We start from the raw sequence: 60,948 nt of genomic DNA on the forward strand, positions 1-60,948 counted from the left end.
TCAACTCTTCCAAGATATACGTTTGTTCGTTTTCTTATCAGTAGCATCAATGTTGTCTATTTAAATCATAAGTCTCGCATATCTCAATTAAGTAATAATGAAGACATGGATAAATAATATCACTCCTAAACATAGTAATTAAAAAAACATAGATAAAAAAATATCATTCAAAATCACAGTAATTTTAAAAATAAAAACATGCATGTCAACAATATTCATTGTGATGTGACAAACTTTAGTTATAAGTCTTGCACATCTCATTGATCTAATCTACAGGTTCAACTACCAATCGACCTAAAAATGAGAGTTGGTTCTAACAGTCTTTTATACAAGTTTGACTATCTAACTAAATTTTGGAGTTATTCGGATTGTGGTCAGGTTAAGAATAAACAATCTAATTGTAGGGAGACATGAGACAATGAGATACATGCTTTAGTAAAATATGTTATCAATAACTACATGTAACAACCTCGAATTCAAAAACAACAAATCATTAAAATAAAATTCATCTTAGAAGAGAGCAAACACATATGCCCCACCTGAAACCGAACCAGATTCATCTAAAAGCCATTTTACAACATGCAAATGACTCATGATCCAATCTCATAACCAGTGTGAAGCAAACACTATAGTAAATAAGGAAATGACCAGAAGTTCATGACATAATTCAAAGCTTCATATCCTTTATACTAACCAAGTCTCCATTATTTTCATGTTGTCATTTCATTTGTAATTGTGTGGTTAAGCATCTTTAAGAGAACTTGCACCTTTCCAGTTAATTCATAAGCATGTTCCTGTAATCCACAAGTAAAAAAGAGCATAACATAAAAACAAGATTATATAAGAATTCAATCTAACAGAATGAAGGCGTAAACAAGTCAAGCCGTGGATGTGCACTCGAGATCAGCTCGTTAAAACCTCTATTCGAACTGAACTTAAATGAGCTCAAGCTAAGCTTTTTTAATAAATGAGCCCAGGCTTCATATATCAAGCTCAACATTGCTCGCGGAAAAAAAATGGAAAAAATTTCCCCATAACGACTTTTTGGAAAAAGAATTCCCAAAAAGATTTGTTTTTTTTAAGATATCAATCTTTAATCACACACAAAACCTACCAATGACTTTCTTAAGTCAAATGAATCAATCTTCAGTTTAAAATAGCCACTTATTTGTGAATTTACCATTAGAAACCAAAAGTTCATATTGAATTCTATAAAAAAAAGATATTACGTAAAAACTATCGTTAGTGTTGAATAAGTTAAAAAGATTCACATCTAACTTGAAAGTCAAAATTAGTAACTTTGACCTATAAAGTCAAAACATGTACAATTAAGATTCTATATCACAGAAGCAACCACTTCAGAGAATGCAAAAAATGACACTTTCTGGAAAGTTCATGGACTCGTGGGTTCAAGTCAAAGCCAAAGAATAAACTTTCGATTATTCTGTTAACGAAAGAACATAATCGAACACAGCCAATGACCAAAAACTTGCTCATTAAATTGTTCGTGTTCGGTTATAGTTAAATGGGCGAACATGAACAAGTTTATGAAAGTTATCCAAATACATTAAATGACCAAAAACTTGTAATCTGTACAAGTCTAGACACCATCAACAATCAAAGTTGAAAAAAATAAGCAACAAAATCTAATGGATTACCTTGAAAATTCACCATAGATCTGAGCACCACCATGAACTATGTTTATAATGTTCAGTCCTTGTACATAGCCCTAATGCGATATCCTTAATTCTGTCACCAAATTTTCCACCACAACGGATTCTTTCCTGAGAAACTGAAAATAGTGAAAAACGTTATCGGTTTATTCGATTTGAAAGAAACAAAAACTTTAGACAAAAGTGTTTCATTTCGACATTTTTTTTAATTTCGTTTTACTTTAGAATGGTTTTAGTTTATTCAATTTTTCGTTTCAGTTTGGTTTTCTATTTTTAGTTTCAGTTCGTTTTTGGTTGACGTGTTTGTTTCAGTCGGTTCAGAAAGAAAGGGTTGCATTCGCCCATTTTCGATTTGTTTTCAGTTGGAATAACCGAATAACCAAATTAGTTTTTGTTTTCGCAATTTCTAAATTCGGTAGACCTGAATAAACCAGAACAGTTAAATAAATAAAAATCAAACTACATCAAATTGACATAAAATCTTCAAGCATCAGTTACCTTATAAGCTATCCTTGACGACCCTCCACTGTTTTTGTCGCTCCAAAGCATCCCGTGTTTTACTCCCCTTCTTTGTAAATTCTGACATATTCATGAAGCAAAACACCGCATTTTGGGATGGTCGCCACCAGTTTCTCATCCTCAAGACCTATGCGATCATCTGCCATCTTGACATGTTATATGCCAATATGTAAATAAAATACTTCAGAATTACAGTTATAATAAGAGTAAAAATCAATCATAAATCACATACAAAAAAGAGTCACTTTACCCATTTTGGAGCGGTGGATGCTTTGGTCTGGAGCTTCATATCTTCAACAGACATTTTGTATGAAACAACAATACAGAGTTAAATTCCATGTTTATATAGGTGTATGAAACAACAATATAGAGTTCAATTCATGTTTTGACCAATTCTTTTGACACTGAAATGTCAAAAGGGGACAATTTAAGTGGTGTATATTGTCAATGCATTATGAAATACAAATTATTTTATTCAAACGACTTCTAGTGCATTCAAACATACAAATTTAAATGGTGTAGATAGTTCTAAAAATATAACAATTTTGGTAGGCTAAAGGCAAGTGCTGTCAAAATTTGTCACTTTAGGATAAAAGTATTAAAATGATATATAGTCAGTAGCTACACGTATTGATATTTTGTTATATACACAAAATATAAATCTTCATCGTACATAATTAAAAAACTTGATAGTTTATATGTATATTAATATTCAGGCTATAATTTATATATATTAAAACTTGTGATTTAGTTTAAATGAGCCAAAGAGCAAGCCACCTATAACAGCCTAATAAGCAAGCCAATGAACCGAGCTTACCTTGGTTTGTTTACAAACTAAACTGGATTTTGTCATTAAAAACCCAACCCGTTCAGCTTGTCTACACACTGAGCTGGATTTTGTCATTTACAACCCAACCGGCTCAGCTTGTTTACAAACCGAGCTGACTTTTGTCGTTTACCTTGCCTTCGACCCTCATCTATTCTTCAAAACACTCTGCAACCATGTCCTTTTCATCAATTGTGAGCAAATCATCATATTGATTCTTGTACATTAGCATGCTCGTATTGTTCATTTACGATTCGACCCTTGTGGGGCTACAATTGCTGAAACATGAAGTTAAAACTGTTTACTTTATTAAATCTGTTTACTTTATCATTACATTAAAATAATAATTATTTAATTTAGACGAGCTTAACAAGCAAGCCAACGTGCCAAGCTTACCTTGGCTCATGCTCAACTTGTTTACAATACGAGCCGACTCGGCTCAGACCTATGAGCTTTTTAAACAACCCAAAAACCTAAAATAATCTTTCAAATTCCATAAATTAAAGGCACGGTTAAAATTCCCTGAGCACGTGCCTGGTTCGTTAATATATGTCCATGAATATTCATTTATGCTCATGTTCATTAGTAATTAAGTCTGTTCATGTACGTTCATTTACAAACCGAGTTGACTTGAATCATTTACAAACTGACTGGCTTGTTTACTTTAACATAGCGAGCTGAAATGTTGATTTAGAGCAAGCTCGTGAAAAGTTCATGCATGTCAATTAATAAACTTCAACTAATATTTTTATCATATATATAATAAACGGAAAATTTTATATTTTATAATTTATATGTATTAGTAATGATTATAGCTTATAGATATTTAAACGTATGATTTAATTTAAACGAGCCAATTAGCTAGCCAACTAAACAAGCTAACGAGCTGAGAGCTTATCTGATATGTCCCTATCTGTTTTGGTACCCCGAAACCACTTTTATTATGTACCATTTGATTGTCAAATTCGGCTTCAAAGTGCCTCTTAAAAGCAACACTAAATCTCATCAATCTCATGTGAAAAAACATTAAGGTTTTTTTAAATATAGAAAAATCATGTATAATCAATTGCAAAATGTTTGAAGACAAAGAGAGTTGTAAACGATCCGAGCAGAACCAGGTGAGGTTGGGCCATACTCGACATGTAAAAGGCTCAATCCGGCTCATTGAGCTGGATCGTTTATTTATACGTATTAATTTATATAAATTTGACTTTAATTTAAAAGAGCCAAACTTACTTTGGGGAGATATAATTCGGGCTTCAACTGAGACCAGCTCTTTGCTGATTTTATCCCAAATTCTGAAGCTTGAGGATCTTGTCCATAAGCATTGTATCTTATAATCTGCAAATAGTTAAAAACATTAGCAAATAGATTAAAATTACCACTATATTAATCGCTTAAATAAATTTAAAAACAGACCTTGAGAATATCACCGTCTTTTTCTTGAGGACCCTGACATGTCACCTTAAGAAAACCAATGATCTAGCGTTCGTCTAAGCTCTTCACGCACCTCTAACCCTCAAAAATCTTACAAACCTAAACACTAACAAAACAATAAAATATCTTTCATGTCAAAATATCATATGAAAGAAATCAACAACATGAAGTAATGGAAACCTCCATAGGTAAATAGTTAAGTCTCTTGAGTTTTGCCAACTTGCAAGCACGGTCATTGCACGTGTTGAATGAAAATCCGTAAGTCTCTAGAATGCAATGGCTCCATGAATGCAGTTGAAAACATATCTACATACAATTACATCAGTTAAACAAACTTCAAGAAAACTTGTTACAGTTGAATACTCAAAGATAGTCACATCTGTGTAAACCTTATGCCCTGTTTTAAAAGCCAATCCACGAACCCACAATGGTTGACTCGAACATGACTCGCTTGACCCAACACTTCTTTTACTTTACATAAGAAGAAAAATTGAAAAGCGAGATAATATATTTAACTAAAAGAATATCAAGGTTCACAAATAATGTGACATCATGTCACCCGGATTACCTTGAATCAATCTTTTCCATCCATGCAACAGACTGCAATCAAGTGGGAGTGCCTCATTTAGAGCTTCTATGCAGTGTAAAGATGACCCGAGTAATATGTATATACTACCTAAACAAGATGATGATATAATTAAATCTATGTGTATGTCTCTATTTCGAATTAACAGAATGTGAACTCCATTATGTACCTCAAACACATAAGCCCAATTATAATCATTGCGACATCTGAACTTCTATATGGATAAAACACATGCTTAGCTTTGTAATTAAGCCATCCAAATTCACACACTTTTTTTTTACCAAAGATCTACATCTGCAAATAATCTGATCAATTATGTAAATAGAAATTAGGTCATCTAATTGACTAATTGCACTATCATTTATCTTCACCTCTGTTCAAATTACATAAATTCAATTATTTGATTCATTAACCCTAAAATTAGACATTAAACACTACAAATTTGAAAGAATGGAAAACAAACTTACATGTGTAGAAAATTTTGCATCGGCAGGCAGGGGACGGAGATTGGATATGAAATCGAGATATTGCTAACGAACAACGCTAAAATCACAACAGTAAACACAATTAATACGAAAAAAAATAGAGGGGTTTTGATAAAAAGAAAAACATAATATTATTGCCAGATCTAACCGGTAGTAAGACATGCTACACTATCTTCAACGTTTTCTGGTGACGGAGGCAAGGAAGCCGCGGGAACCCTACATACAATCTGAAGCAAGAACTCGAGTTCAACCGGAAAACGGAGTTTGGCAGAAAAAACTTACAGGTTGCCTGAAAATCGACTTGCATTCGTCGATTTGTTACCATACACCATCTTCGCAGCCTTTTCTTAACAATCCCATCGACTCGGGTCACCATTTTCAAACCAGCTTTGTCTTCAACGCGATAAAGTACCTAGAAAATGAAAGAGTTTCTCGTGAGCTGTGCAAAGGGTTTTGATGGAATTTGAATTTTGAATTCATTCAGCTTATGAATCCATTAGGGGATCCATTAGTTCTACGATATTTACAAGTTTACCTATGTTACTTGCATTCATTCAGCTTATGAATCCATTAGGGGATCCATATCACCACTTTCTGAACAAACTTGAGCTAATGACTCATCAACTCCAAGTGCAATTAGGTTATTTTAGCACTCAACCATCCACCCTCGTACCTGATTTCATTAATAATAATAATAGTAATAATTGATTTTAAGAGTGAAATGGTGATAGAAAATTACATTCAAAAGTACCTTTAATGTTTTAATATTTGTAATACCATTAGCATAATCTCTAAGAGATCTTAGCCACCAAATAAACCTCTTTATGTACAGACTCACCATAGCTAGAATATTTCAAATCTATGACAACAATAATATAAATTAGGAAATAGTCGAAACTCGCTCATATAACATAAAGAAAAATAATAATTTAAAATATGAACCTGGGAAGAAACAAGGAGCAACATAACCATATATATATATATATATATATATATATATATATCCTAGCTCTTCTTCAATCTGATAATAAGTTACAACAGGCAACCTCGCTATAGTGCATCCAGAAATGCGCAAACCCTCAAAATGGGGCATGTGGTGAGTTAACCAGCCAGATCTGAAAGTTTCTCCACTTACACTAAACAATCAAATTGAGAAACATCAGGTGTATGAGTGAATAAAAGACAGAATTCAAAAATTAGGTTCTCAAATCGCAACCTTAGTTTGAGAAACAAACCTCTTTATTCGGTTAGGGTTTTCCAAATCGGTGTTCATCTGGTCGTTTTCAATTACTTCTTCATCACCGGTTCTTTGTCGTCTGGATTCATCTTTGTACGCATAGAGGAGGAAATCTGAGATGATGATATGAAAAAGGAGGAGGCTAGGGTTACAGATCCAGAGATAGAGAGAAATCAAAAACGCTGCGTAAATTTGAATTTTGAATCTGCTTTGGGTTCAGATATGCATCTCTATGGGTTTCATGCGCTTTATACAATGATACATTATGCTGCAAGACTGTTTTGCCCTTCCTATATATATATTATAAGATAGTATAGATATTGCGGGGGTGCTTTATTGGGTGCTTTATGTGAAATATTGTATTAACTTAAGATTGTTTTATATAATTTGTCATGTTATAATATTAGCCCTAAGTATAACAAGATTATTGGAGTAATATTTGAACAGAGAAACAAGAGAATAGAAAAAATGTGATAATGTGAATTTACTGGATGCCAATTACTCGTTATAAATACATGGTATTTATAATACCAAAAAACTATTTAGAAGCACTATTGAGGGGACAAACTTATATAATTGGTTTGACAAATTGTGTCATACAAAAATCGTCGGTGATTCATAACTAGGGGTGAGCAAAAAACGGTTCGGAACTGTAAAGAGGAAGAGAGTTGTAGTGAAAGTAATGTTTATTACTTGAAGGTGTGTCTAATACAAAGGGGGAACCACCTATATATACAAGTAAAACCCTAACTACAACCCATAAAGGGCCCATGGGCTTTAGCAAACTACATGGGCTAAAACCCTAACTAAAACAACTAGCAATACATTTACACTCCTCCTCAAGTTGGAGCATAGATTTTAATCATGCCCAACTTGTTACAAATGAAATCTATCTGAGCTTTCCGGAGCGGTTTAGTTAGAATGTTTGCAAGCTGAAAGTTTGTCTTCACATGAACCGGTTGAATGGATGGCGGATCAGTTTGTGTGCCTACTACTCGATCTCTGATAAGGTGGCTGTCGACCTCAATATGTTTTGTCCTTTTATGAAATACTTGATTCTTGGCTATGTGAATGGCTGATTGATTATCACAGTATAACCTCATCAAGTCATTAGAAACAACCCCGAGCTCTATGAGAAGACGACGAACCCATGTCATCTCTGATGTTACATCTACCATGGCTCTATACTCTAATTCGGCACTCGACCGGGAAACCGTGTGTTGCTTCTTACTCTTCCATGATACAAGGTTTCCTCCAACCAACACACAATATCCGGTGGTAGATCGTCGAGAAATCGGACAACCTGCCCAATCTGCATCCGAGAACCCTGATATCCGACCATCTCCTTCTTCTGTGAAGGCACCCACACAACAATGACCCTGATCGGAGTATAATATACCCAAACCAGGTGAGGTCTTAAGATATCTTAAGACACGAAGGGCAGCATCCCAGTGACCGGTGTGTGGTGCAGCCATAAATTGGCTCAGAACACTGACAGTAAAAGAGATATCCGGTCGTGTGACGGTTAAATAATTAAGTTTGCCAACCAACCGTCTATATCGCTCAGGATCTTTCATTGGATCCCCTTCCTTTGGGAGGAGTTTCTTTGTAGGAAGCATTGGAGTATCAACGGGTTTACAACCCAGTAAGCCACAATCAGTCAACATATCAAGGACATACTTTCTTTGGGAGAGAAGTATTCCTTGTGGAGAGCGAGATACTTCTATGCCAAGGAAATACCTCAATCGACTTAAGTCGCTGACCTGAAACTGAGACTGAAGAAACTGCTTGAGTTCGGTGATCCCGACCTCGTCATCACCTGTGATTATAATGTCATCCACATAAACAACTACGATAATTCTCTTTCCTTTCTTTCTGGTGTCTAAAGAAGACAGAGTGATCGTAGGCACTACGAGTCATCCCAAACTGTCCCATAACACTAGAGAATCGACCAAACCATGCCCTGGGAGACTGTTTAAGACCATATAGAGAACGACGTAGTCTACAAACTTTCGAGGCCTCCTCCTCAATAATGAACCCTGGTGGCTGCTCCATATATACCTCCTCAAGAACACCATTAAGAAAGGCGTTCTTGACATCAAGCTGATGGAGCGGCCAATGATTAATGGCAGCAAGAGCGATACAAATACGAACATATGGCATTTTAGCAACTGGTGAGAAGGTTTCATCATAATCAATGCCATATGCCTGAGAATACCCTTTTGCGACTAACCGAGCCTTTAAACGGTGTAAGGAACCGTCCGGGTGTAGTTTAACCATAAACACCCAACGACAACCAACAATACGCTTCCCCTTAGGAAGTGTTTCAAGATTCCATGTATGATTGGACTTTAGAGCCCCAATTTCATCTTCCATAGCCTGTCGCCATCCTGGGTGAGCGAGAGCGCTCGTCACATTTTTGGGAATCGGGTAGGAATCAAGGGTAGTGGTGTACGCATGAGATTCAGGAGATAGGTGGGTGTAGGCAACATAGTCCTGAATCGGGTAACGAGTACATTTCCGGGGTTCTTTGCGAAAAGAAATAGGTATATCGGGTAGTGGTGCACCAGGAGGATCATAAACGGGTGTATTAGAGGTTGTCGAATCGGGTAAGGATGTATTAGTGAGAGGTGTGGTGCTCGGATGTAGACGGAGTATCTGAGGGTATTTCGGGGTCGTGGCCTGGATGTGAATCAAGTGTCGCTGATGGTTGACCCTTACCTCGCCTAGCATACGTGAAAAGCAGTGGCGGAGATTCTGTCGGTGGGTCAGAATCAGCAAGATTGGATCGGTAGAGGGAATCGACACAGGAATGGTGGGGAGGAAGGGAGATGTGGGTATATCGAGGTCGGGAAACGGGTCAGAAACAGGAGTGGAACACTCGGGAAAGTAAGGAGACTCATGAAAAGTGACATCGGCACTAGTAAAGTATCGGTGAAGTGATGGGCTATAGCACCGATACCCTTTTTGAACCCGTGAGTAACCAAGAAAGACACAACGAATGGCTCGGGGATCAAGTTTGATGGTTTTCGGACGATGGTCATGAACATAGGCGACGCAACCAAATACTTTAGGTGCGAGAGGAAATGGATCATCGTTGGGAAATAGTACAGAAAACGGTGTTTTACCATGAAGAACAGCTGAGGGCATGCGGTTAATCAGATATGTGGCAGTGAAAACGGCATCTTCCCAAAAACGATGAGGAACACGTGATTGGATCATGATTGTGCGAGCAACATCCAATATGTGACGATTTTTGCGTTCGGACACACCATTTTGTTGAGATGTATACGCACACGATGATTCATGAATAATGCCGTTGGTTTTTAAGTATGAAGAAAAGTCGGTGGAAAAATATTCTTTAGCATTATCAGATCGTAAAGTTTTAATGGTGGTGTTAAATTGGTTTTGAACATAAGCATTAAATTCTCGAAATATGGAAAATACCTCACTACGAGATTTCAACAAATAAACCCAAGTAGTGCGAGAATAGTCATCAATAAAGGTAATAAAATATTCAAAACCCAACGTAGATTTGATAGGGCAAGGACCCCATACATCAGAATGCAACAGTTCAAAACAAGAACTGACTCGATTGGGCACCCTAGGGGGATAGGGACGCCTGGTATGTTTACCAAGTTGACACGACTCACAATGAAAATTAAAAGACGAAAGTGGTAAATCTGGTCGCATTTGCCTCAGAACCGCTGTAGAGGGATGACCTAACCGACAGTGAGCCTCCCTGATAGCGGAATCACATAAGTTTGCTACAGGATGCGAAAACGGGGATATACGATAGAGACCTCCTGATTCAAAACCAGTACCAATAACCCGATTTGTTCCTAGTTCATGAAAAACACAGTGAGTTGGGTAAAAGGTCACAGAACAGTTGTTTTGTTTGGTAATCTGACTCACTGAACAAAGGCTGGTAGGAAATTTAGGAACAAATAGGATAGAAGACAGTTTTAGGTTTTCCGAGTTGCTGATGGATCCTATGCCGAGAACGGGACATGAAGATCCATCGGCAAGATGTACCAATGCATGGGAAACATTTTGAAGACTAGAAAAAATACCCCGATTCCCAGTCATGTGATGTGTGGCTCCAGAATCGATTACCCACGATGAGTCGAGGCTAGAAAACTTACCTGGATGTGCTGAATTGGTTTGAGGAGGATTCAATTGGGAGGCAAGAAACCGTTGAATAAGATTATGCTCCTCCTTAGTAAATGTATACGTGTATTTATTTTCGCCCATAGTAATACACTAAACTGAAATTGTACTCTTCTGACTGTGAATAGAAACAAGTGCGGGTGGTGGCCGGAAACAGATTCCTGTGTAAACAATAACTTTTCCGGCGTGAACAGTAACTCGTCGTGAACAGTAAATCCGCGCGTGAACAGTGACAGTACTCCGACAGTGGCTGGTTGGACGGGTTTGAAACAGATCCGGAAACTGGTGCTGGGGTTTGTTTCAGATCTGGTGGCTTAGGTGCTTGAACAAACTTGAACACAATAACCGAGACAGACGGAAAAAAAAGTTGTATCAGAAAACTAACACAGGGAGCTTCGAACGGAAAAAACAATAAACCTGGAAAAAATACGGTGGCCGGAGGGTGTTTCACGTGCCGTCACGCGGTGGCGCGTGGACGGCTGTGGCGGAAGGTGGGTGGCGCGTGAGGGCGCGTGGGGAGTCGGTTGGACGGCGGATTTTTACTGTAGGCTAATCGGAGAGTTCTGGAGGTGATGGTGGCGGCGGTGAGTTGTAAAAGTCTGCCGAAAAAAGAATTGTTTCGAACAGCAGCTCAAACAGTGACTTGGAACTTTGAACAGATCTGAACTTGAACAGGTCTTGGAACGGAAGTCGGGACGGGAACCGGGATTTCAGGTTTGTACTGAGAGCTTTGGCTTTGATACCATGTAAAGAGGAAGAGAGTTGCAGTGAAAATAATGTTTATTACTTGAAGGTGTGTCTAATACAAAGGGGGAACCACCTATATATACACAAGTAAAACCCTAACTACAACCCATAAAGGGCCCATGGGCTTTAGCAAACTACATGGGCTAAAACCCTAACTAAAACAACTAGCAATACATTTAACAGGAACCGTCAGAACCGAAGAACCGGAACCGACCAGTGCCTCAAAACCCCTAATGTGTGTACCGGTTCGGTTCTCGGTTCTCATAATTTGCATTAAACACTCCGCGGTTCGGTTCCGGGTAAACCAGCAAATTCAGATCTGACACGTTGCTCAACCCGGCCCAAAACTCCTTTCCAACCTGTTAGGCTGTTACCCAAACCTGTTACAAAGCACCTTGTGACATTAAAATTACAAATCTTCATGTTTGTCAAATAACACAGCATAAGAAAGAAAGGCCTAACACTTTTCGAAATTTAGGAGAATTTTTTTCATGTTTAACAAATATATGTATAAAAATATCATGGCTTCAAAGAAATTGTAATGTTCAACTTACATCAATTGATGGAGTTATTCCCTTTCTTTATAAGGGGAGACTTTTATCATCATTTGCTTGTAACTCTGCTATCATTTAATAGCGTTCATAATCTACAGCCATATGTTTGGATACATGCATACATATAAATACATTATACACATATACATAGAAATTAAATGCCAAAACATAACTACCGAGCTATACATATAATCAAATGATACTTGCCTTGAGTATGCCCTTAATTAGTGAATATGAAACTTGGCCAAATTCATTAGAAAACCACCATTGACCTACAAAATGCAATGAAATTATGAATGGCGTTTAACTTAAGTTCCTATCACATGAGATTAATTGATCATAACCATAAATGGAAACTTGCCTTCTCTTCCTTGTAATTATAGATACAACACGTGTTGGAAAAGATTCTTCCCTTCAATCAGTATTCAAAGGTCATGAACTCATGATTTAGCAATGACAAACATAACTCTAATTTTACAAGTTTGATAATCTACTGCATTTACAATCGGTTAGTTGATTAGCAAGTCCGACATAGTGATCAGTTTATGAAGCATGTTATTTACCAGGTTGAATAATTACAGTATGGTCAAATGGGTAACAAACCATATTACCAACTGAATAATAATAATAATAATAATTATAATAGGTTTTATATTGTTAATATTGTTAAAAAGAACTGTAAATCTTTCTCTATAACAGTAAAGTCTTTTAAAGATTTATACTCCATAAAATGTGTCGAACCACAGATTTCTTACTGCTATAACATTTTGTTCCCATATTAGGTAACTCAAAAGTATTATGGGTGTTCTGTACACAGTTTTATGGCATGGATATATCCAAATCATATAACAGATTAATATTAATATCATAATGCTGCTTACATTGATGAGAACTTCATAGCCCGTCACATATTCCTTAATCAGATTCATAACATAAAACCCATGTTTAGCATCATCTTCAATCTGAATCAAATTTAAACAAAAGGAGTAAAAAGAATATGAGAAATTGACCAACATCAATCAATAGAGGGTAGATAAACAAAATAAGGAAGTAATACCCACCCATTCGATGCGCCATGGATCGAGACTGATACGTACATAGGAACATCAAGAAGATTTCATAGCAAAAACCAATGTCAGCTGGAAACAAAGAATCAAACGGAAAAAGGAGGAAGGTGTTAAAATCGTAACCCTAATGCAAAGCAATTACAAAATGAGGATGAAGAAGTTGAAATACCTTCAAGATTGAAAACTTCAGTGTTTCAAGATTATGTTTTCATTTGTGTTGTATATAATTGGGTTTGAGGGGGGTGAAGGAGTGTTATCCGGAGACGTGAGCAGGGAAGTTGTGGAAAACAAACTGCTAGTAACCTCCCCTTGAAGGTTTTCAAGGACTTTAAACGGCCCAGATCTCTCCTTAGCTTGATCCAATGGTTGATATTGAACCCCACAGCAGTTACTGTGATGGGGAACAATATAATATATAAATTATATGCTTACCACTGCACATATAGATGCAAAGATAACAATAACGGCCAAGTTTAGCATCCGCCAAGAATCCCCCAAACAAGGCTAAAATATTGAGAACCCCCATGAAGGTTGTCACGGGTACTGCAGATTTTGTGGCTGAGATATTCATTTATGTTGTTAGATATGTTACCAGACTCATCGAAATCCCGGTTACACACAGTCTTTCTGCAAGCTCGATTACTACAAAGAAAGATACATATATTGGTTAATACTTAATAATTAGACTTACTCAAGTAAAATAAAAACTTAGTGAAAAACTACCTAGGATGAGCCCGGCTGCAAGCCACCCTCCGGTTTTCGAGTGGCCAACATTGCATATGTATGAAAGTTAGGAATTCTGTTTCTTGATTCCATTAAACGTAAAAAACGCACACATGTATCCATGTCAGCATCTTTAGCAACCCCATCAATCAGAACCGTCCAAACAATCTCATCAGCATCCCATTCTTGATCCAACATGTTCTCAAATAACTCACCAGCTTTACCCGTTTGCCCAATTTTACACAAACCACAAATTACCAATTTATAAGATTTAATATTAGGTTCAAAACCGTCTCCTCGCATCAAATTAAAGAACTCTAAAGCGGTTTCAATTTTAAAATTCTTACAGTGAACGGATATAAGTGAAGCATATATATTCACATCGCGAGTTATTGACTTTTCTTCCATTTTGTGAAACAAGTCAATCGCTTCTGTAATCTTACCTTCCTTACACAAGCCCGAGATTATGTTACTGTAAGTGTCAACCGTTGGTTCACACTTGTATTCTAACATTCTATCCAAAAGATTAGCAAAATTCGACTTTTCTAAACCTTTCATCAAGACACAAAATGTTTGGTAGCTCGGTTTGCATCTCCTGTTGACCATTGTTTTAAGAAGTGAAAACGCGCGATTCACTAGATTTAACGACACGTAACCATCGATTAACAAAGTATACGTCACGTGATCGGGAGCAATTCCTTTATTTTCCATTTTGTTTAATAATATCTCTGCTTTATCTACACTTCCTTCCTTACATAACCCGTAAATTAACGAACTATACGTTAATAAATTTGGCATGCAATTCTTGTTCCACATTTCATCAAAAATCTTGAACGCAAATTCAACATTATCGTTTCGACATAACCCGTCGATTAAAGATGTGTAGGTAATCACATTTGGGGATAATTCTTTGTCGACCATTTCCTCAAATAACTTTTGTGCTTCGCTTAATCGATTCGTTTTCGATAAACATGATATTATCAGGTTAAAACTTTCAACATCGGGCTTGCAATTACTCGTTTCCATCCTTTTTAACAACGAAAGTGCAGCTTCTACATCGCCTTTTTTGCAATAACCGTCTATTAAAGTCGTGAAATGGACTTTATTTGGTTTCAATCCTTGGTCAACCAGTTCATTAAAAAAAGTCAACGCTCGGTCAAGATCCCCAGTCTTACATAACCCTGAAATAACTTCAGCATAAGACCACTCATCTGGTTTGCATCCATTTGCCTTCATCAAACTCAATAACCTAACTACGTTATTTAAATCCCTTTGTATGATAAATCCAAAATTTAATGTGTTATAGGTCGGCAACGGGCCTACTTTTATCGTTTTACTCAAAAGAACCATACCCTTTTGAAAGTTTTCCATCAAGCATAACATATTAATGATTTCATTATACGTCTCGGTGTTTGGCAAATTACCATTTTGCCCCTCCATCCAATCAAAAACCATAAAAGCAGCATCAAACCTACTTATCATACCTAACTCATGTATCAAAGCATTATAACTAACTGTGTTCGGAATCAAACCATCTTTTAACATCTTATGGTAAAAATCGACTGCTACTTCGGGCTGCTGCGTACGAAACAGCCCGCTTATAAGAGCCGTGTAGGTATGCACGTTTAACAAACAACCCGTTTTCATCATAACAATTACAATATCAATCGCCGCCTTCACGCGCCCACTTGCACATAACACAGAAATCGGCACCGTAAACGTATAAACAGTCGGTTCAATGTCCTTATCCATCATTTCATTCAACATATCCAGCCCCGCATTGCACAACCCGTTTATCAAATTCGTATACGTCGCCGAATTGGGGTTACACCCGTCCTAAATCATCCGATCAAACACCCGAAACGCAGATTCCAAATCACTAACCCTACAATACCCAAGAATCATCGAACTGTAAGTAAACACATCCGGACACAAATCATAGTCAACCATCCGGTCAAACAACACCTTCGCTTCCCGATCCATCCCCCGTTTACACAACAAGTTAATCATCGTGTTATACGTTAACAAACTCAGGCTAACATTATAATACCCAACCGCCATCCGTTGAAACACACCGCGCACAGCTTCCACCATTTGAAACTTGGCCATTTGAATCAACAACGCGTTACAAACATATAAACTATATGTAAGGCCCCGTTACCGGTAGCCCTACTTTCATGTTGGATTTACTCATAAACGCAGTTCTAAATATCAGAGTTAATTAAAGCATTCGCGAAACATTAAAAACATTCAAACAATTACATTCCATAACCATAATTCTTGTCTTATCGAGCATTCATAGTCATTTAAAAACAAAACATAGTCTTTTAAAATAAAACATCATAGCAAAATCTTCAGATGCCCGCTTTGTCCAACTCTGCCATGTGTCCTCCTCAAGCTACCTGCCTCATCCTACTCACCTGCGTGCATACTAAAAGTCAGCTACGCTGAGTGAGTTCTAGTTAATCACATAATCATACAATACCTTCTTACATTTCATACTTAACCTCTTAACTTTCTTTCATACACACATAAGTGCATATACTTTCATTCTTACCTTCATACTTTCTTTACATACATAATCATACGTTTTAAAGAGCCTTTCGCCCTATAACCTCACAGATATTATAAGGGTCTGGTCCCTGACATCACAGATATTATAAGGGTCTGGTCCCTGACATCACAGATATTATTAGGGTCTGGTCCTAACATCACAGATATTGTAAGGGTCTGGTCCCTAACATCACAGATATTATTAGGGTGGTATGGTCCCTAATATCACAGATATTATTAGGGTCTGGTCCCTAACATCACAGATATTATTAGGGTCTGGTCCCTTTGTTTCGTGTAATTGTACCGTACCTGTTCATACATACTTTCCTTGACAATACGTGCAATCTCCGAAGAGCGTTCACGTACCATCATCATAACTTACATACATTATGCATACATCATATATTCATACATACATCATATCTTTCATCATACTTATCAATCATATCTTAACTACCACCTAACGGTACATGCAATATCCGAAGATCGTTCACGCACCGTCAAACAATCATCATACATAAATCATACAAGGCATACACTTATCACTTAAGATAAGTGTATTAACTATCACATCGAGTATGCACACAGCCCCGAAAACATAACAAGAAAGTGGGGCTAGAAACTCACCTCAATGCGGTTGCGTTCACCGTTTACGGTTATTCCCTTCTTGAGCTGTACACGACTAACTGTATAATAATTATACGTTTCAGTAAACTATCACTACACATATCGCCTTTCTAGTTTAATCATTACCCTCAACGAACGGGGGTCCGGGGGCAGCGCTCCTGGCAGCGGGGTCTAGGGGCGGCAGCCCCTAGCAGGGTCCAAGGGGCAGAGCCCCTAGCATGGTCCATTAAGTGTCTTAACACATTTTCATTAGGTTTTTAATTTATTTTCCAATGTGCTAACTCCAGCGAACTTATCATTAAGCGAACTTAACAATAAGCGGACTTAGTGTTAAGCGAACTTAACATTAAGCGAACTTACTGTAAGCGAACTTAGTGTTAAGCGAACTTAACATTAAGCGAACTTAACACCAGGCGAAGTTATGGCTTGGCGAACTTATACAAGCGAACTTATACTAGGCGAAGTTCACAGTAGGCGAACTTGCAGATAGGCGAAGTTCACAGTAGGCGAACTTGCAGATAGGCGAAGTTCACAGTAGGCGAACTTTCTTTCAGCGAAGTTATCCAGTGACGGCCACTGGTTTGGTTTAACTCCGCTAATCGGCTACATTTCAACGTATAAACCTTTTTACCATTCTCGTAATCGATCCCATGGCCAACTTTGGATAAGACTTGACCCGGACAAGCGTAAAGTTTGGACCTTTAGGCTTAAAACGTTCAATAAGGTTTTCTTTAACGGGCCGCTCATAATCGCAGATTCGTTAGGTTCATTTTAACATCAAGTTTGCTACTTTAATACTAGTTTAGGCCCGATCTACTATTGGTTTAAGTCTCAAGACTAACCGTTCATGAAAACGTAAAATTTAACATGGAGAACATACCTTTAACTCGTTTGAAGGTTACGGTATAACTTGGTTACGAAAGTTAGGCCTCGAATCTATCTTGTATCACGAGAATATATCAAGAATCGATGCTTGTGTGGCTCGGGTATCACCTTCACTCTCGGCCGAAGGTTTATGGTGTAGTGTATGTGTGTGTTTTGAATGTGTAGGGATTTGGATGGAAGAATGAAGATTTAGGGTTTAAGGATGGTTTAAGGGAGTATTTATACTCCTTAAAGCCCATGGACCTAAGGCCCATTACCCTTAATCTATCTCAATTTAAATCCAAGTCCATGATCATTTCTTGTTTAGTATTAGCTAATATTACTAAATGCCCGACCATTCAACGAAATCTTTCTTTATTTAATATTATAAAATTTAGGATGTTACACTATACCGGACGCCTTTATTAGTAAGCTCATTTAAATATTGAACAATATCCATAACTTGTTTCTCATTCCGAGACTCTTTGACCATCAAAACCCGAATGTGCTCGGTATCGGCTAGCCGGGACTCCTCGGTGACTAAGCGATTGAGCATGGCCTTGTAAGAATTGAAATCGTGTTTGTAATAATAGGTTTTAGAGATCCAGTAAAAGAAGCGAATGACTACATCTAGGTCTTTAACGGTGGTTAGGATTGTGGTGACGTGAGAGTGGGTGAGTTTGTGGCTGACGTGTTTCAATTCGAGGTTTTCGAACCACCGGGGATTGGAGGATAATAACTTGGTGACTAAATTAGGAGGGACGTGAGATTGTGATGAAAATGATAATGATAATATAGTTGTACGGAGAGTGAAGAGAGATTTAGGGTTTAGAGGTTTTACCATTTCGTTATGAGGAATTGGTGATGGGGATTCAGAGGTTATTAGCAGTGTTGATGATGATGATGAATATGCGGTCGATTCAAGACCATATCATCGAATGCCAGAAAGAAAGAAATAGTTGGGCGGGATCGTATTAGCATGTTAGCAATGACGTATTTGGCACCTGGTATATCAATTGGACCAGTTGGATCAGTCAAGCCAGATTCAAGAACCGGATAAGTTATAGATATTGTTTATTATTACTATACAAATAAATGATGAACCGTTAACTTAAATCGTACCATAAATTTATACATAGTAAAACTAACCATTATTACTCATGCATTGCGACGAATCACGTCAAATGCATTACATGATCGTGATTTTTTATCGTGTTAAATTAAAAAGAAAACGGGTCAAACATGTCGAGAGGCATCTATGACCCATATGAAAAAAAAAACATATGAGGGACGAACACATGTTTTTAAAATATATGTTCTAACCCTCATTCTAACCCGAACACGTTTTCATTTGGGTGGTGTGCTTAACCCTGATAGTACAATAGTAAGATTGTATTTAAAAGATGTAAACTCGAAAAGAATAGATGTTCAAAATATGTGACCTGATAAAATAAACTGGCCAATAATAATTTCATCATCATCATCATCATCATCGTACTCAGTATATCCCACCAATAGCAAAGCAATGGTATGGTCTGAGGAGGGTAAGATATAGACAGCCTTACCTCTACCCCGTAGGAATAGAGAGGCTGCTTCCGGTGAGACCCCCGGCTCGTAATACATAATAAACTGGCCAATAATACATAAAAGAGGAAGAAAATGATAGTTACGCCATTCAAAAAGCACAACATAAGAAATTTGCTAATATTTTTTTGTTACTCCATAAAAGTGCATTACATCTGGAAAAATGAATATTATTATTGTTATTAATACCATCGTCATGAAGTTAAAAGATATGCTGAATAATGAGATAAACATAACATTTTTATTGGCTTAAGTATAAATATAGTGAACAAATATTACTCTCCATCGAGCTTTGTTGTATAAAAAGTTGATTGAATTTAGTAAACTCATAATTTGAAAATTGCTGTCACTCAAGATTGCGCCCAGCCGCATCCAGCACAAACATGTACCTCACATAATTTTTCTCCATCCTTTCAAAATGCTTTGTTCACATAATCCATCTTCACCACTTCTATCATTGTCTTCAAACCTTTCTCCACCCAAAAGTCAAGCATCTCCTGTGTCTCTGGTATGCTTCCGACGAAACTTCCACTTATCGACATGCTGTAAATTATTTCAACAAACTTCATTTGTTTATCAAATAATTCAAAAGAACTAAAAAATGATATTGGTAAATATTTTTTTATTCAAACATGTTGAATAATGAAAAGAAAATCTCTTGCATAAAGGAAATAAAGCAACGAACTAAAGACAATGATGGTTAACTGGCACCAATGAGTAATATCTCCCCTTCAACATCAAGAAGAGAAAGGTAATCTTGTAACTGATGGTTAACTGGCACAATGTGTGGTATATAATCAAGACTATTTCTTTATCTATTCATTTCAGCTGAATCCGAGCTCACTAAATAACAATTTGCACCCAAATGAGTGAGTGCATCTTCTTTCTGTTTATTAGAGGAAGTTACCACTATCACATGAAGACCAAATGCTTTTGCTATTAAAACACCCAGATGACAAACTCCACCCAACCCCAAGATTCGTACTTTTATGGGCTTTTTAGATCCAATGAGCCGTTTTAACGGACTACAGCCGTTACTCCTGCGCAGAGTGACGGTGTTGCTTGCTTCGGGGCTTGGTTTTCTGGTTTGTTAACTACATAGCTGCAGATTTTAATTTTGTATAATTAGATAGTTGCGTTGACCCAAAATATTGACTAAATAGTCTTAACATCATTTGTAAAATAAAAATAATTAATACAAAAATGTTATTTGTAAAATGAAATAAAAAATAATATGGAAAGCACTATGTGAAAATTTTTTTGGAGCAGTAGATTTGATATGAGGATGGTGGCTGGCATATGGCACTTTGGCATGCTATAAATAGTCAAGCTATTTTTATAGAGGAAAAAGTCAAAACAGCTAATTTTAAAAAGTCAAATTCAATTAGTCAATTTATTTAGTCAGAAACTTTCCCATATATGAAATAAATGTAGGTTTAGGGTTATTGTTATTGCTTACTTTTGATGGACTACCATGGCAGAAGAGAAGTCTCCTTGTGTAAAACTTCCATCTTTAAAGATGTCATTGTAAGACAATGTAAGTGAACATGTTGCTATAATATCATTCTCTATTGCTTTTACAAATTACAACGCGCACATTCGCCACAAGATCCCACTATTATGTCACATACACTGAATTTTTTTCACCTCTGGGCTCACCTCAATACCTTTCCCTCCGCTTCATGCCTGCAAGACACACAATTATTTAACACAAGAGTGTTAACGCTAAGGGATGGTACAGTGATAAAAATATTAGTTGTAAAATTAGGAACCGTAGCTAGGAACCGTAGGGTAGGTAGTCGAGTGAATTTCATTTCTTTTAGTATGAAGATCAATGTGATCTACACCACAATACAAAACTTTGAACACGGCATCTTCTGGACCTGTTTTCCTGCAACATTTTGGACCCAACATATCATTAAAATTCCCATATGATCCTTATGACGATGAAGAAATATGGATGGTGACGAACGGATTTCATCTTCCGTTTTCAATAGAGATAACAATGAGATAGTAGGGCAAATCAAATTAATTTGTGTAGATATACATACTATATCTTAAGTAAACAAACATTAATGAAGAACATGAATGCAAAATTGTTTAGGGAAATTATTCAGTAAATTAACCCTAACTACAAGATACAACACCATAATAGAAAGGCAGAATCAAACTCAATGGCAAAATTTGAGATGTTAACAGGAACTGCATAAATTGCTCCATAATCACAAGATAATCAATGACACAGACAGGGTTATTTGTGGATTCGAGATTAAATCGATAAAAACATTGCATACCACTACCACCAATTAACATGAGCTTTGATGAGGTAATTGTAATCTGCTAGCTGGTGGAGCAGCCATATCCATCGATTATATTTAATCATATTGGATCAGAAGAAACCCTAGGGGAGCTTGCAACTGGTAATCTTCTTCCCCTGAGTATCAAAATTGGGGGGAAATTAGGGGCATCGATATTTGATATAACATTCCAACTATTTATTTGCATCCGAACAAACGTTCAATTTGAAACTTGATATCACATTAATAGAAATAGAAATAGAAATTAGGTGAAGTCGAACAAACCAAAATATTGAATACGAACGTATGCGTACCGTGTTTTGCGATTGTGGGGGCTGAACCAATTGGAATCAACCGTCGGTCATGCTTATACCACTGTTGAGTTTATTGCAATTCTTTTTTACAAGGTTTGATTGGGAAGTAATCACAGAGGTTTTGAATCGTATAAATGGAGAGTAACTGAAGGTCATTACGTCGCCGGAGATTGTAACTGTGATGACTTACCGGCAAGCTCATCATTTAATTTAACGGTGTCTCCTCACAATTGTGTAAATTACCTCCATCTAATGTGTTTTATATGTAATTATCTATATCTATAATATATATAAATGAAGTCATAAAAAATCCTACGTGTCGTGATGTGGTCGCTCCCTCATTTTTTGGAGTCACCAGGTTTGCTTGATTTTTAAATGGAGGCTTCTCATGCATTTAGCCCGAATTCATAGGTACGGGTCTTACTAAACCTAGATATTTCTTAAACGGGTTATAACATCTCACTAAATTAAAAATTATTCACACCAAATTATTTATGTAAAATCCTATAAAATAGGATATAATAAAAAATAATATCTTATTTATTTTAAATATATATATATTATTTAAATTAAAAAACCAATTTGATACTAAAAAAAATAAACGGGTCTTGGGTTTCATCAAACCATAAGCATATTATTAACTTTCAAAAAACCAATTTCATAATAAAAAAAAGATGTTCTTTTTTGGTCAGAACGTTTAAAGGTATTCAGTTTTGTTTCAAAACGTTTAAACATAATATTTTGAACCCTAATTAGAGCTCGATTGAGTGAGTTATTTCTGCAATTCCATAATTGATTGATGAATCTAAATGCTTCTACACATCAATTCGATTGATTAAATCATCATGTTGGTGTTTATTTAGGTCAGAACGTTTAAACTTTGAGCAGAACGTTTAAACATGAACCCTAATCAGAGCTCAATTAAGTGCGTTAATCTGTATTTTCATAATCGATTGATGATTCTAAAGCCTTTTACACATCAATTCGATTGATTAAATCATCAATTTTTGATCAATTTGAAGATTTTTAATGTTCAGTGACGTTCTTTTCAATTTTGGGTTTTGACTTTTAAGATTTCATACTGTAAGTTGTGATTAGAGTTTAGAAATTGGATGAGATAGATTAAGGAGTTCTGAATTTGGATCGAAATCGATTTTAAATCGATGAATTTGATCGCGAACTACTATTTAGGTTATTTACCAAACTGCCACCGCGTGAAATTGAAATCGATTACCAACAGTGTCACGTATGTAATGTACGATAAGTCATTATTGTACAATAACTTACCCCTATATATATATATATATATATAGAGAGAGAGAGAGAGAGAGAGAGAGAGAGAGAGAGAGAGAGAGAGAACAAATAATAAAAAAAATCTTGCATATAGAATGAGTTTTAATTAATTCGTGAACTAAAGTTTACAAAAGCAGTCACCAAGAAACGCTAACAAACCACAAAACCCGGTCACGTCTTCCTAACCTAACACATTAACACGAGTCACGTGACACGCACACGCCGTAGGGTTTTAACCCATAAACCTTGTGTTACCTTCATCAAGCTTCCATCAATGGAAGCCTAACACACACACACACACACACACAACCGCCATGAAACACCTCTCATCCATAACCATCACCCTCTCTCTCCTCCGCCGTACACCATCACTAACCACCAGCACCACACTCTCTCATTTCTCAACGTCATCACCTGACGCCACGTCATCCTACCACCACTCACACTCAAGACGTAGTAATCCAGAGGACGTACGAAACGTTAGGGTTTTGGTTTGGTGGGACTTTGAAAACTGTCAGGTGCCGTGTAATGTTAATGTGTTTAAAGTCACGCAGTTTATAACGGCTGCCGTTAGGTCAGTTGGAATTAAAGGACCGATTCAGGTGACGGCGTTTGGTGACGTTATGCAGTTGTCTAGGGCTAATCAGGAGGCGTTGTCGTCCACTGGGATGAACCTTACGCATGTTCCTAATGGTTTGTTTATCCATTTCTGTTGTTTTATTTATTTAGTTATTTTAAATTCAGTTGATTAGTTGTGAAATTAGGTTAGAGAAATTGTTAAGTTTACTGGAGAATGATCTATTTGGTAGCTTTGTGTTACTAGGACTAGTGATTTTAGATTCAATTGTTGAAATATAATTATATGCAATAACTTGTTTAAGAATTATGTTATAATTTTTTGCACAAATTGGACCAGTACATAGAGTTTTAGTATTGGTTTAGGACCTATACAGCATGTAACAGTCTAGGGGTGTGCACGCTTCACTTTGGGTTGGTTTTGGGCTAAAACCGAATCAAAAACTGAAACTTTGGTTTTTGAATATTTGAAAACCGGTAAGTTTTGGTTCGGTTTTGCCATTTAAGCTTGAAAATTTTGGGTTGGAAAAAAAAATTTTGGCCAAAAATAATGAACTTGTGCCTGCTTCATTTTGTTAAATAAATAACTTATAGATTATTATACATTTTGGCTAAAAATTATTAGAATTACATATTTTTTATTTTTTTAATTTTTTTTATAGTTACTTAATATAAAAAATGAAAATTTTTAAATTTGGTGCGTTTCGGGTTTTTCGGTTTTTATCACATGCAAAACCAAAATTGAACGTGAATTTGGTTTTTGCAAGGACGTAAAAACAAACTGTTGCTTTTTTCGGTTTCATGTACACCTCTATGTAACAGAGTAATAGAAAACTATGAATTGTTGGATGAACTGGTTACAGAAAGTACTCTTTGCAGTTTGCACCTATAATTATACACAGAATCATAGTCTTATTAGAATGTGTACAGTTAGTAACTGTTAGTTTTCTATTGTTTCATACAGGTGGAAAGAACAGTGCAGATAGGTCTCTTCTAGTAGACCTAATGTATTGGGTGTCTCAAAATCCACCACCTGCTCATCTTTTTCTGATATCTGGTGACAGAGACTTTGCTAGCACTTTACACCGCTTAAGAATGAATAATTACAATGTACTGCTTGCTAGTACAGATAATGCTCCTGCGGTTCTTTGTAGTGCTGCAAGTATCATGTGGCAGTGGCTTTCATTGGTCAAAGGAGAAAATTTAACTGGAAGGTATTTCAACCAACCTCCAGATGGTCCTTATGCTTCATGGTATGGCCATTATAGAGTCGCTCTTGAAGACCCTTTTGCAGTTTGTAACCATGTTTCTAACCAAACTTCATCTGTGCAATCAGATGAGGTTTCTAATTGTTCAAATTCAGACAATATTCGCCCAATTCCAAAACTGGTTATGAATGCGGTACGCAGTACATTGAGTTTATATCCTAAAGGGATACCAATTACAGAACTTAGAGCTGAATTAGGAAAGAGTAATATTACAATTCAAAGGGATTGGTATGGTCATAAAAAGTTCTCAGCTTTTCTCATGGCCATGCCAAATTTGTTAAGACTTCAATCTCAGAAAGACGGTCAACATATAGTACATGGAATTAGCCCAAAAAGTCAAGATCCCGAAACTGTTTCTGGTCAGGGTACTACAAAAGATTCAAAGGACTCGGTTCCAGCTGTTGCTGTTAAGGAAGATGTTGCTGACAACACTTCTGTGCCTTCAAAATCAGATGATCAAGTATTGTCAGCATCTTCCAAATTAGATGATGAAAATGTCAAAACAGAGTCGCAAGCAATTTCTATAAAACAGGAGCAGCCACCACAGCAAGCTGTAGAACCACCTCCTGTTATCGAGTAGATAGAAGAAGGCAAAGTCAACTCTGGCCAACTGCAATTAGTAAAGTTAAATACAGGTGAACCTGAAGGAGGAACTTTTAAGTCTATGTGGAGGAAATGGTTTAGAGGTAATGATGGTCATCAAGAGATGATTTCTCATACAGATACAGTTAATGCTGATGAAAACTCTTCGGTTTCTAAAGATCAGTCATCTTCTTCATCAGCTAATGAAGTTGTTCAAGATGCAGAAATTGGTGAGAAATCTACAAAAAGTGATGATAAATTTAGCAAGCCTCCTGGCGTCTTTAATCGGATTGTGAAATGGTGTAAATTTTGGGAAAGTGATAAGAAATCTGATGATCTGAAGGGAGAATTGAGTAAAACTGATGAAAAGATATCACAGATGCAGGAAGTTTTTACAGAAAGATTTTGGAATGGTATGTTGGCTTTCTTAGAAAGCTCCAAAGGTTCAGCCTCAGTTTTGCAGTCTAAAACCAGGTACGTACTTCTTTTAACATATAGCTTGTATTATGACATATTTTATGACAGTTTTTAAGAAAGGGTTAACTAAAGTTATATCTATTTCATGTGTTTTTGGTTTAATTTAGGCAGGAGATGGTGCACAACTTCCAGCAATTCGGGCCGTCTCAACTTCAATCTCTAACTGAAAATCAAATCTCACACCTCGTGGACTCGTTAATTTCAGAGAAAAAATGGGTGGTAGAAAATCCGTCCAGAACTTTTCCTTTCAGAATCGTTGGACCTTCTAGAAGCAGCTCATCCAGCAAACCTTCAAATTCAAAAGGATCCACAAACACCGACTCACACGGGCAAAATCATGAACCTGAAGTGAAAACCTCTTCCAAAAACCGAAGTATGATATTACGTGATTGCCAGAAGCTTGTGAATGAGGTTGTTAAAGAACATCCAGATGGTTTCAAAATCAGCAGCTTTAAAAAGCTGTTTTTTATAAAGTATGGTTATCAATTGGAAGTTCAACAGCTCGGTTACCAGAAGCTTGCAACTCTGCTTCAGATCATGCCTGGGGTGAAGCTAGAATCCAATCATATATTCCCATCTGGTGCTCGTGTTCTTTCCAAAAAGGCTGATTTATCAAGAAAGGAGGATGATAATGATACCCAATGGGAAGAACTGGGACCCATTGAACAAAAAAAAACCAAGAAAGATGATTTTGAAACCATTTCAGATAACGACCTGTCTGATTCAGATGCAGAGAGTTCACTAGCAGGATTACAGAACCAAGCTAAGGGTAAGAAAGAAGAAAGCTCATTAGTGCAGATACTCGATTCATGGTATGGTAACAAAGAGGATACCACCAACAGGATAACATCAGATGGGTCTGATAGGAGTATATAGATCACTTGAACAATAACAAACCGCCCACGTATGATGGCACGCAAAAACCTGCGAAACGGTACTCGTTTGTGGCGGATAAACCTGTGGATGGAAATGAAAACTTGATTAATGGCATATTGGGCAGCTTGAAGAAACCAGGAAATGGTTCACCAGAGTCCAAGTTTGAGGGCTGAATGGTAATTAACTAATTACAATGATTTATGATTTGGCCAAAAGGGTTTTGTTGCAGGTCATCAAGCTCTAAAAGACAAGGTGTAACCTAAGCTCATATTTATCATCTATGTTGGCATTGTTGCTACTTATTTTATGTATGTATTGCCATTTGGTCTAGGTTCACTAATGAGAACCATAATGCTCGGTACGCATGAAACCATTAAGACACTCATGTCTTGTTTTCGAGGTTTTTGGTAGTGTTTTAGTTCACGGCTAAGAAGTCTTGATTTTCTATTCCCATGTTTCTAAGGGGGAGTTTGTTATGGTCTTAATAATTTAGGGGCTGTTATATGTTAGTTAAAACGTAGTAGTTGGAGTCTTTATGTAGTAATGAACCAACCAACAGATAGTTCATTGATACTGTGGTAACACAAGAGAGATCAGAAATAAAAATAGACCATTAATGATTTGAGAACTCCTTTCTCTGCATTTCATTATATGTCAAAATCATTTGTTGATGACTTGAGTAGAACTCTCTGTGTTTCTTTCTATCTCTAAAATTGTTTTAGGGATTTATTAACTTTTTTGCATCAAGCTTTACGATGGTGGAGCTTTTCCACCATTTCCTGGTGTGGTCCGAGGATGGAAAGGTTGATCATGTCGATTTGTTGAATGTGGAAAAATTCTTAATACTTTAGTAGGACCAGATTGTACAAGAATTAGGTTATGTTGATGGGTTAGTTAAGTATTACCATTTTCTGATTCCTTAAATAAGGTTTTCGAGCTTGTAAAAGGGAGTCACTTGAATTAGACGAAGCTTTCATGAAGGGCCCATTCCCGGGGCAATTGTTAACAGCAGTGGGTATTGATCCAAAAAACGACATATATCCGCTTGCTTATGTCACAGTAGAGGCAGAGTGTTTAGATTTCCTAGAAATGTTTTTTGGGAATTCTCGGTGAAGACCTTGATTCGGATTACCAATACAATTTCACATTCATCTCTGATATACATATGGGATTAATTCCAGCTCTAGAAAAGGTATTACCGTTAGCTGAACATTGGTATCGTCTTACGACACATACATCAAAAAACAAAGCCCGAATGGAGAGGCAATGCTTACAAGGACATGCTGTAGAGAGTATGTACTACATATCATAAACAAGATGGATGAGTTAAAAGCATTGAATGTGGAAATTCCATAAATGCCCTCACGCTTTTAGCACTCCACAATGTTTTCTGTAAAAAGTTAACCCCCGTAAGCCTTAATACCCAATGTTGTTATAAATTTAAAACCACTAAACCCTAACATGTTACTAAAAGCTTAAACCTTAGATCTATTACTTTAAAAAAAACCACAGGGACCAACCGTGTAATTAACTCTTGATTTTCTAGTGGATTTATCATAGTTGAAGAAGTAAAAGTAGTATGAAAGTAAACCACTTAAGACGGGTTTCTAACCTAGTCATAATATACGGGTTTCCAACCTAGTCGCACTATATTTTAATGACCTTACCGGTGTTATTATTAAAGTATCTTGACTACGATTGACCAGAGTTGACTATGATTCACTATGAGATCACGTTTGATTACAATTTAAATGTTTAAATATCATCGGCATAAGTATTTATTGCATTAAATGCCGGTAAAATAAAAAATAAAATTTATTGCATTAAATTTTACAATTTACATCAAATGTGGAGTTTTGGAGGTATATCTTTACATGAAATTTGATGTTTTAATGCATACATAAAAAAATGGTCTAAACATTTATTTCGTTCTTGATAAGAAATTTAAATATTTTTCTTTTTTTCTCTCTTTTTTTTAACCTTTTATTTTAAATCGTAGACACATAAATATATATAAACATTTGTCCATATTTAACATTTTTCTGATTTTCTATAAAGATAATGAACATAATGGTTAATCAAAAGGTAAATTGTTTATATCAAAGCATATTACAGAATCTTATTCATATCACAAATATTTAATTACATTAATTGTTTGCATATAAATAATTGGTACCATGCATTTTTCATCTTCATTCACATTCATTTGAAACATGGAATTCAAGCTTATGATCGTTTGTCTATTGATGCTAACATCCATTGTCACGTCAAAGAAAACAAACATCCCCAAAAGACATGCAATAAAAACTATTATGGTATGGAGTTCATGTACTCGTTTTTTTCGTGTTTTATTTGTTTGTGTCTATTCTTCATAATTTATTATTAACTTATCAATCGTTAAAAATGTTTATATAGGTTAAAGGTGGAGATATAGTTGACTGCGTTGACATCTACAAACAACCTGCTTTCGATCATCCAAATCTAAAAAATCATATTATTCAGGTATTTTTATACTTTACGTACTAAATAATGTATTATTACTAGTTTTAGCAGTTTTTGTTTTGTTTTTTCTTTAGAAAAAGAACAACATATAACAGTGAAATGGTTGACCAAACACTATAAATTATATTGAATCTGTATGTTAACAATTGAAAGAGAAAAATTAAATTGTATGTTAAATGAATAAATAATATATTTTTTTTTAAAGTAGACATTTTATGTCATAACTTAAATAACTTGAAATTTAAGAAGTAGCGGCGTCTATTTATGACACAACACAAACATAACATACCATGTAACCCGCATTTTTAGTTTAGACTAAATGAATAGATATCAAGCTTGGCTCAAATCTTCTTATTAGAAATAATAATCAATTTTATGTCATAACTCTATTTGACATTTAAGGTCATTATTTAAAAGTGAAAAGACAAATGTGAATTGTAATTTGTAATTTATAGTAGTTTTACTTAAATTTGTATTTTTGGTCGTATATTTGTAATCTTATATTGTTTTCTATATAATAGATCTTGTCGTGTGCGTGTTCATATGTCTCTTATGATTTTATAGTCTAATATACTTTTCAGGTTTGACCATCAACGTATACATAACTACTCGTTTTAAAGATACTTTTAAAATTTTCCCATACATGTAATATCAAATAACTTTAACAATTAGAGTCCGTGATACATATTTGTGTAATTAACATCATTAGGAGTACATTAGGCCGTGATTAGAAAATAAATAAAGAGACGTTGTAGCTGACTAGTAAATTAATACTCGTAGATAATTATAGTTGACCACTAATTAATATATGTGTGAAAATATAGATACGATCATGTAACTAATATTACCATAACAATATAATTATTATATGATTGTTTATTCCAACAAAAGTAAATGATTTGTAATAAAAATTTCCCTGGTAAAGCTAATATGAATGAAGAAAACTCCTATAACATGTGTTTTGTAAAGAATTAGGTACCTCAATTAAACAGATTATTTCTATTATATATACTCAATAGTTTTATTTTAAATTATTCAATATTTTCAGAACACAACAAACGCATATTTAAGGCCGGAATTTGGACACAATTTGGTTGTGTCCAATTTAATTATTTCTTTAGTTTTCTACTCTTTAAAGTGCAATTTGATGATCTATTTACTACTTTAAACTTATTTTGTTTATGTATGGCTTTATCTGTTATTAATATTGCAAATACACAATAAAAATTTTGTTATGCTTTGTTCTAAATTTTCCCATTTTATATAGTTATATGTAATTTTTAAATTATTTATGACATTCTCCGGTTTTTTAAACTGATCCAACTAGTGAAGCTTAATGCGGCCGAATATGAGAACATTGTATATACACTTATTAATAACTTCATATGAATATATACATATTGATTGATTGAAAGCATGGTTTGGCAACAACTATGAAATATGAATACATATGTATATATATATATATATGTTTTAGATGAAGTCCAGCCATCTTGATCCAACAAAGGAAACACCGAGGACAATGCAAAACTCAAGTTCTTCCAAGGTACCATCACAAGTATGGCTGCAGTATGGAAGGTGCCCAAAGGGAACCATCCCGATTCATAGATCCTCAAATCAAACTGATGTCCATCCAAGCAAGATCGTCATAACCAAAGATCACTCGGTATCAATAACATCAGTACTGCCTTCAATCTTAATGTTTGAGTAATTAACTTACATATATCTATACTTCTATAGTTTTCAGTGGTGATAACCGAAGGACTCAGTTACTCAGGAGCACAAGGCAACATCAAAGTATGGAACCCCTTCGTTGTATCAATCGGTGATTACAGTAGTTCTCAAGTTATGCTTAGGACCGGGCCCTTAAAAGCCTTTGAGGTTGCGCAAGCTGGCTGGGCAGTAAGTATCACATTAATTAATCATGTCACAAGTTTTATAAAATAATTACATTAATTATTTGATGTTTTCACTTTTCAGGTCAATCCCATTGTTTACAATGATGCTAAAACCCGCTTATTCGCATACTGGAGTGTAAGTTCTAACACCACAAATTACAAATTGACTACTTCTAAGTTTTGTTAAGTTTAGAAAATAACAATTTCACATGTTTCAGGTTGATGGTATGACAAACACGGGGTGCTTCGATCTCACTTGTCCTGGATTCGTTCAGACATCCAGCGAGGTTCTTCTTGGAGGAGAGATTACGGGCGTTGGATCTGAAATCACAATTCATATCTCCAAGGTGAGTAGTATGTTACATATTGTGCTCTTATGTACGTTTGATCTTGTACATTTATACGTTACATATACATATAGGATCGAAACACAAATAACTGGTGGCTTAGATACAACGACAACGAAGTTGGTTACTGGCCCGGGGACATTTTTCAGCTAATGAAGTATCAAGCAACTTCCGTGCAATGGGGAGGTGAAGTCTACAGCCCGAAGGTTGGAACCCATCCGCATACACAGACCGCAATGGGCAATGGGGAGTTTTCTAACCACTTATCTAGACGTTGTGGAACGATCACATGGATGTTAATAGAATCAAATTCGAATCCACCTATGCGTCCAGATCCAGATACGCTTTACATTAGCTCTGATGAGTGGTCTTGCTACGACGCGTATCTGTTGACAAGACTTGTCCCTGAACCCGTGTTCTTTTATGGAGGTCCGGGGGCTCGGGACAATCCTTATTGTAGTTGAGCAATGGCTAGCTGTAATTAGTTAAGGATCAATGAACGTTTTGGAAGAAAAATGTTACAATAATAATAATATTTTCTGTTTGAATCTGCTCATGTTTATGGCATTAGTTTACAATGACAGTAGATCCATCACATGATTTCACTTGACATGTTTATGTTTTATAATTGAATGGCTGTCGTCGTATAATCCTGATGTTAACTTTAGTTAACTATGATTGATATAAGGTTGGATATATACAATTATCCAAGTTTATCTAAGCTCATGGTTGTAAAAATCGTGACTAGACGTACGTCGATTAATTGCTAGTCTCCATCCCACCGATTAATTTTGGGCAGATCAGCCAATTAATCGGCTAATGGGCCAAATACAGGATTAATCGGACTTGGTCAGCGTTTCCCGGCAAGATTCCAGCCAAAATCAGTGGTTTTAGACGAGACACCGGCCAAAATCAACGGTTTCCAACGATATTCTAGCCAACTTCCGGCCAAAATTTGTATGTGTATATATAAAACTGAAAAATAAATATCAATATATGTGTGTGTATAAAATTATAAAATATACATTAAAGTTCTATCCGATTAATCGCTAGTCCCCACCCACCGTCCGACAACGACTACTACAACCTTGTCTATGCTTGACCAATGTTGACTATAATTGACCAAGATTTGATCATGTTTGACATGGATGACCAAGATTGACGATGAATAACTATATTTTGTCATATATGTAAAATTTAGAAATATTATAATTTTTTTAAAGACAAATGTTAGTTTACTCTTACAAATATAGATTACACCATAGACAAATACCTCTTTCAAATGGGCTGGCCTTGTATTGACAAATAAATAATGATGCTGCATTAAATTTTACATTAATTTTGGATTTTTTAAGTCTAATGTTTACATTAAAGTTGGTGTTTTAGCGCATACACTAATAATGGTATATATGAAATTTCATGCTGGGAAAAGAATTAATTTTATTAAAGCTTTTGATTTTAAAAATGACAAACTTTTAGATTTAAAGATTAACACTTAAAATGATAGTTATGGTTCAAAATAAAAACCTTTAAAATGCTTTATTTTTCTTGAAAAATTAGGATAGAATTTGTGATTCAATTTATTTTTTATAAGTTGCGACCAATTTTTTCGATCAGTCGTTAACACCCTGTTTTGTAATAGTTGTCAACAACCACCATATTAGTTTTCGAGTTTCCTGAAATATTTATACCCCTCTTATAAATATAGGTAAATTTAATGTTGTTTTGATGATACAAAGATTTTGGAAAATGGCTAATTGCTCTTGACGCTTCTATATCCAAACTTTCATATACTAAAACTTTCGTAAAATCAGATTATCTTTTATAGAAAAAAAGTTATACAAAAATAAAGCATTCTCTATACTTAACAGAGTATCATTTTCAAATCTTTATATTTTGTAGTGCGTATATACAAATGAAGAAAATAATAAAATCAGCATTTATAAGTAAGCTGAGAGATGCAATGTTGGATATGAAAGCCTTTTAATATAAACAAACTAGCTTTTGCACCCGTGTATTACACGAGATTTATAAAATAATAAAGATAAAAATATCCATTATCTGAAATAATGAACAAAATTGTAAATAAAAAGAAGATAAAATATATAGTACAAACAATAAGTAGTCTATAATCTCAAATTTACAAATTCATTTGTTTTATACAACATTTGCAAAAATTGATTTTACCAATTACCCGTGGATAACTATGATAATGAGATGAGAGATTAAATAATTAGAAGAGAAATTATAACTCATTTCTTAAAATTGTTTTGTCCCATGATCCATGGATAGGTAGAATAAATAAGATGAGAAATTAGAAAATTAGAAATAAATTATAACCCGACTGGCAAAATTATTTTGACCCATGACCAATGGATAGTTAGGATAAATGAGATGAAAGATTAGAGAATTAGAAAAGAAATTATAACCTATTTGTCAATATGGTTTTGCTCCATAACCCATGGATATGTAGGATGAATGAGAAGAGAGACTAGGTCAAGAATGAATGTGGAATTGCCACATCATCCTCATTATTTTTTTTATTAGTATAGTTAGATTTTAAAAATATACAAGTTTTTTTTAAATAAATTATAGAGAATTAGAGAACTAGATGGAGATTTCAATGTGAATGATATTATTTTTCTTTTTGCTTGCATATAAATAATATATATTGGCTATTGTTTTTCATATTCATTCACATCCATTTGAAACATGACATCCAAACTTATAATTCTCTTTCAATTGATCTTAACAACCACGAACGTTATATCAAAGAAAATAGACATTCCTAAAAGGCATGCAATAAAAACTATACGGGTATGTGGCTAATTCTTGTTCTCTTTCTTTTGTGTATAGTTATCGGGTTATGATTTTATCAATGATTAAAAGTGCTTACATATAGGTTAAAGATGGAGATGTAGTCGACTATGTTGACATATACAAACAATTTGCTTTTGAACATCCTGCTCTGAAAAATCATACAATTCAGGTGTTTTTTTTCACACTTCACCCGCTGAATAATTTATTGATTTTAGCATTTTATTAAATTTGATTATATGACTATTAAAGTATTTCAAGTTTCCAAATTCTGTAATTTCTCCTGATTATAAAAAAAATATTATTTACTTTATATTTTTGTAATATTTACTTACACTATATAAAAAGTACATAGTTTATAATAATTAAGTTACAAATACTTTTATTTTTCTCTGAAAATTTGTAATACGTGACCTTTTTTTCTAAAGATACATACACAATTTTATTTGAATTTTTTTTCTGCATTCCGATAAAATTAGATTATAGAAAAACTAAGTTTTTTTTAAAATAAAGTATTTTTGTCTCGCGATTTTTATGAAATACTTTACTTAGCAATTAGAACTCAGTTTTTAATTTAATTCATATCAGCATGTCAAATAAATAAAAACTGGGTATTCTGGTTTTTCAAAGAACAAATATTACAATTTAATAGAGATCGAAATATCAACTTATATGTTAAATGAATTATTGTTAACAGAAAAAAAAAGAAAAATCAAAAAATCAATATTTAATTACTAAATTGATTTCTATTCCTTTATAAGCAAATTTGATGATTCGCTATATATTACCATGAGTAAAGAACAACCTACAAACCAAAACACCATGGAAATATTTAATATTAAATAACCTACAAATAGAAAAAAAATTACCTTGTAATATGATTGCTTAATCCAATAAAAGAAATTTAAAATACATAACAAATATTTGTCTAAAACAGTTAATTTGGATTTTTTTTTAATTTTTGTTTTCAGTTAATAGCTGGGATTTTTCTGGGTATAGTTAGTGTATTTTGTTTTTAACAACTATTTTTTTAGTACATCACAAACCCACATGTTTTTGAACAAAAGAAATGGTTTTTATGCACGTTAATCATGTACGTTATGTTATTGAATGTTGACGATAAATATTCACATATATATTCATGTTTTAGATGAAGTCTAGTCATTTTGATCGAATGAAGTATACCTTAAAGGCATTGCAAAACTCTAGTTCTTCCAAGGCACCATCACAACTATGGCTCCAGTATGGAAGCTGCCCAGATGGAACTATCCCAATCCGTAGATCCTCAAACAATCATCAAACTAATAACTCTTCCACCAAGTTCATCCATACCCCTCGGTATATATATATATATATATATATATATATATATCCCCGTTTCACATGAGTAATCTTATACATATATTGTGATATAACTTTTTCTAACTTATGAAATCTATAGTTCACTTTAACTTCTGAGGGAGGATACAATTACACAGGAGCTAGAGCCAACATCAAAGTATGGAACCCCTACGTCGAATTAACCGGTGATTACACTAGTTCTCAAGTTATGCTCTGGGGTGACCCTCCACATAGCTCCGAGAATGAGTTCGAGACTGTGCAAGCTGGATGGGCTGTAAGTACTAAGTAGTACGTTCATTACTTTAATACTTGTTTTCACAAGATTTATAATACTAATAAATTATTTGATGATTTCAGGTGCACCCGACTCTTTTCCGCGATACTAGAACCCGCTTGTTTGTAGCATGGAGTGTAAGTTTCAAACGTGGATCTTAATAGGTGTAACACCTTAGGCAAACCAGAAATTGTTATGTTATGTGTTGTCAACGTATGAGATGAGCTCCACAGTTAAGTATACTCGAGTGAGAGTGATACTAGGACAATTCATCTCATGGGAATGAAATCTTCACTCGAGTAATCAAAAAAAAATATGTGAGGTTCTCGTGAGCGGACAATACTCGTTGATATATGAGATGGGATGTAATTATTACTAGACTCATGTACATGATACTGACAAAAATTGATCGATTAAATCTATAAAAAAAATAAAAAAATAAAAAATAAAAAAGCTAACAGTTTGTAAAATCGTTAAGCAATCTTAAGAAATTTCTATTATTATTATTTTTTAAAAGTGCATATAACATATTTGTTGCATGACAACTTATAATATCAAGTTTAACAACTCCAAACGTGTTACAGCTTGATGGTAAGAAGAAAACAGGTTGCTTTGATCAACACTTGTCCTGGATTTGTTCAGACATCTCCTGCGATAATGCTGGGAGGAGATATTGGCACACATAATATTGGAACTGAAATGACATTTCAAATTTCCAAGGTAAGTATATATAAGTGGATATTTTTAATACACCAACCATAAAGTAACATATAATCCCACATCGTTTTAAACATCCGTCTGGATATAGGTTAGACGGGCAAATTTTCAAAGCTTGATTGTCTCTAGTTAGAACGGCCGTCCAGACAGAGGTCAGACGGCTGTTGTGACCAAATTTTTTCAAAGTTCTATTTTATTATCTTCTTTTTTCAAAACGGTCGTCCGAATGTTTTGTGGACAATAGTTTGATGGTGCGAAATCAAATAGGGTGAAGTAGCGCTATAGCATGACCCTTATTGTATATATATAGGATCCGGAAACAAATAACTGGTTGTTTATATACAACGACAACGAAGTTGGGTACTGGCCTGGCGAGCTATTTAAGCTAATGAAGAATAATTCAAACATGGTTCAGTGGGGAGGTGAAGTCTACAGCTCCAAGGTGGGAACCCATCCGCACACAGCAACCGCCATGGGCAGTGGACACTTTGCCGATCGCGTAAATAGACAGTCAGGATCGATAACAGGGATGTTAGTAGAAGTAGATTCATATCCACTAAAGAGACCAGGAGCCTTTACCACTTCCTCCAATGAATGGTCCTGCTATGATGCAGATTTATTGGATGAAGATGTTCCTGAACCCGTCTTTCTTTATGGAGGTCCGGGTAGTCGCTCTAATCCAAACTGTTAACCACTGGTTGTAATTGTCAGTTGGTGATCAACTTATGAAACTGTTATAGCCTGCATAATAATATTTGATTTCATTTTTATTTTTTTTTTACCAAAGACTAGTGAGGAATTACTTAGATAAATATCTAGTTCAACTTTTACCAAAAACTTGTATTGTGATCTCTATTCTATGATAACATTAACAAAGTTGATGATTTTCCCAAGTGATAACATTATCTCAATGATTATACCCTTCAAAGGATAACATTAACAAAGTTAACCAACACTAGTTTACATGTGAATTAGTGTTAATCAAAGTGAATTAGTGTTAATCGGATATATAGATTCACATAGCAAGCAAAGGAAATTTCAATGAGTAAAAGTAGAAATTCATAAGTGAATTTACTTTGAACCAAATTGGCCATTTTTAAAACGACATGTTTTGACATGTATTCAACCAAAAACTTATCTGAAAACACAATTCGCGCTTGGTTTTGAACATCCACCGTTGCTCTCCAACCATCTTCGCTTATGCTCTCTAATCATCATGTTGCTGCTCTCCAATCATCGCATGCCGTCTCCACGCTTATATGTCTCTTCATTTTTGATGATTAATACATCCCTAGCTACTAGCTAGTGTATGCAACACATTATGGATGGTTTTGAGATTTTTGTATCGTGGATATACTAAGGAGATATATAAGTGTATTCTATCATGGATAAAGCCAAAAAAAAATGCATAAACACTTCTTAAGTCACCTCTTGACTATAGAAATCCCCATAATCCTATTTAAATACTATGATTGGCTTCTTTAGAGAAGGGCAAACCATCGACTATTATCATGTACAAAAGAACATTTTTGACACTCTTAGATACTTGAACATTTTCATGATTTCATCACTTGAGATGTGTTTGAACCAAGTCTAAAACCAGATACCTTCAAAAGAGTTTATTATTCACTAGTTTGAGACCCGTGTATTACACGGACAATTAATGAAAATTTTAATATTTAAACATTAAACAAAATACAATCAATAACATAGTTGTCATATATTATTAATACAATTACAAATTACATTAAAATTACAAGAATTACCAAAAAAAAAAACAATACACAAGTATTTTATAAGTAATAAAAAATTTCCTTGACAATTAATGAAAAAAGAATTATTCCTTGACAATTTTTCATCCTACTTAAACTTGATTTAAACTAACATAGGACTAATTCTTTTTTACAACCAGTACTAACTGTATATCATTGACAAACTTGAAAATTATAACGCACAAAACGATGTTGATGAATCTAAAACATTTAAAATGTAAAAACTTTAAATCATAAATTAAGTAAATCGAAATCTAAGTCTACCTAAAGCTAATCAAATATAAAAAGGATTTTAAATTAACAGAACATGAAAATAGATTTGCATTAGGAAGAAAAAGGTTGACCATAATAAGTCATCATATTATATCATACGACAAAGATGTACTGCAAAATAAGTCTCCACACGTATAGGCATTAAACAATGATCATCATCTAGATTGAAAAAGTTAGGAACCATAATCTCCACAATATTAGAAGGTTTTAATAAGCGAGCAGGTAGGTGATACAAATAATATTAGTTGTTTACACAGTAGCCAAAAACAGTTAATCGAGAGCAATAAACTTCATCAGCAAAACCTAAGCAACTTAATTAAGCAAATCAAAGCACCACAGTACCAGGAACAGTTAATCGAGTACAAAACGCGTAACCGCATCAATGCACATACTAATTCTCTTCAACAGCAAAGCCTAAGCAACTTAATCAAGCAAATCAATTAATTATGAAGCATCACAGTATCAAAATCAGTTCGTCGACAGCAAAACACATAACCGAATCAATGCACGTACTAATTCTCTTCAACCGCAAAACCGAAGCAACTTAATTAACCAAATCAATCAATTACAAAGCATCACTGTAACAATGCACATACTAATATTCATCTTCTTCAACAATTAACCTTACAATAAACTTCAACAACAAAACCTAAGCAAGTTCATTAAGCAAATTAATACATAACAGTATCAAAAAACACACCGATGCGATCTCAGATTCAGATAATAATAATAATAATAATACCGAGAGGATATTCGAGTTTGAATGTGCTTTTGGCCATGGCGATCGATCGAGAAATCAACTGCAAAAAAATATAAATAAATTAATAGAAATAAAAAATAACACAAATCGATGAGCAGAGATTAGATGAAATATTTGATGAACTACATTAAATATAAATCGTATAAATCAATTGAAACTGATAAATAAATCTTAAATAATAAATTGAACGAAAATCGTACCAAAAGAGAAGATAATTGTTTGTTTGTGGATTAGGGCAAGAGCGTATAGAAAAGCGGAAAGTGGGGAGGGGCGATAGTAGTGGTGGTGGTGGTCGTGGAGAGGGGCTATTTTGTAGCCGGCACAGGGGGTGGTGGTGGACGCCACGGAGAGTACGATAGGTGGTGATGGAGTGGAAGAAATTTTGGATTTAGGGTCTAATTAGATATTAGGTTTGAATAATAATTAAGTGGGTGGGTGATGACCCATGTTGGATCCATATTATAAAAATGGGTTAAAACTATAAGAACGGATGAGAGTGTGACAAGTGACATATAGCAGTAGTTATTTATTACAGTGGCAGGATTATTGTAATTTTATTTTAAGTTCTAATTTTATATTAATTTGTGGATTTTGGTGTACATTCAGAGATGGATAAAATTGCTTTGTATTAATTTGTTGACTTTGTATTAATTAATTTCACAGATTTTTGTGGTAGTTTTTATATTTTGTATTAATTGTATTTATATTTCCTTTTTCAAGGAATTGTATTTATATTTACATATGGGAACAAGAGATTTAAAAATGTTAAAAGATTAACTGCTCGACAAATTACATTACGGAATATATATCATTCATATTACGATAATCTAGTTACATGTTTGCATATAAATAAGTATCACCATTTTTCATGTTCATCCACATCACATCCATTGATACATGGCATCCAAGCTAATAGTCGTTTTTCTTTTGATCTTAGTGTCCATAGTCATGGCAAGGAAAACGGGAATCCCCAATAGACATGCAATAAAAACTATTCAGGTATGCTTCCTGTTGTTTTGTGTTGTTTTGTTTTGTAACGTCTCTTTATTTTGTATATCATTATCTGGCATGATTATATGCTCTTGAACGCTACTTGTCGGCTACCTTTTCTTTGACTTTTCGCTTGAGTATGTTTGTATATCCTTCGTATTATATTGTTAACTTGTCATAAGTGTTTATATAGGTTACGAATGGAGATATAATTGACTACGTTGACATTTACAAGCAACCTTCTTTTGATCATGCGGCTCTGAAAAATCATACCATTCAGGTTATGTTTTTTTCCTAATATTTTAAGAGTTATCGATCAAATAATTGATATGTTTTACAATTTAGTAAAAGAAAACATTTATATGTGTGAGATATTGACAGAGTGTTATATATAACAAGAACTGGATTTTTCTAACAGACGTATTTTTTATTTCACATTTACTTCCATTGCACTGTAATTAATTTAGTTAATTAGTATACTATCTTTTTGTTTAGCTTTAAACTTCTAAGCCACATATATAATTGACAATCACTCAAAACTTAAGAATCTATAAAAACCTCACAGTTTATTTTATAGTAGTGTGTAATTATTTTGTTTTAACAGTTATTTTCACTACATCCCTCTCACTCACTTTTAGAGGAGTAAAATTCATTAATGTCTTTCTATGTATTTACATCCTGATAATATATTATTTAAATTTAATAATAATATGATATGCTAGTTATATTAATTACTAACTTTTATTCTAAATATATGCATTAAATGCATTATATTCTACTATAGAATTCAATTAACACATATTAGTTAAGATTTTTATATTTAATGGTTATCTTTAAAAAGCAAACAAGTGTATTAACTATTTAACATGCCATTGTAAAATATATATGTAATTTAAATAAAATTATGGTGTTAGTAACATGTATTTATGAAATTTAAAAGCGATTTTAAGTTTATTAATTATAATGTAAAGAAAAAACAACCATGTTTATATTTAAACGACTCCGGTAACTGTTGACCCAAATGATACAGATAATTAGAGGTGACAATGTGAGTGGGTTGGGTTAGATTTAGGTGATGAGTTAGAATGGGTATGAGTCAGAATGAGATTATAAAATAGAGGGTTAGGATGGGTATGCGTCAAGTTGGGTAAAGTTAACCCATCTTGACCTAAGTGAAGGTTAAAATACAAAGGGTTTTAAAGACCCCTCAAAAATATATTCAAAATAATTAATTAAATAATAATATCTCAAAATATAAATAAAAAACGCAAAATGTAAAAAAACGCAAATGTTTTTCCAGTCATCCTCGTTCATTAAAAAAAACAAAAACAAAAAAAACCCGGTTTTGTATTGGTTCAGGTTGATTTTTTCGGGGTTTTTTTGGGTTCGGTTTTGCTTTTTTTCATTTCGGTCGGTTTCAGTATCTTTTCGGTTTCAATGATTTCGGTTTCGATTTCTCGATTTCTGTTCGGTTTTGTAGGTTTTGTTGAATATAAAATTGGATTGAGCTTGTTTTAATCCATTCTAACCCATAAACAAACCATTCCAACCCATAGCCAAAAGTTATTAATATTTCCCCAACCCATCTTGACCTCCTTGAAAAACTCTTTTAATCCATCCTAACACATTACAATTTTAAAAATTACCCATATTAACCCAAAAACAACTCATTTAAATTTGTTTAGCCACTCCTACAGATAATTATTATTATTGTTTATTTACTTGTTTTTATTATTTAATATTATTTAAGAATTAAGTTTAAAGTTGGCCTCTACTCCAATGACATGAATGGATTAAAAGATATAAAAATCATTATTGACAGTTGAAAAGATAGAGCTCATAAGTCATAATGTAATTTCGATTATGCTTTCCAAAATAAAATCTAAATGAAAGTATATAACTTTTTTTTTATTCAGTTTGAGTTATTTTCATATAAATGGAAGAATATTTTTATTCTAACTATGAATTCACATGTATATTTCAGATGAAATCCACTCATCTTCAATCAAAGGAAGATACACCGAGGACATTGCGAAACTCTAGTTCTTCCAAGGCACAATCACACCTATGGCGACAGTATGGAAGTTGCCCAAATGGAACGATCCCGATTCGTAGATCCTCATACAAACATCCAACTCCCGGGAAGATCATCGTAACCAAAGATCACTCGGTATGCGTCCCATCAATGAATTCAATCTTCTTGAGTTAACCTCATACATAAATGGGTAGTGTTGTTTAGCGTGTCAAAACCAACACTTGTCCGGAAATTTTACACAAACCTGAGAATCAACATGAACCACGAACACATGAGCACGACTCGTTAAACCTAAAAAATTATATTTTATTTACTTTTCGCTTTTGCATATTAATATCTAATTTAAAATATTAGATTTACATATTATTTTTTAAGCAATTATGTTTGAAAAATACCAATTTCTTTTTTTTACCTTTAAAACTATTAAATAAAAAATAAACAAATAGTTTTAAGTTATTACATAAACATGTTTAAATACATAAATATATAAAAGGGTTAACCGAGTCAACTGTGAACACGGGCATCGCCCATTTAGCTAAGCATGTTCAGGGGGTTCGACCAGAAACTTGCGTGAACTCATTTAGACCATACTCAAACCTGTGATATATAATTTCAATGTTAATGTTACCGTCATATACATATATATCTCTATCCTTTTTTAACCTACATCTATATAGTTTGCAGCAGCTGTAACGATGGGATACAGTTACTCAGGAGCTAAAGGCAACATCAAAGTATTTAATCCATACATTGAATCAATTGGTGATTATAGTACTTCTCAAGTTATGCTTAGGTCTGGCCCTTTACAAACCTTTGAGACCGCAGAAGCTGGATGGGCGGTAACCACTACTCGATCAATCCCATTACTGCTACATACAACACATTTTAAATCTTGATGTCATATGAATTGTTGATGTTAAATTCAGATGAACCCGATTGTTTACAATGATCAGTATACCCGCTTATTTGCATACTGGACCGTAGGTTTCTCATTCGGATCATATGATTTTACACATTTTGGAGGTATATTGTTTAAAATGTGTTGAATTAACAATTCCACACGTTATAGGTTGATGGTATGCAAAATACAGGCTGCTTCGATCTCACTTGTCCCGGATTCGTTCAGACATCCAGAGAGGTCACTCTTGGTATGGATATCGGTTCATACTATGGATCCGAAATCACAATTCAAATCTCCAAAGTCAGTAAAATATTTCATTTTTAACATAGTCACAAAGTTTATTTCCATCCAAGAATATATCTTAATTATCATAGTTTTCTTGTATATATATATATCTATTATCTAGGATCCACAAACAAGTAACTGGTGGCTTAAATACAACGACAAGGAAGTCGGGTACTGGCCCGCAGACATATTTGAGACGATGAAACATCAAGCAGTGTTGGTTCAATGGGGAGGTGAAGTCTACAGCCCGAAAGTTGGAACCAGTCCGCATACATCAACTAATATGGCCAGTGGAGAGTTTGCTGATCCGATAACTGAGACCTCTGGAAAGATAATAGGGATGCTAGTAGAACAGAATTCATATCCGTTAAAGCGACCAGAACCGCTTTATGCTAGATCCGATGAGTGGAATTGCTACGACGCGCATATACTGAAAGAATATGTCCCGGAACCTGTTTTGTATTATGGAGGTCCGGGGAGTCGCAATAATCCAAAGTGTAGTTAAGTGTCATATGAATTATGATGATGAATTTTCTGTAAGAACAAATGTTATAGATGTTATCTTGAAAGCTAACTCAGATCTTGATAACATGGCATTAGTATACATGTTAAGTATCAGGAGGAAGTTTACAATAAGAATTGCAAAAAACTTTACTTTTGGAAAATTAGATTTTAATAACGAACCACATTAATTATTGGCCAATATTAATCCCACTAACAATATAACTAGTGGGAATCTCAACTTTCTATTTTGTTAGCAATAATAATCACAAACTAACAGATCGTTAACTCTGTTTGTGAATTTCATACATATTTTTTTGAAAGTTAACCTTAGACCACCGGGTATGAAAAAAGTAACTCATTTAATCCCTAAGGGAAAATGGCAAATTAATAGAGTGAATATAAGAGCAAAGATTTCATAAGAGATATTTAGGATGTTTTTTTTAATTTATTTTTATTAAAGCGAGCCAATTAATGTTTTATTTAATCATCGTTGGACTGAAGTATTGATTTGTCATTGATGTTCTATTCGAACATAAAAATCATAAATTTGGGATGTGAAGGATTGAAGGTTTCAAACAAAAGACCGGAATGGACTTGGCCCATTCTGTACTTTTGTAAATTGGATTACATAATGTTATATTATTTTTTTAGTTCTCTCATCTAGCCCTTGTTCTCAAGTTATATATAAAAGAAAAGAGGAATGAGCTGAGTTGGAATTTGTTGTCGGCAATCAGGTTGGTCCACCAACGTCCACCGACCCATAGTCGGTTGGGTACTTGGGTATGACACATTGACCCCAACAAAACAATCGATTCAACCTAATTTTAAATGATAAACTCCATTCCTACTACAACTTATTTTATATTTATAACATGGGTGCAGTTACTGTACGAAAATGCTTAACGTACGCGAGACGCTCAAAAGCAAAACCCTAAAACGCTCACAAAACCTTAAACGCTCATTAAACGCTTAAAACCGTCTTTGTGAAAAAAGTGAAATATTGATCGATTAACCATCCAAAACTGTTTTTTTCGGTGAAGCAATGATTGATTGGATATGTATGGACGATTCCGAGATGTTTGGATGTGATTTCATGGATCGATTCGCGAAAAACGGGATTCGCATACGTATTTGTACGATAAGCATTAGTGTATTGGATCTTTTCACTTTATAACATAATAAAATATCCAACATAACAAAAATAAGCATAATTAAATTAGATCACTAAAACATAACACTAAAACAAGTCATCCGAATCCGTTTAGTTTACATACCCTACTCGCTTTTCCGTTGAAGGTTCGGTTGTTGTACAAACAGGTACTGATTCGAGTACGGGGTCGATCACTTTATATTTTTAGTTTATAATTGTATATTTTTTTTACTTTATATGGAAGTTTCAATTATATTTTATAATAAAAAAATTGGTTTGGTTGGGTTGTTAATGAGAGTGAAAAATTTGAGTTTAGTTGGATTGTGTAGGTGGAAGAAAGAGAAATTATTTTTTTTAATAAACATTGTAGTTTGGTTGGGTTGGGTCGGGTCATGAATGGCCGAAAGGGAGTAGTCTTGAGATAGGTACCGAATTTTGTGCCATGAAAGATTTATAATATTTTTTTTATCATGTGTGTCAATGTGTCATATGAAGAAAAACCTCAAAAGTTGGCATGACCGATTACAAGTGTAGGACTTCTTTTCCATAGTCCCTTTGCCATATTTAGGTCTTGTGGTATCGGATAAACGTCGGTCATGTTTAGTCAAATAACTAGCCAGTTGTTCGCGTGATGCAGTGGTGTATGCGCAAACGCAACCTATGTTAGTATGTTTGTAACCTCTCCACGGTATGCCCGAAGGTGATATGCATTTCACGCGGCTTCGTACGGACGTGTAACGAGTGCCAGTAAGCGCGTCACATAATGCCTATACGCGAGAAACCCGGTATGTATAAAAAACACCATCCATGTAACTGATGCTTGAACGCGCGGTAACTGGTGGCGACAAGCAAAGATGAAATGTATAGTAATTTCAAAACTCAATCCATTTTGACGGACATGTTCCGACCCGAAAATGTTTTAACCCGAAGCCCTTTTTGACATGAACCCTTTCGATCTAAATTCATCTCGACATGAACTAAATTAACCCTTTTTGTATTAATATGTTCCAACACCATTAGCCGAACATGTCCGACCCGTTGTCGGTAATAAATGATCACATGACATGTTAGTTTTTTAAAAATTAATAAACTATAGCAATACTATACTTAAATAAAAGAGAACAAAATGCTCGTTTTTATGATGTATATTTTTAGAAAAAATATTAACGTGTGAAAAAGTTACTGTCGTTAAAAAGCCGTGGGGTAGGTGGTTTATAATTAGGGGGAACATGTGTAACTATTTAATACATTAACAAAACTTGATTTAAGTTGAAGAACCATTATTATATATTATTTTGGAATAAAAAAGATTATTTTACCCCGAATTTCTAAAAATTATATGCATTGCTACTTGTACTATATGCAACAAGAGTGGTACCTCTTAAAATTTAAGAGGTCCCTCACTCCTATATTATATATAGTATAAATATAGATAAGATATTTGAGAATTGAGAAATACAAATTAAACTAATTTAATATGTAATTTATATTTATAGACTTTCCATGAATATAAATGGTTCTATTAAGTATAACCTAGAAAGCAAAGTATCTCTCTCCCTTCCAGAGGATTACAAAGAAAAAGAGGTCGGTTGGATACATAATGTCGGCAAGGGATTATTGCATGGTTATCCTTTAAGCAAAAGTTATTCCACCTCACCATATAAAATATTCATATTTATTCCATCATTTATTAAAGTTTCTAACTTACACCATTATACTAAATAAATAATTTGAAGACTTTAATAGAAATATTTTAATTTAATACAAGTATTTATTTCCAAAAATCAAGTTAATTAGGGAACTGATGTAGAGAAAAATAATTTGAGGAGGATGTGAATCATGTAATTTGCAAATAATCTTTTTGAAGGTACATGGTGGTTTATGTTTGATAACTTGAAGACAAATTGATAAATTAAGCAATAGATGAATTACAAATTTTAAATGCTTTTTACAACAAAGTTAATTATAAAAAAGAAACCCCATAAAAACGAGTTATGATATTCTAGTTCCAAGTTTTGGGAAAATAATAAAAATAAATATATACATTTATCTTTTTGCAAATGCTCTTATTTGGAAACATTTAATTTTTTTCAATTTGTTGTTTTGCTTCGTTATAATGTTAATTTTGGTAATTACATGTTACCCGTAAAAAAAAGTAGAATAATTAACATGTCGATTACAAATTAAGGCCACGTTATATATCATACAAAGTTATATGACGTTTTATGATGATATGTAAATGCAAATTTAATACGTGAGATAATGCGACTAATTAATTGCATGGTCTTGATGAAAGTTAGAATGATATGCGATAAGCCGATAATACAATGGAGATATCGACTAATTAATATTGTTCTTCAATTTGTTATTGATGTATAAAAAGTAGAAGTCTTGTTATAACCATTTATGTATCTACACATATTTTTTTGGCCACCAACCGTTCAACACCCATGTAATCGACCTACCAATTAATGACTTTTGTAAGAATTTTGTCCTTTTTTTTGTTTTTTATTCATGGCAAGAATTTTAGTCTAACTTGTTCTCTATCTTAAATGTGCATAAGAGTTTTAGTCTAACTTGTGTTCATATTAAACTTGCAGTTAACGTTTCCTAAATTCTTATTACGTTTCGTTTTAACATGTGCATATTCAGTTAAATAGGTATTGTCATGTTAAGTATAGCTTAATGACATTAAATTATTTTTTAAATAATGAAATTAATTAAGTGTAAATAACTGAAATAAATATTATATGCATAAGAAAAACAAGTGATAAAATCAACATATACCAAATAAAATAGCCATGAAAAAGATCATCAACTTGATGACATCAAGGTTGGTAGTTTATGTTGAAAACAAATTAGATCGATGTCTCAGTAAATCAACATATTTTATTATTTATATATAATAATGGTTTGAAAGACGTCTTAAACACATAATAATTGTATGACGCAATAACGCTTAAATAATATTATATTAAACTTATTTGCAAAAAGGTTAAATGTTGCATCATCAAAATTTATAATATATTTAAGTGGACAAGAGACATAATTTCAAATAAAGAAAATGCACTTTAAACATTAGACAAATGTAGATACTTTAAAATTACCAAATTGAGTAGATTTATATATTTTGTGTGTTTATTTTTAATATTTAGAAACTGTGATATGCCAAACCCATGTACACTAATTTTATGTGAAAAATAAAAGAAAAATATATTGGTTCAACTACATACACCCAATTAAAAAAACGAATAATTTGAGCTATGTCTTGTGAAGTTATCATTTTGAATTATGAGCCCCATCGATTTTTTCGTCTTGTCGTGTGTTGCGTCAGAGAGTTTGGTTCCTGTGGTGGCACAACGACTGTCTAGTGGCAACTAATGATACGATTTTTCAGGGGAATGCTAAAGTTAAACTCTGAAGCCAACGTTAACCCGATTAATACTACATATTCTGGTTAGAGTGAGATAGCAATATTTCTCAAAAAAAAAAATCTTCGTTTTAAAAACAAATAATAATAAGTGATTAATAAAAAAAAATGAATATTGTATTTTTCTTAAAAAAAAGAATAGAATAAAATAATAATAATAAGAATAATAATACTTTATTATTACCAAAAAGAAGACGCAATAAATGTAAGGAATAAAACAGCAAATCCATCAACGGCACATTGCATTATTCATTATTATTATTATTATTATTATTATTATTATTATTATTATTGCCACCGTCTCCACTGTCCACTTTACTCCACTCTTTAACACCATCACCACCTGCTCTCATCAAACCCTAATTCTTATTCATCCTCAAATCAAGTTCCAAACTTTAATATTTACAACCATGAGTATGTACGGCCGAGATCCATGGGGCGGTCCATTGGAAATCAACACCGCCGATTCCGCCACCGACGACGACCGGAGCCGAAACTTGAACGAGTTCGACCGGGCGGCATTGTCACGGAGGTTAGACGAGACGCAGCAGAGCTGGCTTCTGGGTCCTGGAGAACAGAAGAAGAAGAAGTATGTGGATCTTGGGTGTATTGTTGTTAGCCGCAAGATATTTGTTTGGACGGTTGGGATATTATTGGCTGCCGGATTTATTGCTGGGTTTGTTACGTTGATTGTCAAGACTGTGCCTAGGCATCATAAACACCCGCCTCCGGCTGATAATTATACTGTTGCGCTTCAGAAGGCTCTTATGTTTTTTAATGCACAAAAATGTAAGCTTTTTTGGTTTTTAATTAGATCTTTATGATTTTGGATTATGATCTGTTTGTTATTAGGGTATAGTGTGTAGATTTAGTTGCATAATGCATAATTGGTTTCACCCAAAATTATTTTTTTATTTGGATTAAATTGTTGGGTTTTTTTTTTGGAAATTTGGGGTGCACACCAAGTGTTTGATGAAATGCTTTTTATGTTGAAGCATGTAAAAATGTAAGTTTTTTTTTAAAAGGTTAGATCTTTTTGATTTTGAACTCTGATCTGTTTATCTTTAGGGTATAGACTGCAGATTTGATTGCATTTACCCAAAATTTTATTTTATTTGAATTAAGTGGTTGTGTTTTATTATTATTATTATTATTTTTTGGCAATTTTGGGATATATACCAAGCGTTTGAAGCGATGTTTTTTTATTTTAATTATTTATTTATTTTATGTTTGAAGTGTGTGAAAATGAATGTTGATAGTGTGATTGGTGTTTGTGTAGCTGGAAGACTGCCAAGGCATAATAATGTATCGTGGAGGGGTAACTCATGTTTGAATGATGGGAAGTCGGATAAATCGGGGGCGGTGTTGAAGGATCTGGTGGGTGGGTATTATGATGCTGGGGATGCGATAAAGTTTCATTTCCCAAAAGCTTTTGCCATGACCATGTTGAGTTGGAGTGTGATCGAATACAGTGCTAAATATGAGGCTGCGGGTGAGCTTAATCATGTTAAGGAGATTATTAAATGGGGCACTGATTACTTTCTCAAAACCTTTAATTCCACTGCTGATACAATCAGCCAAATTGTAGCTCAGGTAGATAACGTTTTATAGAAGTTTGAATGATAGATCATTACCATTATAACCTTTGGATTCTGGTTTTGAATTGCAGGTTGGAAAGGGTGACACATCAGGTGGGACAAGTGATCCAAATGATCACAGTTGTTGGATGAGACCCGAGGATATTGACTACCCACGACCCGTGACCGAATGCTCAAGTTGCTCTGATCTTGCTGCTGAAATGGCTGCTGCTTTAGCTTCTGCATCGATTGTGTTCAAGGATAATAAGGCGTATTCAAAGAAACTTGTGCACGGGGCTGCAACTCTTTGGAAGTTTGCCCGTGATCAACGCGGTAGTTATAGTGCTGGTGGTTCAGATGCTGCAACATTTTATAATTCTAGTATGTATTGGGATGAGTTTGTGTGGGGTGGAGCTTGGATGTATTATGCAACTGGTAATTCGTCATATCTTTACCTCGCGAGTCACCCAAAACTTGCTAAACATGCTGGTGCGTTTTGGGGTGGGCCTGATTATGGTGTTCTTAGCTGGGATAATAAGCTTACTGGAGCTCAAGTAAGTGTGTTGATGATTAAAGTTTTGATATCACATGTGTTATTAACTTATTATTAAATTGTTATCTGTCTTTTTAGGTACTGCTTACTAGATTGAGATTGTTTTTGAGCCCTGGTTATCCGTATGAAGAAACATTGAAGACGTTTCATAACCAAACAAGTATAATCATGTGCTCGTATCTTCCATACTTCAATAGTTTTAACAGAACACGAGGTAAATTATCTTTTGAATTTACAAATACATAAAGGGTTTTGAAATTAATATTAATTGTCGTCGATTGCAGGAGGGTTGATACAGTTAAATCATGGTAGACCGCAGCCACTTCAGTATGTGGTGAATGCAGCGTTTTTGGCTACACTTTATAGTGACTATCTTGATGCTGCTGACACTCCCGGGTGGTATTGTGGGCCCAACTTTTACTCGACGAATGAGCTGCGTAAATTTGCAGAGCGCCAGGTATAAACTTACTTTAAACTGGTTGATTTGGGTTGTGCTATTTCTCAAAAGGTATTGATGGGGCTGTTGTTAGGATTAAACGCACACACGAAACCGAACACGACACGAAAGCAATAAACGAACACGAGGATTTAACGTGGTTCGGTCTAAACTGACCTACGTCCACGGGTGGCAACTAGGTATATCTTTATTGAGTGACCAATATTACAAGTACATAATGTTGTTTATATAGAGACTGAACTAGGGTTAGTAAATTATTATGCAAGAAATCTAAACCGGGCCGGGCTTGGGCCCGACCGCCCACACCCGTCTCCTCTTTTGACTTCATATGATAAACCGGGCCAACAAGGCCTACGAACCCAACAATCTCCCACTCGGAGGCCTCGAGTACTCTCGTCTGCACTCCTGATTGTACTTCTGTAATCTGAACATTAAACTTCTTCTAGTTGCCACCGCCTTCTCATCAATTAACCTGAAGGCCCGTTGAAGCTCCCCGGAGCTCCAACACGTCAGTCATGGCTGAAACTGCCCCTGACCCGTTCTCTGTCCCTACCGGCTCCCACTGTAACGAACTACCGAATCCTGAGATAACCTGAGAACAAACACTCTCCATATTCAGCAAGTAATTCATTGGAGAGACTTTTACAGCTGGAATACTGGTTTTCTTAATCCACTGTCGACCTGGAACTGTAACTGAAACACGACCTGTGCTCCCACTGTCACGATGTCCCCCAACTGATTTAACCTTCCTAGCTCGTTCATCCTGAATCTTCACTTTGGCTCTGGGTTTGTTACTTGCAAAACGAACCTTCTTCTGCCCACGAGATTCTGTGAACCGGATTTTGTCTTTCACCAAAACTGGATCCACTCCTTTCGGTGACATATCGACCATATACAACGAACCCATTTTCTTGCCACGAGCAACCACGAGATTCCCTTTGACTACTTTCCACTGCCCATTCCCGAACTTAACATCGTGCCCTTGGTCATCCAACTGCCCAACTGATATCAAACGTTTCTTCAAACTTGGAATAACCCTCACGTCTTTCAAAGTCCAAGAAGTACCGGCTGAAGTTATCAAATCAACGTCTCCCATACCCGTAACCTCTAAAATATCATCATTCGCTAGTCGAACCTTTCCAAAATCCCCAAATTTAAGATTCTTCATCGTTTCACTACAGTGAGTGGCATGAAACGATGCGCCAGAATCCATCACCCAAGCATCAACGCTACTCTCAACACTACAAACCAAAGCCTCATCACTACTGACCCCGTCATCTGTGTCGTCTTCTGTAACGTTCACCTCTTTCTTACCATTCGGACACTGATTCCTGAAGTGTCCTTTCTCTTTACAACCCCAACATTCAATATCCTTACGAGTCTTAGACTGACTCCTCTTCCTGCTCCCACTGCCTCGCTGTTTTCCCCTACCTCTACCTTCTGTGACTAGCATATTGCCTGATGATTCACCTGAACTTCTGCGTCTTGAATCTTCTCCCAGAATCAGATCTCGAATCCCATCGAAAGTAATATTTGTAGACGAACTACAAACTGCAGTCACTGTTTGCGACCAACTGTCGGGCAAAGAGGATAATAACAAGAGGCCTTGAACTTCATCATCAAACTTAATGTCAACTGACACTAAGCGGGACAAGATCGAATTAAGATTATTGATATGAGTTGTAACTGACCCACCCTCTTTCATTCTTGTTGTCACTAGCTCTCGGATAAGATAGACTTTATTCGCTGCCGAAGGCTTCTCATACATGTTGGATAGCGCCTCCATCATACCACGTGCTGTGGTTTCTTTCATGATGTTAAACGCCACATCTTCCGACAACGACAAAGTAATACAAGCCCTAGCTTTCTTGTCTAACTTCTTCCAATCTGCTTCTGACAACTTTTCTGGTTTTTCATCCTCAAGCACTACATCCAAGTCTTTCTGACAAAGTAGTGCCTCAATCTGCATCTTCCACCAACCGAACTTCTGTCCGTCAAACTTCTGTATCGAAACCTTTCCGTCTTCTGCCATAACAATGACTAAAACGAAAAACTGGATAAAAAAACAGAGACAGACACAGCAACACGAGCCTGAACTTAACGATTGTTCAACTGAACTCTGTTAAACAATCAACCTATTTAACGTGCAGCGGAATAACGAACTGTAAATCAGAAACCGAAACTTTAAACTGAAACGATAAACCTGACAAACGCGGTTGGCACTGGTTCTCCGTTTCTTTAACGCTTCTTCTGACTTAAAACTGTTCTTCAATGAAAATAGGAATCGATTCAACTGTTCTTAGCTCGTACTTTGCTAAACCGAAACTGATCAGAAAAAACGAACCAGCAGCTGCGGAACCCTAATCAGCGGCGGCGGCACTGTAGCGGCGGCGCGGTACTGTAGCGGCGGCGGCGGTACTGTAGCGGCGGCGGAACCCTAGCGCAGTAGGGTGGCGGCGGCTGGATGGTTTGGCGGCGACTCGGCTGGTTCAACGTGTTCTTCGCATGATCTGAACCTAAGCTCTGATACCACTTGTTAGGATTAAACGCACACACGAAACCGAACACGACACGAAAGCAATAAACGAACACGAGGATTTAACGTGGTTCGGTCTAAACTGACCTACGTCCACGGGTGGCAACTAGGTATATCTTTATTGAGTGACCAATATTACAAGTACATAATGTTGTTTATATAGAGACTGAACTAGGGTTAGTAAATTATTATGCAAGAAATCTAAACCGGGCCGGGCTTGGGCCCGACCGCCCACACCCGTCTCCTCTTTTGACTTCATATGATAAACCGGGCCAACAAGGCCTACGAACCCAACAGCTGTAGATGACCGAAACCGAACAAGACATAGTTCATGTTCGTTCGTTAAGGATTTATCAGACAATCAAATGGTTCATGAACACATAATCGAACTGAATTTCTTGTTCGTGTTCGTTCATTAAGGAAATGATTTTGTTCGTGGTTGTTTGTTAATTTCATAAATGAACACAAATGAGCATAACCAAAAACAAACGGACATATATTAATCTGAAAAGTAAAAAATCAATATTCTTAAACACAAGCATTAGACATAATCACCCAAAATAAATATAAAGTTGAGTACTTGACATAATCATGTGTTTATACTTGACATAATAAACTAAAAGTTGAAAACTATTAATCATAAAAGACCTTTAATGACCAGACGTAAACAAACGAACGTAATTTAATGGACATTAAGGAACGAACATAAACAAACACATTACCAAACGTTCATGAACACGATGTTTTGATTAGTTGAACGAAATTCCTTCTTCAGTTTTGTTCATGTGTTATATGGACGGACATAAACGAACATCCACTGAACGTTCGGTTCAGTTACAGCCCTAGTTATTGAGGTTTAAAGTCTCTCCCAAGTCATTTTTTATGCATTTGTTCAAATATTTAAATTCATTAATCCTGTTTAATAATCATTATTAATGAAATGTTTATAAAAAAAGTGTCAAAATCTGTTTTCTGGTCAATCCAACCCATCCCAGAGCGTATTGACCAGTTACCCAACCTGCCCTTATCACTTGCGCGTGTTAATGATATGTTTGTTAAACATGCAGATTGACTACATTCTTGGCAAGAACCCAAGAAAGATGAGTTATGTTGTTGGTTACGGGAACCACTACCCGAAACACGTCCACCATAGAGGTGCATCAATCCCAAAAAACAAAGTCAAATACAACTGTAAAGGCGGGTACAAATGGCGGGACACTAAAAAACCAAACCCGCACACCATAATCGGCGCGATGGTTGCGGGTCCCGACAAACACGATGGTTTCCATGACGTGCGCACTAACTATAACTACACCGAGCCAACTCTTGCTGGAAATGCAGGTCTTGTTGCAGCCCTGGTGGCACTATCGGGTGACAGGACAACTAAGATTGACAAAAACACTATTTTTTCGGCTGTGCCGCCAATGTTTCCGACTCCGCCGCCACCACCAGCACCATGGAAACCTTGAGATGCTGGATGGGTTTTGTAATTCTTTTTGTGGCTTGTAGTTTTGTGGGTTTATTTGAAGGGTAAAAAAGGTAAAAGATACACGAATATTGAAGATGAAGAATTTGGACCAGAATTTGGAAGCTGTGATTATATGAGATCTAATTATGTATGTGAAGTAAAATATTTATCAGTGAATTCTTTTGTTTTTTGTTTATTTTAATGAGATTGAAGATTATGTTTACTAAGAAGAAGGGTATATATATTGTTGGGATTTGGCAGTCAGGTCTTGGTTGAAGATCTTATAGTTTCATACAACTTCAGTCAAATATCACAATCTTGATCAACATATAATCAATATATAGCATATAGTTCCAAGACAAATTACAAGAAATAGCAATCCACATAAGTTATAATCGAGTCGAAACATATCATGATCTTCAAAATGCTGCCAAAACACTGGAAACAAAAGTGATGCTGCAACCTAAAGCTATCTAATGCGTATGCCAATTGTCCTTTCTTTAAAACCTTTTACCCATATCCAGAAGCCGATTAAACACAGCAGCGAGGCCTAAAACAGATCTATGAATGTGTGGGCTCTAAACGGAAACGAGGTGAAACTAGTAATCTTGCTTCTTGGGGCATTCTGATGCCCTATGCCCGGACCGTCCACAGTTGAAGCATGCACCATCAAAGTTCCTACTATTCAGCACAATCATTAAATATTAGTATTTGGTGAATTATTGGTGTAATATCGATTAGTTATTTAGAATTTTAAAAATGGCAAAAAAGTTAAGTACCTGTCCCTTGTCCGAGATAAAGAACCCGAGCCCCGAGTCCCGAAAGATGGGGAGCGTGAAGACCGTCTTTCACCAATCACTGCCACCAGTTCTAGAGCCCCCGCCGCCGCCTCTGGACCAACTACTGCCGCCACTCCTACCACCTCGTCTGAAACTATCACCTTCATCGTCTGAGGAGAATCGACTGCCGCCACCCCAACCACCACGCGAAGAACCACCCCTTCTTGAACCTGCTCCACGCGAACTTCTCTCCCTGTTTGAAAACCTACCATAAAAGTCACTCGCTGGACCATCATCTTGCAATGCAGGCAACTGCAAATACCACCAAATCTTCAGTGATACAATATATCAAAACACATGATATGTAGTTATCTAAAACTTGGTTTTTAAAGGCACCCTCATGCACTTTTCAGTCAATATTGATCAAAATCAGGGTAAAAGTTGGTCAAAATTAAAGTCAAAACAGAGCAACGCATCACGTATGTGATGTGAGGCTGTGGGCACTTCGTGTACTTCTGGGTCAAAATGAGTGCTTAACTGCTTATGGGTCAAAATTGGGGTCAAACATAACAACGCATCACATATGTGACATGCACGCCTCGTGTACTTCTGGGTCAAAATAGACCAGCACATCGCATATGTGATGTGCATGCCTCGCGTACTTCTGGGTCAAAACTAGGGTCAAAATAGAGCAATGTGCCAATGTGTCACATATTTGAAGCGCACGCTTCTAAAAGGAGAACGAGCCTACCTTTGTAATTTTTGTAACAGTATTGCCAGGTGGCAACTCCTTATTCAAAAGCTCTTTCGCAATCTCTTCTGGAAGATCAAAAACCGCTCCTTGAACCTGATAAACCAGATAAAATGTCACAAAACAAATCAACAGTAAAGAAGACACATTAATCACTTCACATAATTAACAAAAACACACCCTTTCATCAGCAATAATATGTATCTTTCCCAATTCATCAGCAGCAGTTGCATAAACATCAGCCAAGAATCCAGTCACAGTTCGAGCCGACATAAACCCTCTTGATAAAGCAGGATCCCGAGTCAATTGCAATGTGGTCCACCCCTGCAATAAAATCAAAATAAAGATAAAGATTACACATTACAGATATCAAACAAGCTTCCAGAAAGTGACAAATTGTTAAAACAAGCCACCTGCTCGTGTGTAATAAGTGAACGGGACGATGGAGGCTTTGAGAAACCGCTCAGTTGTGCAAGAGCAGCAGCAAGAGCACTTGCACCTTGTTCTTCAATAATTTTTTGTGCAGTTGGAGTGAAGAACTCAATAGATTCTTGATGAACTCCCGCAAGTGTAGCAACAACTTGTTGAGCAGAAGATTCCAACACATCTTCAACAGCTGGAGGGTTTATGAAGTCAAATTTGCATCCGACATCGCGTTCAAGAGACCTAATTGTCCTCCTTTGACTATTTGTAAACATCAAAATAGCCGTGCCTTCCTTCCCTGCACGCCCCGTTCTACCTGATCGGTGCACAAAAGTTTCGGGGTCGTTTGGTAGTTCATAGTGGATAACCTAAAACAAAAGAACATGTTGTTAAAGATGGTTGTTGGATGTGCTTTTTTGTTGGTCAAACTTATTATGTCAACACTGGTCAAACTTACTAAGTCAACGTTTGGAATATCAAGACCACGTGAAGCAACATCAGTAGCAACGAGCACGGTGAACTTCCCTTGTCTAAATCCGTTCAATGTTCTTTCTCTTTGGTGTTGAGATATGTCACCGTGTAATGCCTCTGAAGCGATACTATTGGTCAATGCTATTGACACCTCATCGGCATCCCTTTTTGTCTGAGTGAAAACAATCGTCTTCCCGCCCTTTGCATATACCTATAAATAAGATAATTCAAGACTTGATCTTTACATAATAAATAATAAAGATTCAAGATTTGATCTTTACATAATAAAGATCTAAGAAATGAGTCGCGTACCGTGACAAGATCACCGAGTATTGTCCGCTTTGAAGTTGAGGTTGTTGGTATAGCAAATAACTTAATACCCTCTGCTAGCTTTTCATCTTGATCACCGACCTTGTTAGATTCAACAAAAACAATATTTTTATTAGACAAAGGCTATAATATAATCGAAATACCACAATAAACTTACATTTACTTACCAAATCAATTCAAATATTTCCTTGACAATTTCTTGACCCAACCAGGCATGGTTGCAGAGAAAAGCATGCTTTGTCTCTCAGACGGAAGCTTTTCTAAAATATGTTCCACGTCTTCCTCAAAACCAACAGCAAGCATTTGATCCGCTTCATCAAGAACCAAGAACTGAACCTCACTTAACTTTAAGCTATTGCTTCCAATAAGATCAATAAGTCTTCCAGGCGTGCCAACCACCACATCAACCCCACGAGACAAAGCATTTTGTTGTGAAGAATATGAAACACCACCATACACACAAACCGTGCTTAAATATGGGGCAGACGCTTTGATCTCTGTTTCCACTTGCTTTGCAAGTTCCCTTGTCGGTGCAAGTACTAAAACTCTAGGAAGTCGTTGACCACGCCTTTATGTTAAAATATGTATAAGAAAGCAATCAGTGATCAGATTCAACGTGTCATTTGAGTTATGAGTTATCGAGTATTAAATGTTGTAGAATGAAGATGAAAAGAAAAAGAAAGAAACTCGGATTATAAGTACCTTGGAACAATTCTTTCTTCATCGTCTTCGGTAAGTCTTTTGATTATAGGAATCCCAAAAGCTAACGTCTTTCCTGTTCCAGTTTTGGCACGGGCGATAATATCTCTACCTTCTAATGCGGGGACCAAGACAGCTCTCTACACGATTGAAACAAAAACAAGTCAACACATATTTGACTTGAAAATATTGAAGGTAAAAACTCAATATATAGTATACAACTTTTAGTTAAAAATGTTTATAATGAACTTTTTGCTACTATAGGTTTCACACCATTTTGTGTTATCAGTAGTTTAATGCTAGTTTTTAGTATATGTTATCTGGATACTATACTTTAATACTTTACATATTACTTCATACTTTCGATTGTTTATCGTTTGACCCTTGTTAAAATACATCAAAAAAAACTCAAATTTACTATAAACCAACTAAAATTTGTACTTCCTTTGAGAAACAAGAGAAACTAACATACTTACAAGTTACAATTACTCATACATCTGCATAGGCTACCAACTAGTGTGTGCGCGCGCACACACACACACTATGTTAAAACTTAAAATAGAACTTAAAACATTAATATTAGCAGTCACAGATAAGTGCCAAAGTGATAAGGTTACATGTCTAAACTACCACCAATTCCAAATTAACAAGATAATAAATTAATAATAATAAACAAATAACATAAAGAATGTAAAAAAAGTTAATAAAAATCATTACTTGAATTGGGAAAAGCCTAGTAATCTCTCTTTTCTCAAGAGCCTGCACGAGCCTATTCGGCAGACCCAATTTCGTAATCGCAAGCTCATCATCAACACCACCACCATCTTCACCAACTAAGGATTCATTTTCAGACTCACCATCATAAAACTCATCCTCGGAATTAGTCTCATCAAACCCACCAAAACCCTCAAACGCCTTCTCACTTAATATATTATTGGGTGTGGCGGTGGCGGATGTGACAAAGGCGGAAGCACTGGGTTTGTGGGTGGGTCTGGAGTGGGATTTGATTGAGGTGAAATGGGGTTTATCGGTGGACCGAGGGAGGTGGACTGGGGTGGTGAGCTTGCGGGTGAGGTGGTCCAGTGATGGGTTCTTGGGGAAGATGCCTATGAGTGAAGAAGAACATGAAGAAGCCATGGGTATGGTGGAATTGGGGTTGAAGAAGAAGATTGTGGGGATAAGGTGAGGGGTTTATAGAGATGTATGGTGCTCTAGAGAACACCTTGTTGGCTTTAGCTAAAACCTCTACTATTTATATATTGTCTACATTTTTATATATCAGATTTTTTTATTTTATTTTTGAATATAATATTAATATAAATGGATTTTTAAATAGTGTATTAATTAATATTTAATTTAGAAAATAGGAATGGGCGTTCAAAAATGAGGTTTTCTCAATGTGATTAGTTTTTTTTTACGGTGTTATTGATGAGACATACTTAAAACGTTAAAATTAGTATATATAATTGAGATCCTGTCTCAGAAAGAGTCACTCGAGTATTGACATAGTTCTAAATGTTGTTAAATAATAAATATATATTTTTATTTCTATCAATGATTTATTCTTGCCTTG

General features: G+C 35.2%; 4 protein-coding genes and 4 pseudogenes across 6 annotated transcripts; 5 read left to right on the forward strand and 3 right to left on the reverse strand.

Annotated features, from left to right (window-relative positions):
* Nucleotides 1-13,736: 13,736 nt before the first annotated feature.
* Nucleotides 13,737-18,930, reverse strand: LOC143631193 (uncharacterized; annotated as a pseudogene).
* A 1,068-nt stretch (nucleotides 18,931-19,998) lies between these two features.
* LOC143632647 (cinnamyl alcohol dehydrogenase 1-like) lies at nucleotides 19,999-22,018 on the reverse strand (annotated as a pseudogene).
* A 1,679-nt stretch (nucleotides 22,019-23,697) lies between these two features.
* Nucleotides 23,698-27,940, forward strand: LOC143633830 (uncharacterized; annotated as a pseudogene). Its single transcript, XR_013153743.1, has 3 exons — nucleotides 23,698-24,249; nucleotides 25,097-26,456; nucleotides 26,567-27,940. The product of XR_013153743.1 is annotated as an uncharacterized LOC143633830 (transcript).
* A 560-nt stretch (nucleotides 27,941-28,500) lies between these two features.
* LOC143632656 (protein neprosin-like) lies at nucleotides 28,501-32,546 on the forward strand. The gene is made up of 6 exons (XM_077101124.1): nucleotides 28,501-28,527; nucleotides 29,751-29,837; nucleotides 31,578-31,739; nucleotides 31,818-31,871; nucleotides 31,954-32,082; nucleotides 32,157-32,546. The coding sequence occupies exons 1-6, from the start codon at nucleotides 28,501-28,503 to the stop codon at nucleotides 32,544-32,546; spliced, it is 849 nt and encodes a 282-aa protein (XP_076957239.1).
* A 3,586-nt stretch (nucleotides 32,547-36,132) lies between these two features.
* On the forward strand, nucleotides 36,133-37,364 carry LOC143632667 (protein neprosin-like). The gene is made up of 5 exons (XM_077101133.1): nucleotides 36,133-36,141; nucleotides 36,341-36,514; nucleotides 36,598-36,651; nucleotides 37,157-37,234; nucleotides 37,323-37,364. The coding sequence occupies exons 1-5, from the start codon at nucleotides 36,133-36,135 to the stop codon at nucleotides 37,362-37,364; spliced, it is 357 nt and encodes a 118-aa protein (XP_076957248.1).
* A 3,620-nt stretch (nucleotides 37,365-40,984) lies between these two features.
* Nucleotides 40,985-44,814, forward strand: LOC143632678 (protein neprosin-like). The gene is made up of 8 exons (XM_077101138.1): nucleotides 40,985-41,035; nucleotides 41,220-41,306; nucleotides 42,386-42,472; nucleotides 43,011-43,196; nucleotides 43,739-43,900; nucleotides 43,988-44,041; nucleotides 44,131-44,262; nucleotides 44,369-44,814. Exons 1-8 carry the CDS (start codon nucleotides 40,985-40,987, stop codon nucleotides 44,750-44,752), a joined length of 1,143 nt encoding a protein of 380 aa, XP_076957253.1. The 3' UTR covers nucleotides 44,753-44,814.
* Nucleotides 44,815-49,609: 4,795 nt separating this feature from the next.
* Nucleotides 49,610-56,113, forward strand: LOC143633841 (endoglucanase 25-like). The gene is made up of 6 exons (XM_077102070.1): nucleotides 49,610-50,120; nucleotides 50,611-50,924; nucleotides 51,001-51,462; nucleotides 51,540-51,675; nucleotides 51,746-51,918; nucleotides 55,522-56,113. The coding sequence occupies exons 1-6, from the start codon at nucleotides 49,742-49,744 to the stop codon at nucleotides 55,921-55,923; spliced, it is 1,866 nt and encodes a 621-aa protein (XP_076958185.1). The 5' UTR covers nucleotides 49,610-49,741; the 3' UTR covers nucleotides 55,924-56,113.
* A 127-nt stretch (nucleotides 56,114-56,240) lies between these two features.
* LOC143633852 (DEAD-box ATP-dependent RNA helicase 3, chloroplastic-like) lies at nucleotides 56,241-60,602 on the reverse strand (annotated as a pseudogene). The gene is made up of 10 exons (XR_013153748.1): nucleotides 60,093-60,602; nucleotides 59,379-59,515; nucleotides 58,830-59,244; nucleotides 58,659-58,757; nucleotides 58,333-58,557; nucleotides 57,866-58,243; nucleotides 57,633-57,776; nucleotides 57,453-57,548; nucleotides 56,702-57,013; nucleotides 56,241-56,600 (listed from the first exon to the last, which is right to left on the reverse strand). The product of XR_013153748.1 is annotated as a DEAD-box ATP-dependent RNA helicase 3, chloroplastic-like (transcript).
* Between the last annotated feature and the right edge of the window lie 346 nt (nucleotides 60,603-60,948).

Source organism: Bidens hawaiensis, unplaced genomic scaffold, assembly GCF_021521415.1.
Source record: "Bidens hawaiensis isolate Kalapana, Puna unplaced genomic scaffold, B.hawaiensis_p1.1 tig00000512_1, whole genome shotgun sequence".
Lineage (NCBI taxonomy): Eukaryota > Viridiplantae > Streptophyta > Magnoliopsida > Asterales > Asteraceae > Bidens > Bidens hawaiensis.

What these genes read in the sequence shown, in the direction of transcription:
- LOC143632656 (XM_077101124.1), top strand. Translation starts at nt 28,501, where the DNA reads ATGGGATTAATTCCAGCTCTAGAAAAG. An exon ending in TAATTCCAGCTCTAGAAAAG is followed by an intron (nt 28,528 to 29,750) that starts GTATTACCGTTA and finishes ATGTTTATATAG; the next exon opens with GTTAAAGGTGGAGATATAGT. An exon ending in TTGCGCAAGCTGGCTGGGCA is followed by an intron (nt 31,740 to 31,817) that starts GTAAGTATCACA and finishes TTCACTTTTCAG; the next exon opens with GTCAATCCCATTGTTTACAA.
- LOC143632667 (XM_077101133.1), top strand. An exon ending in CTGTGCAAGCTGGATGGGCT is followed by an intron (nt 36,515 to 36,597) that starts GTAAGTACTAAG and finishes TGATGATTTCAG; the next exon opens with GTGCACCCGACTCTTTTCCG. An exon ending in TGACATTTCAAATTTCCAAG is followed by an intron (nt 37,235 to 37,322) that starts GTAAGTATATAT and finishes GTCTGGATATAG; the next exon opens with GTTAGACGGGCAAATTTTCA.
- LOC143632678 (XM_077101138.1), top strand. Translation starts at nt 40,985, where the DNA reads ATGGCAAGGAAAACGGGAATCCCCAATAGACATGCAATAAAAACTATT. An exon ending in TTTCGGTTTCAATGATTTCG is followed by an intron (nt 42,473 to 43,010) that starts GTTTCGATTTCT and finishes TGTATATTTCAG; the next exon opens with ATGAAATCCACTCATCTTCA. An exon ending in TCGTAACCAAAGATCACTCG is followed by an intron (nt 43,197 to 43,738) that starts GTATGCGTCCCA and finishes ACATCTATATAG; the next exon opens with TTTGCAGCAGCTGTAACGAT.
- LOC143633841 (XM_077102070.1), top strand. Translation starts at nt 49,742, where the DNA reads ATGAGTATGTACGGCCGAGATCCATGGGGCGGTCCATTGGAAATCAAC. An exon ending in GTTTTTTAATGCACAAAAAT is followed by an intron (nt 50,121 to 50,610) that starts GTAAGCTTTTTT and finishes GTGTTTGTGTAG; the next exon opens with CTGGAAGACTGCCAAGGCAT. An exon ending in TAGTTTTAACAGAACACGAG is followed by an intron (nt 51,676 to 51,745) that starts GTAAATTATCTT and finishes CGTCGATTGCAG; the next exon opens with GAGGGTTGATACAGTTAAAT.